Source organism: Taudactylus pleione, unplaced genomic scaffold (genome assembly GCF_031769625.1).
Source record: "Taudactylus pleione unplaced genomic scaffold, aTauple2 ptg000092l, whole genome shotgun sequence".
In the NCBI taxonomy this organism is placed as follows: Eukaryota; Metazoa; Chordata; class Amphibia; order Anura; family Myobatrachidae; genus Taudactylus; species Taudactylus pleione.
The window spans coordinates 1,727,927-1,800,015 of record NW_028284494.1 but is presented as its reverse complement, the minus strand read 5'-3'; positions in this window follow the sequence as shown (position 1 = coordinate 1,800,015).

Below are 72,089 nucleotides of genomic sequence, written 5' to 3'. Positions count from 1 at the left end.
ATACGGAGGGTGCGTGCGAACGCTTCTAGCGAGCCGGTCTGAATCGAGCGCCTGTTTCACTGTAATTTTCAGCAATAAAAAGGCACAGTTCAAATAAGTTTCCCAGCAAGGTAAATGTTATTGTCTTCAAGGGAAGAAAATACAAGTACAGACTACATTCTGTATCTCACATGTGTTTGTAGAGCCTCGGACAAAAATCCAATTTATGTGTATTGCGAGCGAACAAAAGCAAAGCTTTCAAAGTGGTTTAATGAAATCCAGTACAAACAAGAATCACATGCCTTTTGTGTTCTATATCTTAAATCTCCTAACAGCATTAACAGTGTTTGCAGATGATAGCGAGGTGGTGTAAACTGTAATTCTATAGTCTTGATGATTGGCTGTGAGGAATAGGGTGTTCTAGGTTATATATATATATATATATATATATTATATACATATTTCATTGTTTATTTTATAAACATCCTGCACAAATGAAGGAATAGCCTATTACAAGAATTTTATGTACTTTAAAAAATAATCCTTTATCAAAGAATATAGGAGACTTACCATGAAAGTTTTTAAATTGTCTTGTTTAAAAAAATATATATATTACTCACTGATAATGATGAAAATATGATGGAATAACTAGATTTTCAACATTTCGATGGTAATGTTTAAATGATGATACTGTAAATAAAATATATAATGTTAAGAAGATAAAGGAAACGAAATATAAATTGTATATGAAGAGAGAATAGTGTACGCCACTCACTGTATCTTTATTCTTGAAATGTAATGATATTGACATGCAAGCTGTGTGCATCATTATTCTGTCCATAAACACTATGCTTTCACCATTTATGGCCCTTATTCAATTATAGGCGAAAAGTCAGCAAAGTTTTGCCTGTCTGACTTTCCGTCTCATCCGCCTGTTTCAGAGATGAAATCTTTCCATGCGCATCCCTGCTTTTTGCCTAATTCAATTCCAAAACAGGTGGAAACGGAAAGCGGCGAATGCAGAACAGGTGGAAAGTAATGAGAGAATTGGGGAAATCAGTCTGTATCCCAAAAAAAGATGCACCAACATAAGAAATCAACGTAGATATGTATTACTAGCCCTTATTTAACTATCTTGAGTACTTAAGTTGTGTAAATAGCTTGCTATTAGCGTCTTTGTAAAAGTGGTGAAGAATGGCATAAAGCAGTATTTTATGGTGAAAATAAGTAATCCATTCAAAATTGGGGCACTTGAAAATGGGGGCTAGCATATTTTAATGTCTCTAAAGTGAACTTTTAAAAAACTTTCAAAATATACCTGCGGCATGCACCTGCAATCCCCAAAACACATGACCCATACTTGTTTCACTAGTTTTTATGTTTGTCCCCCACTTTTTACTTTATTGCCCCATGTCTTTTTTGGGGTGATCTGAGGTAATTTTTGAATTTTAGGGGGGCTGATTTGAATTTGGGGGGGCTGTCCCAAGGGTTCTGAGTCTTTCCCATGTTTGCACCCCAAAATCAAGATTTAGCACTTTTTTTCACCTCCTATTCATTGGAGATACTTTTTTGCCTACTGTATTACACTGCATTGACTTTCCACTTAGACAAAATCGTCCTGGAATTGAATGTGGAGATACTTTGAAAACAGGTGAAAAGTCCAAATCGGCGAAAACTTTTCTCCAAACGGCACTTTTTGCCTCTAATTGAATCCGGCCACATATCTGATACTTAGACCCAGTGACATATATATAATGGGTGCCGGGTATGTGTTGCACATGGGTTCCTGAGTTAAGGGGGCCCACATCACACACCCTGCGCCCATTGCATTTAGTTACCCAGCAGTCACCCGCACCATATTTCTTACCATTTAATTAGAAATGTACAATCATATTTCTGAGGATATCACAGGAAACATGGCGCTTGTGCAGACGATTCACAGTGCCAGAATCTATACCATCTTCTGTGCATGGCAGTATTTTTTCAGAGACGAGGGGACTTCATGTCTTAAAACATCCCTGATTGGACCACAATTGAAATTAGTCAGATTATTAGTTATGTTTGAAAGAGCGCTTGAAAGTTCATTTGCATTGGTCTGTGCGTACGGGGCCATGAGGTTGCCCCACACCACACTGTGCATGTAACTTCGCTAAGGCTAGTGCTTTATACGCAAGGATTGTGCCAACAACAGATCAGAGGGGATGCGGTTAAAATACCGATGGAGGGGATTCCGGCAGTCAGAATGCCGGCGCTGGAATCCCGACATCAGAATCACAGTACTGGCATCCCAACCGCCGTAATCCCAAAGGTAAGTACCGGGGCTAGGGAGGGGGGTGTTAGGGTTAGGGGTTAGTGTTAGGCACTAGGATGAGGGTTAGGCACTAAGGGGGGAGGGTTAGGTTTAGGGAGCGATTAGGAGGGGGAGATTAGGTTCAGGCACTAGGGGGGGAGGTTAAGGTTAGGCACCAAACAGGGAGGGTTAGGGTAGGCAAAGGGGGAGGGTTAGTATACCAAACAACAAGTGTCGTTATGATAGTCCTGTCGAGATGTCAGTCGGGATTCTGACTGGCATCCCATATCCAACCCAAGGTTAAGACATGAATGAAAGTGCTGTAAAGTTATAAACCTAAATCCTTCATGAATTAATGTGGTAGAAATAGTTTGGGATCTAAAGCTGGGCATCCACTATACAATTTTCTGTCAGATATCTGTCCAATCTGGCTGGTTGGAATGAAAACCTGGTAATGTATGGGAGCAAATGACAGTCGATCATAACTGAAAAAAGGACAAAAAAAATTGTTAAAATTGGTTACATTTGTGTGTTTTAACCAATTTGTCTGAACAACCATTTTTGGCTATTTTCCAGTGTTTGTGAGCAAATGGACGATTGTCATTTGCTCCCATCAGGGCCGGATTAAAGGCAGTGCGACAGGGGCGGTCGTACCGGGGCCTCCACACATAGGGGGCCTCCACACACTGTCCCCGACTCCTGGCCACGTGCCTCAGGTCAGATCCGGTAGGTCGCGATCTACTAGAAGCTCGCGGAGCTCCTGCATGTAGATTGCGACCAACTAATTGGGAACGCTGGCCTCTGATCACTTCACCCGCGATGAGAGGAGCCTGCGTGCCTTTACTGGATCTAGTTAGATCCAGCAGGCAGTGGCAGCAGCAGCAGCGACAGCGGGACCTGGGAGCCCTGACAGCATCGAGCGAAGACAGGTAAGTTTTTCACAGGGTTGTGGGCGGGGAGGGGGAGTTAGTACTGGGGGCACTACTTTAGGGTGCACAACTACAGGAGGCATTGAAGAAGAGGCACAATTACAGGGGGCATTGCAGGGGGCACAACTACTGGGGGCATCAGAGAAGAGGCACAACTTCAGGGAGCATTAAAGAAGAGGCACAACTACTGGGGGGCATTGCAGGGGGCACAATTACTGGGGGTATCAGACAAGGGGCACAACCACAGGGAGCATTGAATAAGAGGCACAACTACTGGGGGCATTGCAGGGGGAACAACTACTGGGGGCATTAGAGAAGGCACAGCTACAGGGGGTACTGAAGAAGAGGCACAACTACTGGGGGCATTGGAGAAGGGGCACAACTTCAGGGGGCATTGCAGAAGGGGTCAAACTACTACATATATATATATATATATATATATATATATATAACCTTTATTGATAGGGGCCCCCACAGAGCTTAATCCGCCCCTGGCTCCCATACATTACCAGGTTTTCATTCCAACCAACCAGATTGGACAGATATCTGTCAGAGAATTGTATAGTGGTTGCCCAGCTTAAGTTGTATGATAAAACAAAGGAAGTTAGTTTACATGTTAAAAAACCCACCTGGTACATCTGTAACAAAGCCATATATCAAGGAGTCCTTTTGGCTTATGTGTTTAGCCTGGAAGCAAGTCCCGGAAAGTTAAGAGGAGCTGAAGGCACAGGGCCGTCACTACACCAACCGCTGTGACTCGCTTGACGGCGTAGCTAATGGTGGCGGGGCGGTAAGGCAGTAGATGATACAGCATCTACTTTACTATGGACTTACTACATGAATCGATATTTACCACTCTTATCAAAATTCTCCTTAGTTCAAAGTAGAAGCCCCATTTCTAGTCAAATAAATAGAAATAAATAAAATAATAGTACATATTTTGATTTTTCAAAAAACCCATCTTGACATATAAAATCTAGAAACACGTGTACATTCCTGTCTTATTCCACGCTGAACATTCACTGGATGGGTATTCGGTTAGACAGTCGACATTCAGAAAGTTGGCAGTCAGAATGCCACCACCAGACTGTCGTCAGGTTCTGAATGTTGACAGAATGTCGACATGGACAAAATGACAACAACCAATATGTTGGCATACAATTAGGTCGACATGGTTAAATTGTCGACGTTCCGGAGCTGAGTGTATGCAACTTTGGCCAATGCCGAGATGTACACAACTCAGTTGCATCTCCACTCGAAGCTAAAGAGCATGCTTGGGTGTTAAAGGGTTGTGTGCAGATATGAAAAGACTAAAAAGGGTGTGTCAAAGGCGTGCCGCCAGAATAGCATGTTACGCAGAGTTGCACCTATGCATAAATATGCCTGTTTTCAGACGGATCTTTGTGCAAAGGATAGGACTGGTGCAAGAACGCTGTAATGATGATGGATATAAATCCAATCGTACATATAGAGGTGGTCCAAATTTAACTCTGTGTACACAGTCAGGGGGTGGGGTGGATACTAATTACTAGGGCTTGTTGGATGATCCAGCCCCCCCTTCCTTATAACACTTTTCCTTGTCAGCGGCAGTAGCCTCGCTCCCCAGCCCAGCAAAGGCACACGCTGTTGTGTCCTAGGGAAGGGGAGGGGAAGGGGGAGGGGATCCTGGGAGGCTGCTGCTGCTGAACAGGAGCAGTTTCTCCTCTGTGTTTGCATGATGTGTGAGGGGCAAGAGAGACTGCACTCATTGCCCCCTCCACCCAGATCTGTTCCTGGCTAAGGGGCGTGCAGCACCCACCTGTGCAGTGCGCGGTGCATATGGTTTTTAATATTTTTTTTGGGGGGGGGTGTGGTCATGCCTCCACAATTTCCCCATGCCCTCTCCAGTAACCAGGCACGTCCATGCTCTCCATGGCCCTGCACACAATGCAGGTGCAGTTATGGCCATCTGCATCCGTATCTAAATTACATTGGGGAGATAAAAGCCAGACTCCTTATTAGTAATGTCAATTGATAATCAGCGTTATCAGTGTGAGTATTTTTTTTAGTTTTTAATTAATTTTGTTCCAGTCAAAGTTGTGCAACATTCTTACAACATTGTTCCATGGAATAGTCAACTCATTCTGAAGATAGTCTCACCGGGATGTAGTTATGAGACCACAGCCACCGGCATTTCAATCCCATTCCAGTCTCACCAGATGTTTCGCTGCTTTGCAAAGTGCAAACCAGCCTGTTGGGCTGCAAAATTGAATTGTATAACACAACTTCGCTCTTCTTTGTTTCCAGTACATTAAATAACTTCAACAGTAGCTGAATTTTAAACAAGGCTACAGACATAATCCATTCAATGCGCAGACTAGCTGGCCATATTTCAAGTAACACTACAGTTTACGTAAGACTATTACCCCCTTGTTATCTCACAAAAGCATAACATAATAACATAAACCTATAACACAAGTTGGCTTGTTTAAAACAACTACTAATATCATTCCCAATTAAATATATTTAGAATGTCATGACATCATCAGTGCTGAAAATTTTACTGAGATCATGAAAATAGGGATAAAAAAAGAAACAAAAAATAAATGTAAAAACAAAATAATAATTAGTAAAACATATAGTAAAAACAAAATAGTGCCGCTGTCCATGGTTAAAAGGCAAAATCCTGGGAAGCCTTTGCCAGAGAGCCCCAGCAAAAGTCGGGAATAGCTTTCACCAGAAGGTAGAGCTTGGTAAATAGGTAGAAGCTCTACTGGATAATACCTTCCACCACTAATGGATAACACATTCCAACACTGCTGGATAACACCTTCCAACACTACTGGATAATAACTCCCACATGACCACATTACTGGATAATACCGTCCAACATTACTGGATAATAACTCCCTCATTACCAACATTACTGGATAATAACTCCCACATGACCAACATTACTGGATAATACCGTCCAACATTACTGGATAATAACTCCCACATTACCAACATTACTGGATAATAACTCCCACATGACCACATTACTGGATAATACCGTCCAACATTACTGGATAAGACTTTTGCTCATTCCCACTCTGCACTATTAAGAAAAGTCTTTTTGAACTGAGTCATCTTTTTTACAAGTGAGAAATCATTAATCTAATAAAGAGTTTACATATGTCAATGTAAAGAAGTATAAGGGTACATAATTAGGCCTTGTACATATTGGCTTTAAAATCAAGTGTTCAAAGCATGTCAACAAATCCTAGCAAATGATGCCAGGTCAACAAAATATATAGCGAATGCCTCCCAAACTACATTGTGGGAGATGTATCAAACATTCTAAAGAGGACAAGTATTGAAGTTGCCAATAGCAACCAATGAGCTTCTAGTTGTCATTTTATAGAATATACTAGATAAATGACAGCTACACTCTGATTAGTTTCTATTGGTGACTTTACTTGTCCTAGTTAGAAGCTTTGATACATTTCCCCTATCAAACGTGTTCGCTTCTCCAATTTCAAGGTTACCTGCAACGCTCATGATTGTTAAAATACAGAGGAGTTGATGTATTAAGCAGTGAAAGGGGTGGAGAAGAGGACCAGTTGGGAGGTTTCCCATAGCAACCCATCAGCTTTAAGCTAGCATTTATCAACTACGTTCTATAAAATAATAGGTAGAAGTCTTGAGAACACATTTATCGCACTGTAAACGCAAGGACGTGGCACAAGCTGCATCATTATTAGTTCTGCATGCTTGCAGCTGTTACCATGAGTTATTTCATATACTTATACTTATTTCAATGCAACTTTGCAACCAGTGTTGTTTATGTGTCCGGCTTTAAATATCTACCCACATAATTTCCTATATTGATTCCACATGTACAACTTAGTGAATCAACTCTTTATAACAATTAAATGCCTCACACTTGCTTTGAGTAAAGTTTCACTTTTCATATATCAATCTACCGCATGCTTTCACAAAGCGTGTCACAGGGACTGACATAGTAAATGTACGTTTTTCATACTCCCGGAGAGTCGTCCTTTTCTACTTGGACTTATAAAAGTTGCTTTTATGGTATGTTTTACATATATTTCACCAGGAAACAAAAACCTCACAGTACACAACTAAAATAATACAAACTACCAACAAACACTCTAAAACAGCTGTATTAAATTGAGCACAGTATCACCAAACAATGATAATCACTCCACAACTACATTTAGTAAGTTTGAATGTCCTTATCGCGAGGTGCAAACATACAAAAAGTAAGCAAAAAATAATAAATCCAGAAAACTTTTTTTTATCATTATAATAAACACGGGAAGGATAATAATTACTGTTTAGTAAGTTAAGGCAAAACAATCGAGTCTGTTTTGGCTTTGACTTTGAAACATATGCATACCTTGTTTCTCAAAAACAGTGACACAAAATGAAATAATAAAAAAAAAGAATAAAGGCATATCACCAATACTGGGGATTAAGATACAGAGCAGAATAGGAACCAAGCAATTAATTTTCGCTTACATATATCATTGTCATTCCAAAAGGACATTCAATAAACTAATATCACATCATCACACATTTACCTAATGCTCAAGTAGGTAAAATTATTAGAAATACTTACAGACTGTAATGCAAGTGGCAGCTGAACAACAGGGGGATCCAGGGATAGATTATTAAAGACTACAAATTCATGCAGAGAGGCAATGACAGGCCCAGGGGACTGCTTGTTGTAATGATAATATTCATGTTCATACAAGCTGAGTTACAATTTATGAAACACAGCTGCAGGTTCCGCCAATCAGACGGCTTCCTTCAACTAGTCGAACTGGCTGCAAGGGACTGAAAGGGCAGCACTAGAACAACAGAGATATCCTACACGTCCTTAATCTGCTTATCTGAGGCTGTAACCTCTTACTGCCAGGTAGCAGGCTCCCAGCCTCATTGTTTACTAGTTGGAGGAAGAACAGGTGATTTATTTATAAAGAGGTGGCAGCATACCTCCAGGCACTCATTCCACTGGAAATACACAGGAACTCTCTACTCCCTCAGCAGTTTGTGTCACTTAATTGATTTTTATATATATATATATATATATATATATATATATATATATATAAATTCTGAATATGTTATGTCTCTCTTATAAAGTAATAAAGTATTGAGAAAGTTAAGATAGAATTTTGGATTCTGCATATCGTTTCTGTTACTTCTGTCTCTTACTAACTATATTCAACTTCTGTTCAATGAAAAGTATAAAAATATAAACGCAAAAAACTACATAGTGCATTCATTTTGAGTCTTTTTGTTTTCTAACTATACATAAATGGTGACATGTTCTATCTATCTATCTATCTATCTATCTATCTATCTATCTATCTATCTATCTATCTATCTATCTATGTCTATCTCATATCTATCTATCTCTTTATCTATCTACATGTCTATTTTTTTCTTTTTTCTAATGAAAACTATTTTTTTTAAAGAAAATATTAAATATTTTATAAAGGCACCCTCCTATCCTTGCTCACACTTACCTGAGCTGTGAGGGACCCTTCCGTGGAACCCCGATGCTATGCACCTACTGATACCAGCGTCCAGCCTGGAGCAATGTGATAAGAGGGGTGAAGGTGCATACACACATAACAATTTTGTAACCAACGATTTTCTGTCAGATTTTCCCATGAAAAGTGAACGATTTTTTGAAGTGTAATGAACAATTTTTACAACGATGAACGAAAAATGTTCCTTCCCGTAATGAAAATCGTTATGTTGGACAGTCTGAAATGAACTACAAACTACAAACAGCAGCGCTCTTGAATGATTTTCGTTCATTGTTATAACTCAGAAACTGAATGATTTTTTGAACGATAGCGACGTTGTTATAGTTAAATCGTTTGAAAAATCGTTACGTGTGTACGCAACTTAAGGGTTGGGGCTTTTATAGCAATCTGCGGTAGCACTGTACATATCTGACCTTCATTTGTGGAGCCTGTTTTCCTGAGGCTTCTCAGCTGAGCAAACAACTGGGGTCCTAGAGGAAAGACAACATAGTTCAGGTTAAAGGGGATAGGGACAGAGATTACTTTTTGAAATTTTCCACCCAAAATACAGAATTATACCCCTTTTCCACTGCAGATATAACCCGGGTTATTGCCGTATCGCATGACCTCACAAGTTTAGCAGGGCAGACCCTGGTTCAGTGTAAACAGGGCCAGACCCGGGATTTTGGTGTAGAAGGGGTATTGCTCTATATTTACACTTTTTTTATTTATTAAGAAAGTGTTATCGAAGCAGATGGACTTTAGCTGCACTTAACATGTAAGTGGGCCCTTTTACAAATGAATAGAACACACTACAGTGTGTACAGCATGAACTGGAGCGTGGATGAAGCTATGTGGCTTAATAATGCAGTTCCTCATGCAGGTATACTAGCAGCAGAAGATTAATGCTGGATTATGATATTGAAAACAGATGCAGGTTAGTAGGATTATCTGTGGCTGCAGCAGAATTAAATATGCTGTGATTCAATACTGAAGCCGAATGCTGTGAAGCAATACTGAAGCAGGTTTTCTGGATAGCACTGGAGCAAAATGCTGTGAAGCAATACTGGTACAGATACTAAGCCAGGGTACTGCTCCTCAGTGAGGGATGTTGTTCTAGCAATGAGTAGGCAGCAGGTTGTGGTTTCAATAGGGAGCCCATATGACTGATAGGCTGGATGAATCATGTACCCAGAATTACTGGATAGGGCCGTCTCCAGGTATATTCCAAGCTGTGCGGTTACACAGGGGTGCCAGGGTCCGGCAGTAGGAAAGCCCCACCCTCCACCCCATTGGTTGCTGTGAATAATGTAAGCACAGGGGGAGGGCGCAGTGAGGGAAGAGGCGGGGGGAACACGAGAGGGCGCAGGGTGCCAAGACACCTAGCGCCAGACCTTTTGCTGGAGACTGGTTTGTCAGAGCGGATCATGTAGAACTGTCCTAGATAGTGGCACACATGATGCAGAGCATCTTTTTCGCTCAAAATGTGCTTCTAATTCGCAACTATAAAACAACTACAAGTGACAAAACTACTTTGCTAGATTACATTGATGAATTTGATGTGCAACATTTGTACATCTGTGTGTGATTGATTCTGAATCAGGAAGCAAAGTGCTATGATACAGCGGCCGTGGCTTTTTCCTGCGCCAAGTTCCATTGTGCTTCATCTGTGACTATGTATGTGTGTAAAACGAATTCCTGTCTGGTGAAAGGGTGAAAGCTTTACAGTGAATCTGCAATGTGAATAAAATAAAGAAAAAGACAATGGGCCAAATGTAATAGGGTGAGAGTTTAGAACATGTGAGAGTTTAGCAGTAATCTCTCACATTGGTCGAGTTTTATCTTCAAAATGGGAAAACATCTGGATGAGAGTTTAAATCGTGAGAGATTTTTGAGGCTAAAAAATGCGAGTTGATAACTAAGTGGCTCGGGGAACAAAACATCAAAATTTTGAGTCCATGGCCAGAAAACTCCCCAGACCTTGATCCCATTGAGAACTTGTGGTCAATCCTCAAGAGGCGGGTGGACAAAAAAACCCCCCACAAATTCTGACAAACTCCAAGCATTGATTAGGCAAGAATGGGTGACCATCAGTCAGTCAGTATGTGGCCCAGAAGTTGACTGACAGCATGCCAGGGTGAACTGCAGAGGTCTTGAAAAAGAAGGGTCAACACTGCAAATATTGACTCTTTGAATAAACTTAATGTAATTGTCAATAAAAGCCTTTGACACTTATGTAATTCTTGTAATTTACTTCAGTATACCATAGTAACATCTGACAAAAAGGTCTAAAAACACTTGAAGCAGCAAACTTTGTGAAAACCAATACTTGTGTCATTCTCAAAACTTTTGGCCATGGCTGTACATCCCCCCTGGCGTATGTACTCTCATATTTACTGTTACTACTTCTCCGCTGGCCGCTGCTAGAATATTACAGTACACTTTGACCATCACACTTACCAGCAAATAGGAATTGATGAAAACTACAAGCACAGGGAATATATGCATCTAATACAAGTATGATAACAATATGTCATTTACTTTTAAATGATCAATGAAACTAATGCTGTACAGTATGCCAAATCAGAAGCAAACACTTTTCTTTCTTCTGTTTACTTTGTGAGTTCCATTTCTTATGTCAATATTGTATAGCACTTACAAGATAGCAAGTAAACAGAAAACGGTAACTTAATAGCAAAAATAAACGCATGCCAATACTAATAAGTAACATTAGCTTATATGGGGTAGAGAGAAGGGATATTCATGTGTTACCCTCCATTCTTACATAAAACTGAAACATGTATTTGTTACAGGTATGAAAGATCTGTCATTAATAGTAAAGTCTGGGCAAAAACTAATGAAACTGTACAGTTATTAACACACGCTGTTCATTATAGTGGAAATATGCTTACAAACTGTGAACATCTGTTTGCGGGTTATATTTTCTGATATTATGTCTAATGGTAAATACTTGATAGTGTCTTTTGCGTGATGTCCTGTGGACTGTATAACCTGTGACCATGGCATATACTGCATAGCTAGTAAGGGGCCTATTCATTATTATTATTATTATTATTATTATTATTATTAAGTGTCCAACTCGCAGTGAGTTGCGGTGTTGGATACTTAACTACAAGAGCAATTTAGCATTGCTTCAGTGCAGGGACATCTGATCCTAAAATCAGCTGTCCCTGCAATCCCTAACACTGCTACCAAAGTACAGCAGTGATACTTACCCCTGCCTGGTTTGCCCAGAGCGCATGTGCAACCTAAGAATCCACATGCGCATGGCCAGGCCTGGCACTGCAGGGTTGACACCTCTCCTAGAAGTCTATTTACTAAGTCTCGGATGGAGATAAAGTGGACAGATATAAGGTACCAACCAACCAGCTCCTAACTGTCATTTTTCAAACACAGCCTATGACATGGCAGTTAGGAGCTGATTGGCTGGTACTTTATCTCCGTTCACTTTATCTCCATCCAAGGCTTAGTAAATATACCCCTTAGTCTGTTTCGTCACTGCAGTGGGAGCGGCGCACCGCAGGGATGATGGAGACGGCGCAAGTCACCGTTGATTATTATATAGATTATCACTGAGTCTATGCTGATCTTACATCTCAGAGAGGCGATCAAGTTTATATTCAGGGTACACACTTATCTGGCTGTAGTATGCCCATTTCATCCATATAGGACATCATGATTTCAGGGTATTCACCCATGGCCTTATGTAAGAATATCTCCCTATATAAGCCCATGTCCAAGTAGTGATCTTAGCAAACAGTGGGCCTGATTCAGAGATGAACGCTAATGCGATCGCAGAAGCGATTTTGCATGGAACGCAGTTATAAAAATATGCCAACAGTTCCAAACCTTACCCAAGCATAGCGACGCCCACCGCTGCCTTCTCATATGCGTATGACATCGCTTACCTGCATAAATATCGGTAATATCGATGCACATCGAGCAGCCATCTCGCCCTTGCAGCAGGTCTGACCAGCCGCAGACTCGGCAGCTCTCCCGAAACGCTGAGAGCTCTCATGCTGCGTAGTAGATCGCAATGGCCAATTTATGCACGCACCTATGACGACATTTAAAGTGTCAGACATGCCTGTGTTTTATTGATGACCCCCCTTTACCTCCCCCAAACGCTGACTACCTGTCACTCACTTTGCGAATGGATCCTCTGTGCGTGGGCAATCGCAGCACGTGTGGCTTATACTTATGCACAATAGCAAACAATCACTTGATCTGCGTAAAAATCGCATTTGCGTCCATCTCTGTATCAGGCCCTGTGACTTTTGACATGATACACAGCTTTAGTCTACAAAAACAGATAACTGATCCATATATCCATACTTATTACAGTCATTTAGAAGTAAGGTCATTGTGAACCCACCATTTTACTAATGTTACCACTGCTTATTTAATGATTTTTACTATCATTTTTTGTTGGATGAGGAGTGCTCTACGATGCCTCATATACATATAGCAGCAGAGTCAGCAGTCTCTAGGTCTCTTGGACCCGCCATGGCTCAGCAGGAGGCCTGACCTATGACATGTGATACTGTGCATGCTTGCTCTGTTGGTGCATCTTTCCTTCTCAGCATTCCAGGAGTCTGGACATGACCTGTGAGACTCCCAGCCATAACAGCCACGAACATCCTTACAGAGTACTGCAAGTACCCTATATCACCACCGCTATTACTAAGGGGCATAGTGCCGCTAACGGGGCATACCCCCATCCTGCCACCTGATGCACTATAACACCCAGAAATACCCTTACGCTCCGGGCTACTCAGGTATTGATACTGTACCTGACTACCTGTTCATCCCTGTGTCTTTATGCCATCTTGTTGTTCTACCTGCTTAAATAAACCTAAGACCTGGTTAAGCTGTAACTGCCAACAGCACCTCTGCTACACAACTCACATAACATCCTGTATACCCAGGGCCCAATGTACTGTCTGTGGTTATATACATACAGGGCCTTAGTGAGCCTTGTTGGGCTCCGGTCTTTGGGGGCATGGGGTAATACAAATAGGAATAACAAAAAAAATCCAGGGGGCGCGATCAGTGTGATCGCTTACCCTTACACAGACAGAAGAGACTGCGGCTGCTGATCAGTGGCAGCTATCTCACTAGTCCCACTGCAGCCCAGCACACAGCAGCATGTGCTGGGCTGAGGAGAGACAGGCTGCTATTGCCGCTGATAGGTAAGGAGAGAGGGGGCGGCAGACCAGGGCCCCTCCAGGCACCTCCATCAAGCCCGAGTCCAGGGGGATTTAGTACAAACTGTCCTCCCTTTTCGGCACCCCTGCCTATGGGCTGTGTAGCGTATGCTTATTTTAACCTATATGACAGATTATAAATACATTATAAATAGATAGATAGCAGTGGCAAAATGCATACCGGAGGTGATTTTTCACCTCAGTATACTGACCTTGTGACTTGTTACATCATAAACAGCATTTGTGACGTCACTCAGCTTTGGTAGATAGGTCACCATTCTGTAGAGAACTGTCAGTAATCAACTGTATCTGCTGATATGACATGTCATAATGTAAGGTATGCTATTTTATCCTAAATATTATATATGAAAATTATATTAGATAGATAGATAGATATGAGAGAGATAGATAGATAGATAGATAGATAGATAGATAGATAGATAGATATGAGATAGATAGATAGATAGATAGATAGATATGAGATAGATAGATAGATAGATAGATAGATAGATATGAGATAGATAGATAGATAGATAGATAGATAGACACAGGTTGCTGCTACTGCTGCTGGCAGGTAAGGGAGGGAAGCGGGTGGTGTGGACCAGGGACCCCTCCATCAAACCCGGGTCTGGGTAATTAGAACCTGCCCACCCTGCCTCTCAGCTCCCCTGTCTGCTAATAGTGTAGTGTATGCTTCTTTTAACCTAAATGTAAGATTATAATACATTATAAATATATAGATATCAACAGAAAAATGCATACAGGAGGTGATATTTCACCTCAGTATACTGACCATGTGACTTGTTACATCATAAATAGCCTTTGTGATGTCACTCAGCTGTAGAAGAAAAGTCACCATTTTGTAGGGAGCTATCAGCTATCAACTGTATCTGCTGATATGACATGTCACAATGTAAGGTATGCTTATTTTAATCTAAATATTATATATAAAAATAATGAAAAGATAGATAGATAGATAGATAGATAGATAGATAGATAGATAGATAGATAGATAGATAGATAGATAGATAGATAGGGGGGTATTCAAATAGATGCGAGAATAGCAAAAATCCCACACCTGCTGGGTTTTTCCTGCAGGTGCTGGGAGGTTTTTTTCTTGAGCAGCCGCAGAGCACGACCAATTTTTCCTAAAATCCGTGTTCGGTAAATGCTCTGGGATCCCGGTGGCACTCCCCCTAATGACTAATTAGGCAATTGGAAATTTCCAATTAGCTTAATTAGTACTTAATTACTTACGTTCTGCAGCGCTGTCTTCTTCCTCTGGGTCTTCTGTAGCAGGGTGAGTATGTGAGTGTGTGTGAGTGCTTGTAAGTGTGTATGAGTGAGTGTGTATGTACATGAGTGTGTGTGTGTGTGTGTGTGTTAGTGACCCCCGGTGTGTCTGACTCCCCTGTGTAAGTGTATACCCACCTGTAGCCGGCACTGGGAGAACTACATCTCCCAGCAGTCCTCCCAGCACCACCGGAGTCTCCCATCATCACCCAGTCTCCCAGCAGCCTCCTCAACGGTGACAAGGTAGGGGGGGAATCCACCGGGAGCCGTGGAAACCACCGGGGACCCTGACATGTAAGTATAATTTTTATTTTTATTACGTGCTGCTGGGTTTTCAGCTCTAAAAGCCCCGCAACCACTTTTTTAAAATTGGATACCGAGGGTATCGGGAGCATGCATATGCGCGGTAATCCAAAATTGGGCGCAAAAGGACCTAGGTTTTTTACCTCGCTAAACCTCGCCCCCAAATTGAATATGTCCCATATATAGATAGTTAGATAGATAGTTACAAAAATAGATAGATAGATAGATAGATAGATAGATAGATAGAGGACATTGGTAAACTGTGGGAAGAGTGTCATTTATAACCTCAAAAGGCTGATAATGTGACTTGCTTTGAAACTGTGAGTTATCAACTGTATCTGTTAATATGTCTACTGAAAGGGCTGTAGTAAGCCTTGCCAGGCCCCGGAAATTTTGGGGGGCATGGTCTAAAGCAAACAGGCATGGCCAGACCTCCTTTGTAAAAAATTGACCGTATTTGCTGCACCGGGTGCCCCTCAGCCAGGGGCAAATACAGGGAGAGTGAGCAATCAGTGTTAACGCTCTCCCCTCTGCACAGCCATAGGAGACTGCTGCTACTGATCAGTGGCAGCAGCCTCCCTGGTCCCACTGAAGCCCAGCACACAATAGCGTGTGCTGGGCTGAGGAGACATAGGCTGCTACTGCTGCTGCCAGGTAAGGGAGGGAAGCAGGCGTTGGACCAGAGACCCCTCCAACAAGCCCGGGTCTGGGTAATTAGAACCTGCTCGTCCTGCCTATAGGTGCCCCTGTCTACTAAAAGTGTAGTGTAAGCTTATTTTAACCTAAATTATATATGAGAAATACTTTATAAATAGATAGATAGAAATAGAAAAATTCATGATTTTTCACCTCAGTATACTGACCATGTGACTTGTTACAGAATAAACTGCCTTTGTGCTGTCACTCAGCTTTGGTAGAAAGGTCACCATTTTGTAGAGAACTGTCAGTTATCAACTGTATCTGCTGATATGACAGGGCCATAGTGAGCCTTGCCAGAACCCATTAATTTGCATGGAGTAATGCATGTATGTATGGCCACACCTCATCCCAAAAAAATAAAAGCACAGTATTTGCTGCGGCTGGCACCTCTTAGTCAGGAAGAAATCCAGGGTGAAAATTAACATTTTCATCTACTTTTGTAGAAATTAAGGATCGGAGCTATTTATTACAGAGGTAATGCAGGAGATATCTCTACAATGACACTTCCTTGAAATGTATCTGTCCACACGGTAACTGACCAGTTTATGTTCAGAAACGCTCTATTCGTGGAGGGCTAATCTGTCTTGTACAGAGCTCCTTGCCACTGTGGACACTTCATGTGATGTATGCACAGACCTCATTTGTTGTTTTTGATGTATGCGTAGCCTTTTTTTGCATGTGTCTAACTGTCAGATTATTTGGGTACAAGTGGGAAAATTAGGTGACTGACTGGCAATAACATTGTTGATGATCATTATGCCTTGACAACCAGTGTCGTAACTGTGGGCCTGATTTATATTTGGGAATAGAGTAAGATGGTGCAAGTAACTGTGAACCTGGACAAACCATGTTGCAATGTATGGGGTGCAAATTAGAGATGAGCAGGTCCAGTTTTCAGAGTTTTCAGAGAACCGGACCTGCCCGAACCTCGTGATCCGGGACGGGATCCGACTCCAGCTCGGGTTTCCCATCTTACAATGATCCCAATGAGCTAGCAGGTTTTGGATACTACAAAGGTACCCGGTCATCGGCGCCATTTCACTCCGGCTGTGAAGAGTGTAGTGAGCAGAGGGGTGCTGTGTCCATCCACAGGCTGCTGTGTCCATCCAGGCCAGGGGCTGCTGTGTCCATCCAGGGGCTGCTGTGTCCATCCAGGGCAGGGGCTGCTGTGTCCATCCACAGGCTGCTGTGTCCATCCAGGGCAGGGGCTTCTGTGTCCATTCGGGGCAGTGGCTGCTGTGTCCATCCAGGGGTTGCTGTGTCCATTCAGGGCAGGAGATGGTGTGTCCATCCAGGGGTACTCTGGGCCTGATTCAGAGGCGCTCGCTATTTGCGACGCTCGCTCTGAATCAGGGCGGGGTGTATTTTTTTTTAATTCTGGCCTCCAGGCCGCTTGCTAAGCTGTGGGTGACCACCCACAGCTTTAGCGGGCGGCCTGGCGATGGTCACGATTATTGCAACCATCGGGCTTGCGAGGAGACCCTGTGGTAGGGTCTCAGGTCTCGCAAGCCCGAGTGGACTTCCTGCACTAATAGAGCTGATGTCAGTAGGGCCACCCACAAATGGCAGGCGTTTCTACGGGAACGCCTCTGGTTGTGCAGCCACCCCCCCCCACCCGCCTACAAAACGGGGCGAGCTGTCGATCAACTTTGACAGCCACCTCGTTTTGCAGTGAGCCCCGGAGCGAGTGAAGTTTGCATGTGCGCAATAGCCCACTATCGACACGCTTGCGAGCGCAATGCTCTCGCGAGCATGTCTGAATCAGGCCCTCTGTCCGTCCAAGGGTGCCCAGTATTAAAAAAAAATGCTAAATATATCATTTAAAAAAATAATCTATATATTTTTTGTGCTGTACCCCAGTGTACTATATTATTATTTTTTTTTACTGTGATGCTGCCAGTCAGACCGCAGTATAATATTCATACATGTATTGTGACACTGTAGGTTGTAGCACAGTGAAATATTCCTACACATATTGTGAATTGTGACACTGTAAGTGGAACACTGTGTAATATACACATATTGTGGCACTGTAAGTGGTAGCGCAGTGTATTCATAAAAAGTATTGTGATGCTTAAAGTGGTAGCACAGTGTATTCATAAAAAATATTGTGACACTGTAGGTCATAGATAATGCAGTGTAATATTTCAAATTGGTGCACTTGTGTGCTGTACCTCAATTAATTCGTGTTTGTTGATATGGAGAATGATCAGTTGAAAGGAGAGCAGTAACCACATACTAGTGTTGGAGCTGCTGCTAGTGCCACCAGTCATGATGATACTAGTCAGTCAACATCATCTACTAAAGCCGATGCTCAAGGGCATATAGGGCTTAAGTCAGGGCATCTAAAATCAAGAAGCAATCTTTTACATTGGTAAAGAATAAAACATCAAAGGGAAAGTTAGCTGCAGAAAGACATAAAATTGGCAATATGCCTTTCACCACATGAAGTAGCAAGGAAAGGCTAAGGCCTTGGTCTTTATTTATGACTAGTGGTTCGGCCTCTTATGATGATCTAAGCCCTTCTCTCTGTAGACATTTAAGAAAAAATGAAAATCATTAAAATATGAAAATCGTTAAGGCACAGGAACCAACTGTGCACTCAGAAATGTCACAAATCCTTGAGGAGAGTCTAAGTGTGTCGGCAGGTGCCATGTGTGAGCCTGACCTTTCCAAAACTGTAGTCAAAGAGGAGCTTCCTTTCATCACTTGTGCATCCCCTGCAAATGTGGGGATGAGCAGCACAGGTCAACATACTGACATAGAAATCAAGGATGCTTCTGTGGAAGTGCACCAGATGAGGAGGATATTTGTGTAGCTGACGCTAATAAGGATGTTGATGATGAGGATGCTGATGATGAGGATGTTGTTGATCAGGATGTTGTTTGTGTAAGTCAGGCACCAGTGGAAACAGTTGTTGCCCATGATAAGTACAAGCCCATTGTCATGCCTGGGCATAAAACTAAAAAATCCACTTCTTATGTGTTGAATCGTTGTCAAGCACATGTACCCATTATCATGTCAGAGTAAGTAGTGGCAGGGACCTTAACCATCTAGGAACCTCCTCCCTATTACATCATCTACAGTGCATCCATCCAAAGTGTTTGCAAAATTCTGAAACTTTGGCTAAAAAAGTAACAACAAGCAGCCCAACATTAGCTAGCTTCCTTCTCTCTGCTAGATCCAAGCACCTGGCATCTTCACCACCAACACCTTCATCAACAATATCCTCAATCATGATCAGAAGTAATCCTGCATCCAATTTGATAACTCAGTCCTCCCCTATACTGGATTTCTCAGAGGAATCCTTGAGCAGCCTGCTGCTGCTGGGAGTGGATCTTCATGCCAGAAGGGGACCAGGAAGACTACTAGTAGTAGTTCAAAAAAACAATTGACTGTTAAACAATCCTTTGCAAGGGGGAGCAACTATGACCGCAGTCATCCAGTTGCACAGCGGATCACTGACGCCATAACATCTATGCTGGTATTAGATGTGTGTCCGATATCCTCTATTAGTGCAGTGGGTTTTAGACAGTTAATTGAAGAGCTGTGTCCCCGTTACAAAGATCCCATCTAGATTCCACTTCACTAGAAAGGCAATTCCCAGCCTGTACAGCGACGTTAAAAAAACGTAATTAGTGTCCTCTAAAATGCCAGCATCTAAGAAAAAGCAGCTCATTCAAAAGCAGGCTACTCTGTGTATCACCGGTTTCACTAAGAGGCATACCACTGACAACCTCTTAGAAAAACTCAGGGAAGTCATTGCAAAATGGCTTAACCCTCTTGGACTCTCCTCGGGATTTGTGATTTCTGACAATGCCACCAGTATTGTGAGAACATTACAGCAGAGTGAATTCCAATATGTACCATGTTTTTCTCACACAAGCAACTTGGTAGTGCAATTTTTTTTAAAAAAATTACAGAGCCATGCAGGAGATGCTCTCTTTGGCCCGCAAAATTTCTGGACATTTTCACCATTCAGCAGGTGCATGTAGAGGATTGTAGCACCTGCAAGAAACGTTGAATTTGCCCTGTCACCAGCTGAAGCAAAAGGTAGTTACAAGGTGGAACTCCACCCTTTATATGCTTCAGCGGATGAAGGAACATCAAAAAACCATCAAAAACTATGCAACGAACTATGACATAGGAAGAGGAGGGGGAATGTACCTTACTCAAGCTCAATGGAAAATATTTTCCATGTTGTGCAAAGTGCTGAAACCCTTTGAAGTGAGTTCAGACACTGCCAGCTTGAGTCAGGTAATTCCCCTAATTAGACTGTTGGAAAAGCAGCTTGAGAAACTGAAGGAGGAGCTGAAATGAAGCGATTCCACTAAGTAAGTTGGACTTGTAAGTCCTTTATTTTGCTTTGCCAGGATCCAAGGGTTGTCAGGATCTTACAATCGGATCAATAATTTTTGGCGACAGTGCTGCATCCTAGGATTAAGTCATATATCGTGTCTTTCTTCCCAGCGAACAAAGATCTGAAAAGATGCAAAGATCTGTTGGTACGGAAATTTACAGCTCAAGGAGCACATGATGCAGCAATGGCTCCTCCTTCAGTTTCTCCAGCAAGTGCGGCTGCCAGGAAAAAATATACTTTGCCAAAAAAAGACCCACTGGTGATGCAGATGAGTCAACCCAACCAAGTTTTGGGCAGGTCTAAAAGAATTGCCTACATTTAATGAAACCTCTACCGTGGCTCCATCTGATATGGTCACCGTTTAAAGAATGGTTGAGGACTATTTTAATGAAAGCATCCAAATAGGTATGTCAGATAGTCCATTTCATTACTGGCAGGAAGAAAAGACAATTTGGAGGCCTCCACACAAACTGGCTTTATTTTACTTGAGCTGCCCACCCTCCAGTGTGTACTTAGAAAGAGTTTTCAGCACAGCCGGGAATCTTGTCAGCGATCGGCGTAGGAGGCTACTTCCTCAAAATGTGGAAAGATGATGTTCATCAAAATTAACTACAAATTTCATGAGGAAGACCTTTCATTGCATCCAAAAATTACAGAGGTACTTGAGGCTGTAATGTGGATTCTGGCGGGGACAAATTAATATTGTGTGAAGATGATGTACACACTGATGAGGATGAGGAATTGGATGATGATGGTGACAACATCTTGCCTCTGTAAAGCCAGTTTGTGCACGGAGAGATCATTGCCAGCAATGTCAGCTACCTGTTGGTAGCTTTTTTTTGTGGGGGCCCAAACAAAGCAATCACTTCAGCCACAATTGGCAGTCCCTTTCGCTGAAGTGATTGGTTTGTTAAACTGTGCTTGTCCTGTTTACTATATACAACATAAGGGTGGGTGGAAGCGCATAAGGACAATTCCATCTTGCACCTCTTTTCTTTGCATTATGTGCTGTTTGGGACATTGCTGTCTGACATTTTTAATTTTATGGTTTATTAAACTGCCATCCTGTCTGCCACTGAAGTGCCACTCTGTGCCATGTTGGAAGCTGAACTGCCACATAGTAGTGCCGCCCACTGCTGTTGCTTAGCTTATTCAGCCAGCTAGCTCGATGCAACCTTTTGGCCTGAACTGGATGAAATCAATATTGTGAGCTGTGAGGTTGTCAAAATTAGGGAAGTTTAGTATTTTTAGTTTTATTACAAGTCCTACATTACTATTATAATGTGGAGCATCTCAATTGACTAATCAGCGTTTCTGCTGTGCAGCATATTCCAAATCTACCAGTTGCACAGTGTTTTTGGCTTATGCCGCTATCCCTATTTACATTGCTGATTTGGGCTACACAGGCAATGCTTCTCCTGAGTCAACACCTGTTAGGTAGTGAACACATAAGTTACAGATGACGAGCCAAGACCAGGCAGATCCGGGAACTGAGAACACCAAAAGTGAGCAGGATCCTAAGCAACACGTTAGACCCCTGGAACATTAATTTACATTTTACTGAAATGGAATTCAAAATAACAAGACTGACAATAATGCTGGGAGTTGTATAGCAGCCTTAAAAAACTAAAGAACAATATGTAATGGTTATACTTTTAGAAAACAACATCATAATGTTCTTAAATGGATTTAGCATGTCGAGAAATTGTAGCAATGCTGATTGATTAAGAATAGTTATAAAAAACAGAAATTTACCATGCAATATAGTTTTTAAAAGAAAAAAAAAGTTAACAGGTAACACATGCAGAATTGGAGTCACATAATTAGCTGTGTCCCTTGGGAAGAAGAGTCGGACTTACAGTATCTCTCAGCAGCAGGCTGATCCCAAACAACTGACAATTATTTTTGTTTTATCTATTTTCATGGAACTTTACATCTTTTCCTCTTTCCCCAAAGCCAAACTCCACTCTCTGAAAGAAATGTGTCAATTTTATGACGTATTTATTGTCCCTTTTGTTCAAAAACATTTGTATTCATTGACCCATAACAATATTACTATTTATTCCAGATCTGTGTGAGATGAATGTTATTGCCCCATCCCCCAGAAAAAAATGTTAGATATTAATTATATACAGTATTATAACCACAGCTATGTTTTCATTTGATATTTTAATTAAAAAAACCTTTATTGTTTTTATAGGTCCATGCTATTATTATTGACTACATTTGTTACATTTTTTATATTTAATATATAGTTAGCGAATATTTGTGAAAAAATTTAGATTTAAAATAAAATCATTATGGGGCCTATTCATGATGTTAATTATCGGTGTCCGAACGGACCCCGATAATTAACATTCTAATTCACTGCGGCCACCGGAGCAATGATGAATTGCTCCGGTGGCCGCAGTGAATTAGAATGTTAATGCTGATGCCCCCGCGAGTGGCTTCACTGCTCCTTTTCGGAGCAGTGAATCTTTTCACTACTCCTATCGGAGCAGTGATGGCGGTGCGCATGCGTGACCTACAAATTACGCATGCGCACAAGAGCCCCGACGTCCGGCGGAAGGAGCCGGACAGGGGCGGAGGGATCCGAAAGGATACCTTCTAGCAACAAGGACCTACTTCCCATAGGGAAGAGCGGGTTGCGAGCCCCAAGCGGGGGTATTCGCCATCTGAAGATGGCAAATGCCCCCGCAGTCAAGCTCCGAAAATATAATATTTTCGGAGCTTGATGAATTCTGTCCCCATACTAGTGTATGGGGACAGTGGGCCATTCTGCAAACAGAAGGTAAGTAGGAGATATCTGTGATGCTAGTGTATGGGGACAGCGGGCCATTCCGCAAACAGAAGGTAAGTAGGAGATATCTGTGATACTAGTGTATGGGGACAGCGGGCCATTCTGCAAGCAGAAGGTAAGTAGGAGATATCTGTGTTACTAGTGTATGGGGACAGCGGGCCATTCTGCAAACAGAAGGTAAGTAGGAGATATCTGTGATACTAGTGTATGGGGACAGCGGGCCATTCTGCAAGCAGAAGGTAAGTAGGAGATATCTGTGTTATCTCCTGCTTCACCTTCTTAATGAATGGCCCGAATACTTAATTGTCACAATTGCAGGTGAAAATGAGCTTTTTCACCTGCTTTTGTAACAATTAACTGATATTGAATAGGCCCCTATGTGTGAACTGTCACTACCATCATAAAGCAACTATTATTTATTTGGCTTATGGTAGTGATTATATGTAAAAGCATCAGCAGGGGAAGATTTATATTAGATCAGGGATGCCTAGAATGACACCCTACAGCCAGAATCTATGCAGCAGTGCCGCTTGGAACATCCTTAGGATACTTCAGACGGTCACACCGCTGCCCTTACAGCTCCCCGCAGCATTCTCAGGATGCTCCGGTCTTTGCTGTAATCACCGGCGATTGTGACCCCGCCCTCATGTGATATCACACGGAGGGGGCATTGCCTGCACTGGGCCCACAAAAACTGTTATATATATCAAAATGGCCCTTGGCAGAAAAAGGGTTCCCCACCCCTGTATTAGATAGATAGATAGATAGATAGATAGATAGATAGATAGATTAGAGACAGAGAGGGAGAGACATAGGGCCTGATTCAGAGCCGAACGCTCTGACCAGAGCGCTCGCTCTGAATCAGGGCCCTCCTCCATGAAAAAGGAGCGGCCTCTTGGACGCTCGCATAGCTGTGGGTGACCACCCACAGCTATAGCGAGTGTCCATGATGATGGTCGCGATGGACAAGACCATCGCGACCATCGGGCTTGCGACGGAGACCCTGCGGTAGGGTCTCGCTGCCGCAAGCCCTGGAGTGATTTTGGCTCTGATAGTGATGTCAGTGGGGCCGGCTTCAGACGGTAGGCGTTCCCATGGGAACGCCTCCGTCTGGCAGCCACGCCCCCGGCACTCCCACCAAAGGGGGCGTGCTGTCAATCAACATCGACAGCACACCCCCTTTGGTGCGAGACCCGGAGCGACGGAGAGCCCGTCGCTATCCGGGTCTCGCGCATGCGCACGACAGAGCTCCCTCCGTCGTGCGCATGCGCACTGGGGCAACTTCGACCCGCTTGAGAGCGTCCAGCGCTCACGAGTGGGTCTGAATGACCCCCATAGATAGAGAGAGATCGATAGATAGATAGATAGCAATATAAATACAAAACGATACGCTTGTAATGAATGGCGGGATGCATTAGCATGTAAGATGCAATACTTGATGCATCCCACCCATAGTTTACCTCAATCTGAATTTTTTAAGGATCACACATTCTTCCCAGTACCTTCAGAAATATTGTACATGCTCAGAAGAAAAGATGAAAAAGAAATATAATTTAATGAAATTCTCATGGCGATTGAAGTCATGCAATGTATAAAAAACAATAAAATGCAGATAAACACAGGCAGTATAAATGTAAACGGCAAATGTTATTATTTAGAGAAATTTGACCACATAGAAGATTTTCTTATGAAAGTTGCAGAAATAAATTATGTTTTGGAGTTTTCATTTCTTTGATGACTTTGGGGCAAGTTCATGATGTTAATTATCGGGGACCCTGATAACTAACATTCTGACTTGCCGCTGCGGACCAATTCATCATTGCTCCGCCGCGCCCGCGGTGACAGCTGATGCGACATCAGCTGTCCCCGCGAGCGGCTTCACTGCTCCTTTTCAGGGCAATGACTCTTTTCACTGCTCCAGTCGGAGCAGTGACGGGAGTGTGCATGCGTGACCTACAGGACACACATACGCACAAGAGCCCCGACGTCCGGCAGAAGGAGTCGTACAGGGGCGGAGGGATCCGAAAGGATCTTCAGATGAGTAGGTGAGTATTTTCCTCCAATCTACAGCTAGGAGAGAGATCTTTGCCGATCCCTCCCCCCGTCCTCCTTCTCTCCCCTTCTGTGATCACAGCCTCCACAGGCACATCTGATAGATTAGCTGCATTGAGGTTCGTACAGCAGCAACCATCACACAGGTCAGGCAGCAGTTAGTGCATGTGTCTAATATTTAAAAAAAAAAAAATTGTGATAGATAAATAAGATGATCCTGTCACCCATGATTCTATTTAAGATGTGAAGATGCTGATGCGATACTGGAGAGAAGCTGTCCTGCTGCACATGCCTATTGTAAAACCTACACATGTTTAGACTAATTGCCGACCATCAATGAGTATGGAGAACTGATTCGACCGGTGATATATATGGCGAGCAGCAACAAATTTTTCACATCGCAACCACATTTCATAGGTGTTTTTTTGATAAATGGGCCCTAAGGACAATAGCACTCAGAAATATAATTTGCATACAAATCACTGAAAGCTTTCATAGAAGATTGCATGTTATATGTGGATAAATAATGACAAATTGAACCCCTGACATCTTAAATCTGGAAGTGGTGTTACTGTAGTTCCAGTCAATGCAAAAAAAAAAGTTATGAGAAGACGCCTCCAACTGTGAGTAATGGGTCTATTTACTAAGCAGTGTTAGGAGACAGAGTGAAAAGTGATAAGGTACCAGCCAATCAGCTCCCAACTGTCATCTCACAGACTGTGTTTGAAAAATGACAGTTGGGAGCTGATAAAGAAGTCCACGTCTCTTCAGGCAGTTTTGGCATCCAGCATGCTTGCTTAGAAATACTATTATTCAGCAGCAGCCAGGAGGGGTAACGGGCAGTGCAGAACACAATCACATTTGTACTGGCCAATGTCCTCCCTAAATAGAAGCCTGAGAGGAACAAGGATGAACCATGAAGATGGCGATTTCCATAAATAATCTGTTCCCCTAACTACATAATATATTGTGACCTTCCTCTGTAGCAAACTAGTTTGGACTTTGTAACTAGAAACAATGGTAAAGTAGGGCAATGGAGGAATGAGTGTAATAGTGGGCTGACTCAGAAACCATACTCCCACATTACACAGGTTCTGAATGGCAATTTCTCACAGATTAAAGACCTTCTACTGGAGTGGGGTATTAGAGCCACCTCCACCTTTACCAGGGCTGCCGAAAAAATGGACAGGACTGGGTACTGTGAGGATACAGCCCCTGGGGGGGGACATGGCTATGCCCCTTTGTGGACAGCGATTCTACTTACAGGGTTTTTTCCTGGGTGATACACCACTATGGCGGAATACCATTCTATAGTATACATTGCCCTTGGATTTTTGACAAAGCAGTGGGTATGAGGTGACTGGGTGGACACCATGTCAACCGGGACCCTGGTATAAGCTGTTACTAAAGTCACATAAGACAGACTCTCGCACCTCAGACAGCATGAGCCTCCTACTGCCTAAAGGGTCGGCGTACTGACTATTGGACTAGGGATGGCCAACCGTCGATTCCGTATCGATATTCCAAATTGATATGGAATCTGCTTGTGTGAATCGAAGATACATCGTCATATGAGATCACAATATTTCCGAATATTATTGTCATATTGTACTGGGCACACAGCAGCATTTATGGGGAGTGACACGCTTATTACCAAATATTCTATGTAAGTTTCCTATGTCTCCTATTACTGGAATTGGAACATTACCATCAGAGACAACATACCACAGTATACAGTTAACGGTTCACTTCACTTCAAATTACTACATTAGAACTCCCATCTTCTCTGAACATTTATCCTTAGAGGGATACTTTGATTGTTCTGGAATGTACAGGTACTTGGGAATATGTACTAATTTAATGTTCCATTTATATAATTTATGCTGTACTGTATGTTTACCATAACACTGAACTTCCATATTACCATTATTTTGGACCCAACAGTGGAACTATTATCCTCCTCCCCAGTCAACCTATTGTAAAGGCATTGTTTGATACATGCAGAATATTGGAAAGTCTTGCACATAGTGGGTTGTTTTAAGTATTGTGCTTGCTTAATTCAAGAAAGATAAGCCAAACATTTGTTAGCTGTCACAATCATGGTGTCCTCTGGTCTGTAGTACCTACCAGTACAGCCTCAACCCATAAACTGTGCCTTGTTTAAACAGACTTCCCATGCAAAGACTGTCCCACAGGCTTGCAATGAGGGTATGGTCAGCCAAAGTACATGGCTGTCTTCCTCAGCAGCATGTTATCTATGTCTAATCCATGATTATGTGGGACAGCAATGTACAAGTCACCTTTACTTAGCATATTGTACTTTGTTATTGTTTCTGTTGATCAAATTGCTGGGTTCTCTGGCTTAAGATCAAACATATTTGATCTTATTGAGAATTGTGCTTGTGTGTCCATACAGTTAAGCAAACAAAGTAATTAGTGTTAATAATTAATATGAAGTATTTTATATTGGGTTGGAAACGTTTTTCTTGAAGTACAGATTTCTTACTCATTGGGTTTTGCTTGTTGCCGATCAGCATTCTGCTGAGCGAGGGTCCGTAGTTAGCAACAGTAGCTGGAAAACACCATTGTAAGTGGCTTTTTTTGTGTTTGCTCATTTGTTTACGTACTTTGTGAGGTGCTGCGGAACCCTTGTGGCGCCATATAAATAAAGGATAATAATGATAATTATAAAGCTTTTGTTTAATTACATTTTATTAAATTAATTATTTTAGTAAATCCAAAATATTTATTTCCTGATGAAACTACTACTACTGTAGCGCTCCTTTTTTTTCTTTGCATTTTCTCAGTAGGCTGCAATTCCTACTTCTGTCAGCAGCTGTTTCTACATAAATAATTGTATTGGGCTAACAGCACACCTGCTCACACAGTCCTGCTCCTTGTTGCACTTGTACCTGTGTGTCTTTCTTTACTGTACTTGGGCTGGGATTCCTTGCCTCTCTGTTGTGATGTTAAAAATTAAAAATTGCTACTTATATTATGTTAAAAAGATGTTTATAAATACAAACCAACCCCTCATCTCCTGCTGTAATCAGGTAACATTGGCCCTGTAGTAACCATCTTCAATAACATCTATAAATGTATTTGGGTACCACATAGGTACCTTTTACTCTCCTCCCACACTCCCTTTTGCCCTCCTTCTCCTAACCCATACTAGCACTGTAGCCCTCAGGTACCCATGCTATACGGTTTAGTGCACAACGTGCAAAAGGTGTGACAATAGGAGGGTAATGCATTTTTAATGGAGGTTATACCACCTGGGATCTGATGCTGGCAGGAAGAATGCCAGTGGCACTTCCTTGAGGCATTCCTAAATGTTGCCATGTGGTTATTGTATTTATGATGCAAAACCTATGCTTATGTGATGTATTTCTCCTTTAAAGTGTCTAATACTCCCTGCTGCTAAGATTGTCATGAACAAGCCATATATCCAAGGTGTTCTATGGGGCATATCCAATTGGGCGCAAGGTTTAGCAAGGCAAAAACCTTGAGCCCCTCGTGCCCAATTTAGAAATTCTGTTTGGTATTCGCGCTCTCGATACCCGCGGTATTCAATTCCCAAAATACTGGTAGCAGGGTTTTCAGTTCTGAAAGCCCAGTGCCACCACTTACCTTGCCCGGGGTCTCCAGTAGTCTCCGCGGCTCCCGGTGGTCTCCCCTCTCTCTTCTTACTGGAGTGGGGGCTGCTGGGAATCCCAGGGGCTCCTGGGGGGCAGCAGGGGCTGGTGGGAGGGTCAAGGGCAGCTAGGAGATGTAGTTCTCCCGGCGCCCATTCCGGGGGCCACACGGACACTGGGGGTCACACTCACACTTATACACACTTACATACACCACACACACTGACATACTCACCACTGCTGCAGAAGAGCCGGCTCCCGACGCAGGATGAAGAAGACAGCGCTGCAGGAGGTAAACAATTAAGGACTACTTAAGCTAATTGGATACTTCCAATTGCTTAATTAGTCCTCAGGGGGGGTGCTGCGGTGGTATCAGAGCAAGTCCCGGTGATTTTACCTAAAAGCATTGATTTTAGGAAAAGTCACGCTTGCTCAGGAGGTGCGTGGCAAAAAACCTCCCGGCGCGTGTTTTTAAAAAAACACGCACCTAATAGAATAGCAAAAAACCCGCACCTGCAGGAAAAACCTCGCAGGTGCGGGATTTTTGCTATTCTCGCAGCCTATTGAATATGCCCCTATGTAACGGCTCACCCCTTTATTAACAAGGGTCATCATAGAAACCACAGATTGTAAACTAAAGCAGCAACCTGCCAATGAAGCTGCTTCTTTTCTTCTTACTAAATTGCAAAACTGACCACACATTCAAAGGTTCAAAGGCTGAGTGACAGGAGAACAGTCCAGCTTGGTCACACACAGGGCCTTATTCAGAGCCGGACGCTATTTGTGGACGGTCGTTCCAAAAAAGGGTCCGGCTATTTAAATTGAGCGCTCGCTCTTTGCGGTTTGTTGACGCCTCTATGTCTGAGCGAGCAAAAGAAAAATGCTCTCTCTATTTTGTAAAGACGCCCCTTTGCTGTTCACATCACACGTCATCTCCGGTATTTATTAGATTAATCGGGAACATCGAAAGGCATCTGAACTGCTCGCAGTGATTGTGGTAGGTTTTTCCTACCGCAATCACTGCGAACAGTTTAGGCTAAAAGACAACCAAGTGACGTGGTCGATGACGCTCCTTTACTAATAATGAACTCCCATTAAACGCCCTTTTTACCGTTAGGCACGCCTGCGTTCGGATCTCCACTCCCCCGTTTTCAAGTACCTTCCCCTGTTACCACCTACAAACGGTACATTCTGTCAATCAAATTAGCAGCACCTCGCTGTTTTGCGAGTGCACGATTTCCGACCGCAATGACTGGTTTGCGCATGCGCATTACGACCCATAAGCATGCGCAGTTGTGCGAACATCGCTCAGAGTGAATGATCGGACGCTTACGAGCGACTCTGAATCAGGCCCACAGTTCTACTTCCATTAAAATTAGGGCGGTATTCAATTAGCCGCGATAAATCAAAAAACTTATCGCTGGAGAAGTTTTCGCCTCATTTGCCAGTTTTGGTGAGATCTTTTCACGAATTTTCGCAATGCATGCTCCCGTTTTTCACCGTATCACTTACAAAACACGCAAAAACGCATATGTGTGATAATTGCGCAGGGCAAAACTAGCGAAAAGTATTGCACATTTTGGGGAAATCAGTCTGCACCCCATAAGAAACCTAACTTACATAGGAAATCAATATAGAAGTGTATTAATAGCCCCAATAACATTATTTTGGGTTCTTAAGTTGTGTGAAATGGTTGTTATATGCATATTTGCATAATTGTGGAAAATGAAAAGCAATATCTTTTGGAGAAAATAATTGCTGCAGTTAAATTGGGGGTACATTAAAATGGGTGCTAGTATATATAAAGTGCAGTAACAAAATTTTTTTAAATACACCTGCAGCCTAAAAATACCAGTCCCATCCATACAGCCCCCCAAAATACCTCACCCAGTACTTTATACCCATTTTCCAACACTTTTTAAATTTTCACCCCAAAAATGACATGTCATTATTAGGGGGAATTAAGCTAATTTAAAAAATATTTTTGCAGAGTTTATCATTGGGGAGGGGGTCTAAAGAGTTCTGAACCCAGTCCCCACATTTTAGCCAAAATTAGGGATTTTTAAAAAAATTTCACCTGCTCTGAGATGGTGAAAACTTTTTGCCAGTTTCTGTCTATGGAGTTTTCGCACATGTGAACACTTCAGGAATTGGATATCACAATACGCACTTATGTGCGAAAAGTTCGTGCCTGCGAATGCTTTTCGTCAAATGTGACTTTTTGTACCTAATTGAATACGGCCCTTATACTTATCAACTAGCAAACATGTCCATGTTTTAAGATTATATTGGGATGAAGAAGCTTTTGAAATATTAATTTACAGCGAATTAATGTAAACGTGTGTCACTCAACATCTTGGAGTCTACATTTCACAGGATCACTATTGCAGAGAATTATAAGACCATTACACTTCGCCCAAGCTTGCTCTCTCATGAAGATTTCTTTCATCATTGAATTAGTGTGCTGAATGTAAAGCATTTTGATTACCGTGGGTTAAAGAAGCTGATTAAATGCTGTTCTTATTATCATTATGATATTCTGAGCAATCATTACTCCACTAGTTTATTTGAATCTGCGATTTGTATTATCTGAAGTCATTTACAAGACAGATCCTGGGGCAAATGAAGGATTTCTATTGGTCCAAATTTTTGATTTCAGAACAAAACTAAAGAACAGCTGAAATAATACTGAAACAGACACTCTAAAGAACACGTTTGTTGCTTTGTTCACAAAGGGTCTGATTCTGATGAGTTTGGGTCCTGGACAGAGTACAATGTAGCAGACCAGTGCCGTCTTCTTAACAGCATTGTAGGTCCTGGGCAAAGCAATGCACTGGGGCCCCTACAATCAGACACCCACTGTCCCAAACCCTCATTAATAAAAATCACACCTCCAGTTTAGACACCCATTGATCCACCCCACCAATAAAATCATACCCCAGAGCAGACACCCACTGCCCCCTCTCCCCAAGTAATCAGACCCCAGATTGGACGCCCCAATTCCCCCTCCCCATTAATCAAACAAACACAAACAGCAGATCTGACAATACACCTCTCCTCCCTTCTGCACAAATTAACATCCACAAATTAGAATGCCATTCACTGTCTGTCTGCAGGCTAAGAGGCAGGTAGGGAATGCTAAAAACACATCTGATAAAGCCCCCTAAGCTGGAGCGAAACGCGTCAGTCCTACCTGCTACATGCTGATATCTACTTGTGGAGCGATAGCACATTATTTATGGAAGCCGGAGTTTGATTATATTATCGGTAAATACTGCACTTTATTCCAGCCGGTATCCGGAAGGATGGCTGCCTGCTCTCAAACAGAGCAATTGTGTACTAGAGCAGCTATAACTGGAGCCCTGACTGGGCTGAACTCATTCCAATCTCCCATACAGTAACCCACGGTGTGCAGGGCCGCCATCAGGGGGGGACTGCCGGAACTATAGTCCCGGGCCCGGACTGAAAGGGGGCCCGGGTAGCAGCGGAAGCAGCGTAGTGGACAAAGTGCCGGCGGTATTTTCTATTTGGAGCTTGCCGAAAGTTGATCGGAGCTTGAGGACCGGCAGCCAATCAGGAGCGGCCGCAGCTGCAGCTCCTAATTGGCTGTCGGTCTGCAAGCTCTGATTGGCTTCCGACCAATGCTATATTGAAAATGCGTTGCCTGCCCCCCGGGTCCCGCATGACTGGAGCAGGAGCAGCATGAGAGGCTGTGCAAGGAAGGCAGCAGCTGGGGAGAGAGGGAGCAGCAGCTGTGGGGCGGAGAAGCTATTTACAGCCACCGCATGTGGTGCAGAGGAAGGACGGCAGGAGCAGGAGAGGCTGGAGACTAATCAGGTACATAGACTCCAGCTCTCACACTCACACCCTCAACCTGCTCTCATACTCACACCCTGCTCTCATACTCACACCCTGCTCTCACACTCACACCCTCAACCTGCTCTCACACTCACACCCTCAACCTGCTCTCACACTCACACCCTCAACCTGCTCTCATACTCACACCCTGCTCTCATACTCACACCCTGCTCTCACACTCACACCCTCAACCTGCTCTCATACTCACACCCTGCTCTCATACTCACACCCTCACCCTGCTCTCACACCCTCACCCTGCTCTCACACTCACACCCTCACCCTGCTCTCACACACTCACTCACACCCTGCTCTCATACTCACTCCCTTACCCTGCTCTCACACACTCACCCTCACCCTGCTCTCATACTCACACCCTCACCCTGCTCTCACACACCCTCACCCTGCTCTCACACACTCACACCCTACTCTCACAAACTCACCCTCACCCTGCTCTCACACCCTCACCCTGCTCTCACACTCACACCCTGCTCTCACACCCTCACCCTGCTCTCACACCTTTACCCTCACCATCATGCTGTTCACCCACATTATCCACAGCGACGCCCACCTCTGACAAACTGCCCCCCCCCCACCCCCCACCTAAGGGAAGGGGCCCTGCCTATTTTGTCAGTCCCGGGCCCCATCATTACTGATGGCAGCCCTGACGGTGTGTGTAATAGGAGGTAAATCCGTCCAACACCATAGGAATTGTACTGGACTCCATGATCATTGTTATTAATGTGGTGAAACTGTTGCTATTATATACTTTCAATATTTGTTACACATTCATACTAGCAGCCATACCGGACCCAGATTAAGAGCTCTGATCTCTGTCAAGAGACTATGTTATTCCTGAATACTCAGTCATTGAAGCAGTAGATTGTTGCAATTTATTGTGCTATATCAGTCACTTACCATCATTGTGTCATTAATATTTTTAATATGTCACTATTTTATTTTTCATATGTTTTATAATATAAAATTGATTATGTACATCATTTGGTGTCTTGAACTTTTATTTCTGCCATCTCAGGAAGGTTCAAGTGTTTTATAGACGTATTAATATATTTAAACAAAATTGTCAAAAACTCTCGGACGGATTGTGGATGCTACCCGTATTCAGGGAATTGGATAGACCTATTCCTGAGGTGCGGAGTCTAATGTGCTGGCGGTTTTCACCAGGGACCCTCGCAAGAAGGTATGGACTTGGCTGCGTCCAACACACAGGTCGCGGCCCTCAGGTTAGGTATCCCTACACAGGTACTGGCAAACTTGGTCGGTATGCAGGAGACTTGAGCGTAGTCGACTAGCCGGGTCAGAACCAAACAGACGAGACGGTACCAGGGAGCATACGTAAACGGGTCACAGGGAATAGCTGAGGTCAGAACCAGATATCAACGTAGAACCAGGGGTCAGGCAGAATCAGAGTCACGAACAAGCCAAGGTCAGTACCAATAATCAGGATATGCACAGGAACACTGGAGTATGGTAATGAAACCTATACTCTGGCACTGGAGTGCTCCCAGGAACTTCCTTATATAGGTCAGAGTTCACACAGTCTCCAATCAGCACTTCCCTAACTTATGTGCCTGTCTCTTTAAATCTTCTGCAGAGCGGCGCGCGCGCTCCTATGGGAGCCGCGGCTGCCTGCACACAGCCACTGGAGGAGGGGAACAGCTGACAGCGAGCGCCGGGGATCTCCCGCCCGCTGTCCCACGCCGGTCCAGACCCCAGCGCCGCCGGACCAGGTAAGCAAGACCTGGATTCGGCGACGCTGTGACAACATTTTTTTCAAATTGGCACATCACCATCATCTGTATTGTAAGGTAGGGAATGCTACCTGGCCGCTCTGATTGTGTGTAATTCACATCTTTCTCTGCCTGCCTCTCAGCCGGCTGCCCTATGAGTGATGGAGGGTGCAGCCGCTTGCTCTGTGCATAATGGCAGTCGGCTGAAAGGCAGATAGAGAAAAATGTGGATTAGACACAATCATAGTGGTCAGGCAGCATTCTCCACCTGCCTCCCAAGAAGCTCCAGCCCGGGGGGGCAGATGATGGTTGGGGGAAAGTATGACAAGTGTATAGCCAGCTTTACTGTACACTCAGCACAAATCTAATTTATGCACAGGATTCATAATTATTTCACTCCTACTAAGCTTTGCACAAGAAAAGTTTGAGTTTGGGTTTTGTTGTTGGGGCATTAAACAGTCTTGATCATTGGTCAGTTCCTACTTCATAGCAGCAATGCCGGAGTGAAGACTTCCCGAAGAAGGAAAGCAAAGCTTAGTGAGCATGTCTATGAAACTGTAGGCTATACTAAGTTGGATTTAAATGTAAATAGACCTGTTTGGAGGTGTTCGCACCTAGTATAGGGTACTGTAGGTACAAGTGTGCATTGATGATAATGACTAGAAGCAAGCCAGGCATACACATAGTGGGGCGGGTACATTGATATAGGTGTACAACTCTGATGCAGAGTGAGTACTAAGACAGAATTTGCATTGCACATGTTCAGAATGTTCATGATTCAGCAAGGAACGCAGATGCCAATGCAATAGCGACTACGCACGCAGTTCAACTGCGATAGTATGCTAATTTACTGCGATCACTATGCCGCCACAGCACTACATAAGGACGCCCACTTTACCATACACACATCCGTAATGTTTAGCAAGATTGTGAAAACATTGGTACAAGCTCTGACCTTACTCAGAAATTGCTAACTTCCACGCATGCTATGAGGCCTCAGGCTGCATACGGCATCGAGGTGGCTAAATTATGCACGCCCCTGTAACGCCGTTTCAATGCACTGGCATACGTTCGGCCGCCCCCCCTTGTTACCATCCACAAACGGCACTTCCTGTCAATCACTCTGCGATGGGTCTGCATAACCACTGCAATCGCTGTCATGATTGCAATGGCTAGTTTGTGCACACGCACTGCGATGCGTACGCAACAATCGGCCGATTGCGTGCATATTAGCAACTGCCTTCCTTGCTGAATCAGGCCCAGTGTGCACACGTATGTGCCCTTGCAGGTTTGCATTGTTCTGCCGGGATGCAGTCAGGAAGCTGACGATCGAAATGCTGACCACTGGCTTCCCGACTGCCTAATCCCAGCTTGTGTCTAATGATAGGCGTTGAAATCCCGATGGTAAGCCGTGCGGTGGGTGTGGACAGCCACCGGGGGGAGGGTTAGGTTAGGGGCTCCCGGGGGGGACATAGGGTTAGGCACCCCCCCGGGAGGGTTAGTCTAGGGGATCCTAACCACCCCTTGGGTTAGGCATCCCCCCAGGAGACAGGTTTAGGCTGCGGGGATGGGGGGATTTGGTTTAGGCACTTAGGGGGGGTTAGGGTTAGGCACTAGGGGGGAAGGTTAGGGTTAGCGACCCCTAAGGGAGAGTTAGGGTTAAGGGGGGGAGTAGGGTTTGTTTTACTTCCCCTGTCAGGATCTTCACTCCTGCTGGTCTTCTGGCGTCGGGATTTGAACCGCCGGCCATAGGCCTGGCAGTCATTCATACTGATTCCGTTCTGCCACTGCATATGGACACTACCCTTTTTTGGGGAAAGACAAACTTTTTTCGGGGCTGTAAAACTGCCAAACATGGAATGGGATTTTCAGCCAGAAATTGCATTGGTTACATGCGATGTGTTGTGGTTTTAAAACCCCTAAATACTCAGGCACATACACATGTAAGACTATACATGGATAAGATGGCGTTGGGTCTCTGGGTGTCGCACATGCTCAGTATGGATCTTGGTAAAGGTGACTTCTATGCTTCAAATTAGGAGCAGGAGATAGGGCAGGAGTGCTCTCCTCTTTAACAAGAAATTCCATGAGCATGGTCAGGATGCCTCCCTCTATAGCCCTGGTCAGGATGCCTTCCTCTATAGCATGGTCAGGATGCCTCCCTCTATAGCATGGTCAGGATGCGTCCCTCTATAGCACGGTCAGGATGCCTCCCTCTATAGCATGGTCAGGATGCCTCCCTCTATAGCATGGTCAGGATGCCTCCCTCTATAGCATGGTCAGGATGCCTCCCTCTATAACATGGTCAGGATGTCTCCCTCCATAGCATGGTCAGAATGCCTCCCTCTATAGCATGGTCAGGATGGGATGCCTCCCTCTGGAGCATGGTCAGGATGCCTCCCTCTATAGCATGGTCAGGAAGCCTCCCTCTGGAACATGGTCAGGATGCCTCCCTCTGGAGCATGATCAGGATGCCTCCCTCTATAGCATGGTCAGGATGCCTCCCTCTATAGCATGGTCAGGATGCCTCCCTCTATAGCATGGTCAGGATGCCTCCCTCCATAGCATGGTCAGAATGCCTCCCTCTATAGCATGGCCAGGATGCCTCCCTCTGGAACATGGTCAGGATGCCTCTCTCTATAGCATGGTCAGAATGCCTCCCTCTATAGCATGGCCTAAACCTAACCTCCCCGTCACCTAAACCTAAGTCCCCCGGGGGGGTGCCTAACCCTAAGTCCCCCCCAGGGGTGCCAAACCCTAACCCTCCCTCCCCCTAGCCTAACCCTAACCTCCCAGGGGGGTGCCTAACCCTAAGTCCCCTCCAGAAGCCCTAAACCTAACCCTCTACCCCCCCCACGGCTTTCCGCCCTCGGCATCACGTCGATCGGGATGCCGGGCGCCGGTCTCCCGGCGTCGGTAAAATGACAGGCGTCTAGATTTAGATGCCAGGATAAAGCAGTCGGGAAGCCGGCCATCGGGATTACGTCCGCCGGCTTCCCGACTGCATATTGTTAGAAGTGTAAGGCCTGTGGAAAAACTCTTTTTAAAAAGAGAATAATGGACAGATCAACGTATCTGCTCATTTCTTTTTATTTGGAAATGACCCACGATGAGTATAAATAGATGCTGTATATATATCAAATATATATAGTTCAGTATATCAGAGATAAAAATATAACTTTCTATGCACAAGAAAATTGAAAAATTATCATCTCTCTTTGGCACGCAATTTCCAAACTGTAGCAATTGTCCATAAAGTCATTATTAATATGAACACATAACAGAAAAACCCTTGTGGCCTTATAACATGACTCACTAGTGAAGATTGCTTTATCAGGCTTATAGTTTAGGCTGGCAGATGCTTTGCTTGCCGTCTTTTGCCGTCTTTTGACAATGCTCATAAAATTGGTTACAAGATAAACTCAAAGGATTTTTTAAGCATAATAAATGCGAGGCTTGTTGATTAAGCTCCTCTGAGAAGTGCCGTTTTCTAATTTTTAGAGTTTAACGTGACTAGGGACATTTATACTGCAAGACATTTTATTAACTGTGGGCCTTGTGGTGGAGTTGATTTAATTGAAAGTTGTAGTCAATTATAAAAGACAGAGGAACAGCAGAACACTGTGGCAGCAGATTGCAGAACATTCAGAATAACAAGAAAACAGTATTAGCAGTCAGTATACATAGGGCTTGATGTGCATTAAGATGCCCCTGTTTGTATATATACAGTATGTGCCTATACAATCTTCATGCCATGCTGTCCAGACTTACATACATAGCACCATCCCATTTCTAGGGAATTGTCCCTTCTTTCGCGGTAGCCAGGACTTGATGCATGGATGTTTTTAAGGGAGGTTATAGAGGTCAGGGGAGGCCTATCTCTTTAGAAGATGGGCCAACACTCCACGTAAGCCTGTACACGGGGGTCTATTCATTATTGTATTTTGCCTATATATGCGGATGCCTTAGTTTTCACATGTTTTCAGCAAAGTAAAGAATCGCCAATATTCATCATTTCAGATGTGCAAGCGATAACATGGATATCCCCTGCGTCCCTTACAAGACCAAGAAGCATGCATACTCATTCACTACTATGGGAACATCTATTCATCAAGCTCCAAAGACTCAAAGTTTTTGAAGCTTGACTGTGGGAACTGATGGATGGCATAGCCCGCTGAGCAGTGGCGTATCTATAATGGGTGCAGTGTGTGCGGGGCACACTGGCCCCCGGGTCCAGGGGGGCCCCGCACCGCACACCCTGCACCCATATTATTTTAAACTTACATGTCCGTGGTACTGCGGCGGGTGTCAGCGCTGCCCAGAATACCGGAAAGTGGCCGCTGCAGCCATTTATCCGGTGTTCTGCGCATGCTCTAGTGCCCGGAGTCTACTAATGCTCCAGTGGCTGGCCTGCCGCGTCAGTCGGCTGCCGGCCACCGGGGAGAGAGGAGGAGCCCCCGCACGGGGAGTGCACACGGGCCCCCTCCTCTCTTAAGATGCCCCTGCCACTGAGCTTTGTTTCTTCCTATTGCAATGATTTTCAACCTCTTTCAACTCGAAGCACATGACGCAAGATTTTAAAATTGCCAAGGCACACCATCCAGCTATGCGGAGTGCGCATGGCTGGAGAAAAAACATACATATTGGCTTCCACATAAAAAAACACACACATTAGCCTCCACAGGAATAAAACACACTACATTGGCCTCCACAGGATCAAAACATTACATTGGCCTCCACAGGAATAAAACGCACTACATTGGCCTCCATAGGAACAAATCATTACATTGGCCTCCACAGGAATAAAACACACTACATTGGCCTCCATAGGATCAAAACATTACATTGGCCCCCACAGGAATAAAACGCACTACATTGGCCTCCATAGGAACAAATCATTACATTGGCCTCCACAGGAATAAAACTCACTACATTGGCCTGCATAGGATCAAAACATTACATTGGCCTCCACAGGAATAAAACGCACTACATTGGCCTCCATAGGAACAAATCATTACATTGGCCTCCACAGGAATAAAACACACTACATTGGCCTCCATAGGAACAAAACACTACAGTGGCCTCCATAGGAACAAAACACTACAGTGGCCTCCATAGGAAAAAAACACTACATTGGCCTTAACAAAAAACTATTTGTTTAAAGTCATACACTGGTGCTAATAATAAAAATGTAATATCACTTCCCTCCAATGATGGTTGCCTCCTTTTTCTTCCAACACCAATTAAAGAGGTGAATTTTGGTATATGTGAAAACAGAAAAAGACAAAACACAAAACGATCCTGGTGTATTACTGAGAGACTTAATTGTAGTTCTACGTTTGTCAGGAGTAATTTAACCATTCATATAAAAATCTTATTTCTTTTGGGGATGCACCCCACTCAAAGCACTCACACTTTGTGATTCAAATCAAGGCACAGCAATAAACATCCTTGTTTCCAATGGCACCACCTCCACCAGAAGTAGATTCATTTTGGGGAATGCCCCCATAGTTTTGTACTCACAAAATTTAGGAGTGTAATAAGCACAGAAGTTGGTTCTTTCACAGTCCCAAAATGTTTCTTTATTTTCTCCTTTTAGTGTAAGGATCCTCAGACTTTGTCTCCCCACCAATTATAGATGCCACAGTCAGGGGAAAAGTGGACAAAAATACTTTATTCTACTCCAGCAAATACTCCTAACGATATTCAAGTGAAAAATAAATAAGTATGAGGATGAACTCCTATCCAGGTATACAGGAGATCCTAAGGTGCTGATTAGGATACAAAAACGGGGCCCCGTTTCCAAAAGTTCTCCTTTCTCCCAGGCAGGTTCCTTCTTTCTGCTAAAACACTGGACTGCCTGCACCAAGGTCTGGACCTTTTTATACGTTCAAGAAAACTGCTGTGTTACAAGCATTTGCCAAATATGGTTATACAACAAATGTATACATTTCATTGGATAACAGCATATAAGATGTGTCTGGGGGTCTTCATTCGTCTTTGTCTTCACTGAGTTCAAACTTTTTGTTCTATTTTGGGCGTTGTCAGCTGTTCCTCTGTATCAGCTGCTGGTTCAATCTCATGATTTTTGTGTAAAGGAAAATAGATGAAACTATGCTTTAATAAACACTCTACAAATTATTATAGATCCTCGCAATCCCCTCTTTTTATTAAAACATAATATTCCTTCATTACAGGAGTCATGGCAATCCCATTGTAACTATATTACTTCCATAGTCACCTTAATGATGATATGCAAGTAGATGCAAGCATCATTCATTACTAGAATCCCCAAGAATCCTGGCATACCTTTCCCTAAAAAAGAGAAGTGTCTTCCAACATCAGTACTACAGAAAACACATTTCTTCTCAGGTGTGATCAATGTAATTCTTTCACATGCTAAATTCTTACACATGTTCCACTCGGAGGCACTCTTCTTATGTGTGACAAAGAGAGTCACTACCATTACAGATGCCTTATTTACCATTTTCCGAAAATTAGAAAAAAGATAGATAGCAATTCCACAAATGAGTAAAATGAATACAATAATTATAACTTTTACTGGGTGAATGAGACTGCTAAACATCCTTTTGACTGAAGGTGAGTAAATTGTCTTTTAATTGTGTGGCTACTTCCACCAATTTCTTTGCTTCTACAACTGTCTGCATTTGTGCATGATGGGCAAAATAGTTTACTTTCTGCAAGTGGTGAGCAAGTTTTTCTGTATTATTAATGGCATTAATAATACTTTCGAGATTAACTGTAAGGTTATGGGGAGGTATCTCAGTCACCTGAAATTGAAACTGTACATCTTCTTCGCATAGAACACATAAGTAGTGTTCTTCCACGTGAGGTATGTAATGTTAAATAAGCATCTGGAAAAAGGATTTGGTAAATTATAGAGGGAAGTTGTATTCATATCATATGTGACTAGGCATACAACCTGAGGCTCTACCTCTAAAAATACATCCACCTCTTTGTCATGCAATTCCCAGTTGCATACGCTGGTTGGGTGTTCTAACTTACAAGGCTCATATAGCTGTGTTTGCTGAGGACATACTAATCCATCATCGGTATCAGTACACAGTCATGTGTCCAATTACTAGTGTATATGTGTGTACCTCTCATCTGGGGAGTCTACAACTGAGTGCCTCCAGTAGTTGTCCACAAGGGGACTGGTAAGATGAAGTACTTACACATCACCTTTCTCTGTGTGACATTATACACATGAACTTCACCGGTGCAAAAGTTGTCAGTACACAACATCTTCTTTCCCTGAATTTGTATCCATAACAAGGAAGATATATACTTGTTCGTTACCTGTTATTAACTGTGTTTGTGCTTTGCCCTTTTGCATATGTTGATGCATGATCCTGAGAGAACATTCAGTCCAATTGAACAGGTTAGAAACATTTGTTGACAGGTAAAGTGTGTTATACAATGTACTATTGAACACCTGTAAATATTCATTATTCCAAGATATACTGGCCTGTAATGGGGTAAATACTGTAGGCATCCATGTAGCTTGCATTGTAGCTAATCTTCTCATATCTTCTCCTGCATTACTCATTTGCTGGCTAAAGTTTCTATATCTACACTATTAAATAACCCTATACCTGATGCTCCTAGCAATGTATCATACCATTCTCTCTTTGCCTGCCATAGCATTTTGGGTCTGGGGGGAAATACATTTTGAATCTTAATATAGTGGATTGTCTTTGGGTACCCAAATTTACATAAGTGGAGGGAACTTTAACTAGTGAGTCATTCCTTATAGTGGGCTTATTATTTAGGAAGTACATCCTCACCATCATTACTGAATTATTTGGTAATTGCTGGCTTTAGTGCAAACTAGCACTACACCTTTCTATAGTTGTTGGGCTTCCTATGGGTATACCAGGGTCTGTACTGTTGACACACTGAATACCCTGTGCCCACATTTTCATAAATACTTTATTTCCTATAAACTTATCAGTACAACACTTAATTTTTGTTCCACTTAAGATAGTAATATTATCATGTTCCCTCGGCACCAGTAGAGATGCCTCACATTATAGTGTCCCAAACTTTTTATATATATTGAACCACCTGACCAGGTTACATTCAATTTGGGTAACTGGTAAGTCTGGTTACTATAGACTACCCCAGAATACTATATTTATCCTTCTGTTGTCCCCTGGTGCATGTGCCATACCCCTAGACTAAGTATAGCCAACATTATTACACAAAAAGGATTCATGATGATTGTTCAATCTTGACCGTCAACTTCTTGCAGTGTGAGGCGCGTATCCACGTGCTCTTTCCTCCAATTTTCACTGAAGTTGGTGTAGTCAACAGAACCTGATACAGACCATCAAATCTTGGCTCCAGAGACTTTCTGATGTGTCTCTTAGTGTATACCCAATCGCCCGGTTCCAATGAATGTACACCAGGTACCGCTTCTGGGCCTGGAAGGGAGGAGAAAACTAAAAAAATGGATTTTATTCACTTGATTACAAAGAATAGTCAAATCTGCATGATTATGCTGCAACTGTTGGGGGAAATAACACCCTGTCTTAGGAGGTCCTAAGAATAATATCTCATAAGGTGACAACTTATGTTTCTTACTTGGGGTGTTTTTTACTGAATATAAAAGCTATTGGCAGACAGTCCACCCATGTCTTGCCTGTCTGTGCCATCATCTATTGTATCTTTAGTTTGAGGATGCTGTTTAGTCTCTCTACATGCCCACAGGCCTCAGGCCTATAAGGGGTGGGAAAGGCTTGTTCAATGCCCATATCCCTCATGATATACTGCATAATTTCTCCTGTAAAGTGTGACCCTCTATCAGACTCTATAGTTTCTGGTATCCCATATCTGCAAATTACTTCACTTATTAATTTCTTGGCTGTTGTTTTTGCAGTGGCTTTGGCAACTGGCCAAGCCTCTGGCCAATTAGAGAAGAGGTCTGTACAGATGAGGGCATACTCATATGTCCCCACCTTAAGCAACTGATTATAATCTATCTGCAGTCTTTGAAGCGGGTATAATGGCTTTGGTGTATGCCTTTGTGGTACTTTTACTGTTCTGGATTGAGTTTCCCACACACCTGGCATGCTGCTACGTATGCTGTAGCTGCTGCATTAAAACCTGGTGCTATCCAGTGCTGGAGCACCATGTTAACCATGGCTTTGTTTGAGTTATGCACCATACCGTGGGTCAGCTGGGTCATCAGGGGATAAAGCCGTTGGAAGGCACCACCTGGTGGCCTTAGCCCAATGCATATTAACACAGGTGGCTCCCTCTTTCTCCCAGCCTTTCTTTTCGTGGCCTGTTCGTGGCCTGTTTTTGAAACTGGTGTAATGTCTGTATGTCCATGTGGTCATTCTTTGTGTCTGTTTCTATACCATTGAGGGCTGGGATAGGTAACAGGGCAGCTTGCTTAGCCGCAGCATCTGCTTTGGCATTCCCCTTGGCCTTAGCTGTTGTCTCCTTGGTGTGTGCTTGCACCTTTAAAATGGCTACTCTACTTGGAAGCTGTAAGGCTGCAAACAATGATCTAATGAGCTCAGTGTGCTTAATGGGTTTACCAGCCGAGCCCATAAAATCCCTATTTTTCCAAGTAGGCCCAGAATCGTACCTAGTCAGTGTAAATGTTTGCTGTCTGATTTTCAACCAGTATATATGCCTCAGCAAGTACACTCAACTCTGCTTCCTGTGCTGAGCAGGAAGGTGGAAGTGGTTGCTGAATCAATACCTCCTCCAAGGTGGTGACTGCATACCCTGTTCTTGGGGACCCTTCATGATAACATCTAGAGCATTCTACAAACAATTCCCAGTCTGGATTATATAAGGGAACATTTGTCACATTCTCTGGTTCCTTCATTTCCATTTTCATAAGTTCAAGACAATTATGTTCGGAAAAATTATGATTTGTGGTTTTATCTGACTGTATTTGCAGTACACTATCCCCCACATCATCCTCATTGTTGTGTTCCTTATTGCCATTACCTGATATGTTATCAACAGGTCTATGTATGCCTCTCTCACTATTCCCCTCTTTTGAATCCTGTGTTGGAAGCAATGTAGCATGATTTAATACTGTGCACCTCTTAATGGTTACATTGGTTGGGCTCAGTAGGGCTACCTCATAATTGGTTAACCTGGCTGCAGAAAGATGCTCAGTTCTGGTCTGGTTAAGTATTTCTGTTACTGAGTGGGGAACCTGTATTATCAATGAGTGCCTTATCTGCTGCCTTAAATCTGCTGCCTTATCTTTAAGCAGAGCTGCAGCTGCTACTGCTCTTATGCAAGAGGGTGCTCCTTTGATTATACTATCAAGTTGCACTGAGTAATATGCCAAAGGCCTTTGTTTACCTCCATGTTCCTGTACTAATACCCCTTGAGCATGTCTTTGTGTATCATGAAAGAATAGCATAAAATTCTGTCATATCTGGGTAATCTTAGTGTTGATGCTTGTGTAACTGCAGTTTTTATCTGAATAAAAGCTTCCTTCTGTTTTGATGTTAATGTTACTGTTTTATCTTTTGTATCTATCAATGCATCATAGAGGGGCTGCATTATGAGAGATGCGTTGGCAATCCATTCCCTGCAATACCCTATTACTCCCATAAATGCTCTGCGTTGCCTGGTGGTAGCGGGCTCTGGCACTTTCTGTGTAGCTGATATCCTATCCTGTGTCAAAAGTCTTGTACCTTGAGAAATACAATGTCCTAAAAAGGTGACTTGGGCTTGAACTGCTTGCAATTTTTCTTTTGATACTCTGCAATTTTGTTCACAAAGAAATATAAGTAACAATTTGGTTTCACGTTGCCACTGTCGCTCTGTATCCGCACATAGGAGCAAATCATCCACATACTGCAACAACTGGGGGGTCTCAAACTGTGGTCTCCACCCTTGCAGTATGATGGTTGCCCCTCCTTGGGGTAATCTTGTCCAGCAATACTGTTTGCCCATACTTGTAAAAGCTAAATAGAGCTGACACTCTGGAGTAAGAGGTACAGAAAAAATGCATGAGCTAAGTCAATTACTGTGAAATGAGTTGCTGTTGCTGGTATTTGGTTTAGCAAGGTATGTGGATTAGGCACTATAGGTACGTCCACCACCAACTGTTTGTTTACCTCTCTTAGATCATGCACCATCCGGTATTCCTATTTACCATCTGCTCCTACCTTCTTTTTCACTGGAAATAGAGGTGTGCTCCATGGGGACCTGCATTCTCTTATAACCCCTGTTTTCTGATATGCAGCAATCTGCTGCTGTATGGCCTTTTTCTGATCTCTGGTCAGTGGGTATTGTTTAATTTTTACTGGCACTACACCTGGTTTTAGGGTGAGTGTAACCAGTTGTACATCCAGTAGTCCCACATCTGTTTTACCCTTAGACCATAATTTTTCAGGGACACCTGACAGCCAGTCAGGGACCATCACTTATATCTGTGTCTGGTGTTGCAGCAAATATATTTCTACTGCTAACTGACATTGAAGATTCTGCCCTATTTTTCCTTTCAGTATTACATTACCATGCCTGTACTCAATGGTAGCTTGTAATACATTAAGAATATCTGCTCTTAGTAAATTAACTGGACAGGACTCGGAGGTCAGGAATTCTACAGGAACTTTAATTTCTTCTGACCCCACTGCAACTTTTATGGGCTTACTGACATGTAAGGATACGCTATGCCCTGTTAGTCCTGATCCAGGAATTGTCTGATTTGTTACATATTTCTTGGGAACATCTTCTGCCTTTTAAAACAGTGCAGCTTGCTCCAGTGTCTACTACACAGTCAATTTGTTCCCCCCCAGGTAGCATCAATTGTACTATTCCCTTGGGAGGTATTAATAGTGGATTGTGGGGGACCTCAAACTGGACGGCCTATTCCCTATGGGCTATGCACTGTTTGAATCCCTACTCCAAATTGCTCCCTTTTCTCTGCCCATTCCTTATATTTCTGACAATCCCTTTTCATGTGACCTGCTTTATGACAGAAGAAACATAACCCTCTCCTCTTTGCTTCTTCTGGTGATACTTTCTTATTATCTCTGGTCTGTCTAGGCTTTGGTTCCTTATAAGGACCATTCTACATCAAATGAACTGTCACTCTTGGAACCTGACCTTTCTCTCTTACTTTCCTTTTTCTTTCTTAATTTTGTTCTTCTATAGCTCTTAACATATCCAGTACAGATGGAAGTGTCATGGTACCTGCTTCTGGTCTCTTTTGATATAGTTCCACTCTCAAATATTCAAGTAAGCCTCCCAAGAAAGCAGTTTTAAGCAACCACTCATGGGTGACTGGTGTGTTTGATCATAATAATCCTTCACTGACTGTCCAACTCTCTGCCTGCCTTCAGGCACAGCAGGCATACACTACTATTGCTACTTGCACTACCTTCTTAACCTAGTAACAAAGAGTGTTCCTGACTCAGGAGTTTTTCTGTTATCTGCAGCTGGGACTGCCACTACTCCTGCTTCATCTACTGGCAGAGCTAGTGTTCTGTCAGGTTGCCTGTTCCCACTGTCATCCTACATATTTCCTCCAAATCTGCCCAAGAAGCTCCCCAAATAGCTACTAATCTCTCCACATATCTGTGGAGGGCCACTGGATTCTTTCTGGTGTCTGAGCCTTTATTTACAATATCATTCATCTCTGCTGCCATCCAGGATCTATACTGATATTGGGTTCTTCTCATAACTGCTGCATTCTGGAGATCTGGTTCAAACACCTCCTGTGTAGTTACAGGGTAAGCCTCTACAGATGTGTTTTGGTATGGGGGTGTGACAGTCCCTTCCTGAAAGTACATCTGTTCACCCCTACAGTGTTCACAGATACAAGGTTCATCATTATTGCCTGTGGCTTGCTTCTTGCATACCCATATCCTGTGTCTGTTTTTATTAACCAAAAAGATCAAGGTGCCTGACCACCCCTGTATGGGAATAGGGCTGAAAATTCCTCCTGCATAAGGCAGTGGAGGAGCTAGTGGTATAACTGGTGATAAGTGTGGAGGTGATGGATAATGAGGTGATCTGGTAAAGCCTTGTTGATCACAGGGTTCCCCTGGCTGGGGTATTTGGTTCCCACAAAATGGGCAATTAGTGTTAGCATTGGGTACACATTTACCACATACTGGGCATTTCCTGCAATCCCTTACTTGTGTGGTAAATGGAGCCAAACTTGGATACTTTGGGATTAAATAAGAGGCTGTTAGTGATACCTGTTGATTTACAAAAGGGATCAGTGGGACTGGCCTCACAGTATTTGGACCACAATCTTCCATAAACTCAGGGTTTTGTGATGCATATTTCTTTTGCTACCTTTAACCAAGTGTGTACTTGCTTGCCTACTTTCTTACACTCTATCCAAGCCTTGTTTTCTTTTGCAAAGGTTTCCCATCTTACAGGGTCTAGGGAACCCACCCTGGGCATCCCTGCTTTCTGTAGTATCTTTTGAATACAATACCTTTAAGTGCACTTTTCCCCTACCTGAATTTGACTAGATCCTCAGGAGCACATGGTAATTCTTCTGCCATGCTTTTACTGCCCTTAGCCCCCATTGTGAGTTACCAGGTCCTAGTCTTTCCTGAATCCTCTGAGGAATCTTTATTTTATTCAAAAGAACACTAACCTATTCCTTAATCCTGTGTTCCTACTGGGTAACCATACAACAAAACCTGTCTTATTGTCTTCTAATGCCTATCAACTGGCAACCCCCTAATAACTGGACAGGCTGCTACTGAACTATCCCTGCACAAATTTCTGGATAGATAAATTATTAGTTCAGCCCAATCCTCACCAATCCTGGTAGCCAAATATGTTGGGTCCAAATGACACCCTATGAGGCAAGTATATTCCCTTGTATTATATCCCTCCTCCTGTTTGAAATATATACCACAAAGGATCCTCTTATTTACTACAGCTATTAGATCAGGACTTATAAATGTCCGGTTTTCTGTAATATCACCACACAAGCACACCCCTCACACTTTAGTTGTATGTGGTTCATATATCAGACTCTGGAGACATGTTATCCCTGTCCTTAATTTCCAGAGACAATACAGTATTTCCAATGTCACTATAACACCCCCACAGATAATGACCCACTGTTCTAACACTTCTGGCATGCTAAACAACCCTCCAGCCCCAGGCGCCCCTAGGGGTACCATCAAGGAAACTCGAAGGACCCTATCCCAACTCAATGGGCACCTTTCCTTACACCCCTATACACTTTTACTGTGTTTAGGCGCTAGGTGTCACATTTTACAGCTATTATGAGAGCAAGGAGATCAGTGAATGTCTCAACCCAGGGGTCGCCATTCTCAAAACACAAGGTCAAGCATCTAGTTACAGATGAGAAGTGCAGTCTTTGATTATTTAAAGATCTGGTTCCTTTATATACATCTCAGAGTTAGCACACATACAATCATACTCCTTTTCCTCATCTTCAAGACAAGACAACTTATACTTTAAAAGAGCAGGTTTGTCATACATTATTCATGGATCCCCGATTAGCCCGTCCCCACTGAACCCCACAATACTAATTAGGAAGAGCAGAAGAGAGTAGAAAACGTGCAAATGCGGATTTGCTTCCATGGTTCCGAAGGTTCAGGTGGTCATTGGTCAGTTCTGGACAGGCAGTTGGGGATCCTGGATGAGCCCCCAGGAAATGTTGGCGTACTGAGACTTTCTACCCCTATACCAAGGAATGCGAAAATCTGCTATTATATTATTCAGCCGGCTGTGGAGATAAGTAAACCCAGCACACACTTTGTGACAAATTCAACTCAGCTCTGAGGAACTTCCTCTAAGCTGCATTTTTATAAGTTCAAGAAAAACTGCTGTTACAAGCATTTGCCAAAAATGGTTATACAACAAACCTATACATTTCATTGGTTAACAGCACATAAGATGTGTCTGGGGGTCTTCATCTGTCTTTGTCTTCACTGAGTTCAAACTTTTTGTCCTATTTCGGGCGTTGTAAGCTGTTCCTCTATCAGCTGCTGGTTCAATCTCATGATTTTTGTGTAAAGGAAAATAGATTTTTTTTTCTAAGTACTGATGAAACTATGCTTTAATAAACACTCTACAAATTATTATAGACCCTCACAGCCTCCACCTGAATAAAACACACATACACTGGCCCCCACATGAATAAAACACATACATTGGCCCCACAGAAATAAAACGCACATACATTGGCCCTCACAGGAATAAAACGTACATACATTGGTCCCAGAGAAATAAAACACACATACATTGGCCCCCACAGTAATAAACTGCACAGACATTGGCCCCAGAGATGTAAAACTCACATACATTGGCCCCCACAGAAAAAAAATTAAATTGGCTGGCCCCCACAGAAACAAAAAAAAACATATTGCTGGCCAGACAGAAAAAATAAAACATTGCTCTCCACAAAAAATAAAACCATTGGTTGGCCCCCAAAGAAAAAAAAACATAGTGCTCCCCCCAAAAAACAAATTACACTGGCTCCCACATAAAAAATAAATTCACATTTTTCTGCCCCTACCTATCCCTCATCGGCAGAGTTGTCAGCAGTGTGCAGTGGCAGGCAGGCAGGCTGGCTGGTTAGACAGGCTGGCTGGTGGTACTGGTGGCCACGGGGCTCACAGGTGGGCAGTCAGGCTGGCTGGTGAGGCAGACTGGCTGGTTGGCTGGCACCTGTGATGCGTGACCTGTGATGTCACGCCGCCACGTCTGTATAGGTCACAGCCCATGCACGCCTAAGACTCCAAGAAGAGATCAGCACACTTAGCAACATCTTGCGGAACACTAGTGTACTACGGCATGGCGGTTGAAAAATGCTATTGGATGGACGTCCGGATTATGACCCTGCTTCCTCTGGTTCTCCCTGTACGCATGTGTCTATTAGTGTCAGGCCCTAGTATAGTTTGTCTTCAGCTAAGGGTTTAGTAGCCAGGGGGGCTAGGGTGAGCTGGAGGTAGGAGACGAGGTGGCAGAATATAAGTCTTCCTCATAGGCTACTCTCAGATGTTGGCGAGATCTACTCCAAGGCGCGGAATCTAATCCATTTGATGATGTTCACCAGTGATCCCTCCAAGCGAGATATGGGTTTCACTGCACCAAGTGAACAGGTCACGGCCCCCGGAGTAGGTATCTGGGAGTAGCAAGAAGACAAGGACAAGAACACGAATGTACTGGAGGAACAACTGGGAGAAACAGCAGGGTGATTCAAACGCCAATAGCGATGGGAACAACTCTGGAGTTACAGATGGAGTACCGCCTCGGGTAGCTGTACTGGGGAACTAGATGCTAAATGGTGAAGAATCCTGCTTCAGTGATTTGGTCGCTGAATATCAATGTTAGCTGGTAAGGTATCAGACGCTGAATAGCGATGTTTGCTGGTAAGGTATCAGACGCTGAATAGCAATGGGAAACACGAAGGTTGCAACTTAATGGAGAACACTAGGGAGTCGTGTTGAGCCTAGGCCACAGTCTCAGCAAATGAACACTAGAAAAGCAAAGTTGCACAGTCAACTTCCTGTTCCGAGAGTTGAACTAAAATACCCTTATGTAACCGGTCATTGGTCGAATGGGGCAGCTGACAGACCGCAGGCTACCAGTGGAGGACACTAGTCAGATGACACAAACCAACATGGCGGCGCCCATGTCCACGCCAGTGGCAACCAAGACGTGCGCATGAGGATTCTAGCAGACCCTGGGAGAATACTCAGCCATTACCGGTTCCTAGGCCTGACATCCACACACCTCGGAGCACGCAGACGCAGGCATAGGGGTGAGTAGCGGCCGATCCCAGGCCGCATCCTGACAATTAGGTTCTCTCATGTACACTGACACTGCCCAGCAGTGTAAACATTTGCTGCTACTAATTATAGGTGAAAGTGTATATTTTAGGAATCTCAGGACAGCTGCTTTTCTGAGCATCGGCAGAATTGTATCTGAAGCTTCAATGGCAAGTCAGATACTTTATTTGCATGGCGAGTGGTGACACTGCATATATTGATGAATAGGCCCCGCGCTGTCTCGACTGTCAAAGGTCTAATGTTGGGAAGTATGATCATCACCTTCAAATCCATATAACTCAAAATAAGATGCATGGGGGCTAGTTTAATTTGCGCCTGCATGCCCTTACTGTAATGAATTGCACATTAATATATAATTGGTAAACCCATTCTGACTTGGATTGTCAGGAGCGATGTGCTATGTTATTGTAAGAGCTCAAATTGGCTTAAAGTGGTGTAAATGTGAATAGTGAAGTAGAAAATAGTTTTAGCCTTGTGAGAATGTGATTGTGCTGGGATCTATTAATTAAGAAGCAGGTAGCTGATAACTTGCATGAGGGGGGAGTGGGTGAATGTATTGGGATGTAGTTAGGAAGTTGGCGGTTGAAATGCTGACCGCTGGCTTTCCGACTGTTAAATCCCGGCAAGAGACTAATTGGCGTCTATCATCCTGATGCCTATCATCAGCCCCACGCCGAAATCCCAACGCCGGCTTACCGATTGTAGGTAAGCAGGGCGTCGCCAGTGGATAGCCGCGGGGGTAAGGATTAGGATCAGGGGCTCCCGGGGGGGCTTAGGGTTAAGCACCCCCCCGGGTGGGTTAGGCTAGGGGAAGGGGGGGTTAGGGACAGACAACCCCGGGAGGTCAGGGTTAGGCACCCCCCAGGAGGGTTAGGTTTAGGGTGTGGTGAGGGGGGGTTAGGTTTAGGCACCCCAGGGGGGGAGGTTAGGGTTAGGCACTAGGGGGAGAGGTTAGGGTTAGGTACCCCCTAAAGGAGCGTTAGGGTTGGGGAGGGTTAGGTAGTTTACTTACCTCCATCGGGATCTCCTGCTGCCGGCCTTCCGGCATCGGTATTTCATCCGCCAGGCTGGCAAGTCTGGCGGTATGACATACCGATTCCCATGTATCTGTATGAGCTTCCTACTGCAAAGAAGAACACAATGACCTATCCTTACAGTACATTCCCTCGGCCTACTAGCAACAAAAGGACATTACAAATGTAACAGAATGTACATTTATTTATTGAGTTTTACCCCCAATGAGGGTTAATATTATAAAAATTAGTGTCCATCATGTACATGAGAACATTTACTGTTACTTGTAGTGTGGATTTGGGTCTGATGTAAACTTATATTTCCCATCTCCCATCTCCGGTGACATTGAGACCAAAAGGATATAAGCTTTTCCTTATTTTGAAATCGGTGCCTATGGTGAGCCAATCGCAACTTGCAGCGAGATGACCATGTCCCCTGATTGTGCCTTATAGTAAATGCCACAAGCAGGGAGTGGCAAAGCAGAGTAAGAGGAAGATTTTCAATCAAGGATGTAGACTCCAAATGGTGAGGTGAAGGCCTGGAAAACACAGTGATGAACAGGAGCAGATCCAGTGCCAGCTGCGGAGCATTGAGGATGGCAGTACTCTGCAAGAGGCAAGGCAGAAGTTGAGGACTGGAGAGACCTGCAGTGGTGAGAAATGAAAGAGTTTTACAAAGTTCCCCACTGCAACCTCTCCCTCCGGGCTTGGTAGGTGGCCTTGGGCCATGACTGCTTACTTATGGAACCACCCTAGTCCACCAGGGCTTCAGCGTTAGGCCATGGGCTTAATAAATTTGGTCTGTAGGCCTTGGCTAAAAAATAACAAGACCCAAATCTGGGTGCTAGGCCTGTGGCTAATAATAAGCTCAGGTACTGTAGTAGGCCCGCGTCCATTGTATTTCATCCCTCACAGGCAGCGCCATAATAGGAAGGCAGTGCACCCGTTGCCGGGCCTGCCTCTAAACCTGTGACATCATAATATCACGCCTAGGGGTGGGCTACTGGCTGCAGGGTGCCATTCCAGGCATCCTGCAAGCCACATGCAGATGCCATGGGGCAGCAATGGTGCAGCCCCCAGGCTGATATATTATTTATTTTTTAAGAAAACTGCAGTTAATCTAGCACTATTTCTGTGTAATGTACATATGTGAACTTGTGATTTTATTGATTAAGGGATGAGAAACCTCCTGCCCGGAATTATTTGGTCTCGTCCTCAGAGCGTTTTTTCTGCTAGCCTCACATGGCTAGCAGAGTGCTTAGAATGGCACACTGTAGCCAGAACCTATGCAGCAGTGCCGCCTGGAGCATCCTTAGGACGCTTCAGACGGTCACACCGCTGCCCTTACAGTTCCCCAGAGCATCCTCAGGATGCTCCGGGAATTGCTGTAATCACCGACGATTGTGGTCCCGTCCCTATGTGACATCATGTGGAGGGGGCATGGCCTGCACCGGGCCCTCAAATAATGTTATATATGTCAAAACGGCTCTCGGCATACAAAGCTTCCCCACCCCTGGTCTAATTAAATAGAGATTGTTTTTATAATTGTTGTTTCTTATGTCAGCACAATTTAATCTCTTTTTTATGCTTTTAATGTGGGGTTTTTCTGTATCTACGCATGTATTTTAGGCGCTATGGTTTTGTGTTGAAAATAAGTTTTCCAGCCACAGCTGTCCCCGTTTTGTGCCATAGCCCATTTTCCAACCAAAACAGGGCAGAAGGCCAATTTATTACACAATAAAACCTTTAGATTAGTGGTTCCCAAACTGAGCGCCGTGGCACCTTGGGGTGCCTCAGGACACTTGCAGCGGTGCCTCAGGTTGGTGGTCCAGCACCAAATTAAATTATGGTCAATGTAATATAAATATGTGGACAAACAGAAGCTTAAACCTGTCCACAACCACATAACTGAGCCTAAGCATGACAGGTAAGCACAATTTACTTCACTTTACTAATTTACTAAATTTTTTCTGAATTTCTCAATAACAAACATTTGGCTTATGGGGCCGTGAAAACAATTCTGTTACTATAGGGCGCCATGATTCAAAAAAGTTTGTGAACCTCTGTTCTAGAAGATATTTGAAAGCTACTAGGCTCTAAAGAAAGTTGAAAGGCAAAAGGTAGAAATCCTATTAAGGGGCCCCAAATACTTTTTAAATAGCAGAGTTAAGCCTTAATACTTACCAATAAGTAGGAACCGTAAGATAGAAAGATACAGTAATACCCATTTGGAACAAAGGCAGAGGGCTCTATTCATCATGTTAATTTTCAGGATCCGAAAATTAACATTTTTAATCGCCGCCGATTTTCGGAAGTCTCCTGGCTGATCTGGGAGAGTAGTCAAGTATGATGTTGACATTCTCGTGCCAACATTTTAAATGTCGTCATTATGAATATGCATGTTAACATATTGGTTGTCGGCCTAAAGTCCATTTTGACATTCTGACTTTCGACATTCAGAACCTGTTGACATTCTCAATGTCCACTTTTAATTCCACACCAAAAAGGCAGTTGAACTATATAGTAGCTCTAAAATGATGATATTTACAAGTCAGTTTGTAGTGAAAATACAATCCTACAGTAGCAATCAGAGAACCATAAAAACACATATGGGCCATACTTGCCTACTTTTGAAAACTACTTTCAGGGAGATTGAAGGCGACAGCAGAATGTGCCGCCCAAAGGGCGTGACATGGTCTGCCCCAAAGGGCGTGTCTAGCTCCACCTATGGGTGTGTCTATTGTCAATCAGGGGTGTGTCCTGCAGTGGCAGGTGAAAACTGTAAATGCTGTCCCCTCTCAGCACTTTTCCACAAACACTAATCATTGGATACTATTGCCAGGACATTTTATGGTTAATATCAGGCTTGGTTACCCTCCCAACTGTAGCAGGAGGCTCCTGAAAGTACAAATATTATATATATATATATATATATATATATATATAATTTATATATATTATAGAGAGATATAGAGATATATATATATAATATATATATATATATATATATATATATATATATATCTCTCTCTATACACACACACACATATATATATATATATATATATATTCATAAATTGTCCTCCCACAATAGTAGTCACTCACTCATATCCAGTCTGTCACAGGCATTAACTGCACTCTGAAAGGGCACTTACTGTACAGCGCTGCGGATCAGTCCAGCGCTGCTGTTACTTACAGTTACTAGGCTCCGCTCCGCCCGATGAAGCCGCCGCTGCCGCGCCCGTGCACACTGTTGACTAGTGCCGGGCACCGCTACCCACAACCCCGCGGTGGCCGGCCTTTAAATAACATGGCATCGCACGTCGTGATGTCATGACGGTACCCCGCAGGACCCGCCCCCCGAAATGCCGGAATCGCACATGCGCAGTGCGCTCATGTCTTTTAAAAACCGGGAGTTAAAGTAAACAGTGCGGGGGATCGGGAGGCTTCATTAAAAACCGGGAGCCTCCCGCTAAAATCGGGAGGGTAGGCAACTCTGATGGGCTGATTTTCTATTATACTTTTATAGAGAGGTGCTTGTGCGGTTCACATTTGTGTGGTGTTAAGAAATATCTCTTTAATGTTTATATTATGAATGTGTGGTCTTGAAAACTTTGTCCTCTCTCCTTGCTGACGTTACAGTCTAGCTGGTCTGCAGGATATCATGCCTGATTGATGAGCAGGACACTGCTCAGATTATTTCTGACGATTCCCCAGCTTGCTGAGAACAGTAGGCTGTCTAAATGATCAAGACATGACTCAGCTACTACCTTAGACAGAAAAGCATTATGGGCAAAGTTGTAAGTGTGTTGGATTTTAATTATCCTGAAGCAGAGTGGCGTGGTAGGACAGCTAACACAGCAAAAGGGCAAAAGTTTTGAAACTTGCTGCTGGAAAGTTTAATTGATCAGTGTGTAGAAGCCCCAATTACAATACAAAAAAATGCTGTGTTAAGTCTACTAATCTTAAACCAGACACCGTTCACATGTTCAAATGACGTCAAAGATTTTGAACAATTATCATAATATTACTTTTTTATTATCTAGTTTCAATTAAATGCATATTTTTTGAACAAAAACATTTAGGCTATAAGAAGGCCAATTTCTAACTTTATATGACCCAAAGTGGGTGGTATTATCATGTAGCGATAGGGACACCTGTACAGAGAAGCCTTGACGTGGCCCGGTGCTTAAACATATCTTTGCAAATATTTGCAAACAAAGATCACTGGATTTCTATTATCAAGTAGTATTCAAATCTTATTGCACGGATTATATTTACTAAAGTGCAGGATTTTAGAAGTGGAGATGTTGCCCATAGCAACCAATCAGATTTTACTTATCATTCATCTAGCACCTTCTAGAAGATAATAGCTATAATCTGATTAGTTGCTATTGGCAACACCTTGACTTCTACTAACCTGCACTTTAGTAAATAACCCCCCTGGTCTCTTGCAGTGTGCTGGGGGGAACACTTTTTTTAGATTTAACTGCTCCATTTTTAAGCACCTTTGAGAGACTGAACCTGAGTTGATTTGAGCTATCACTATTTTGTATTACAATTTAATAGTATAGAGCACACTATTCCGTCAAACTCAAAAGTGACAGGTGTCGGTCCACTCTCCACCCACACCACACCCACTCTCCGCCCACACCATGGCCTAAATCCAACCTAAACCCGCCCATAACACTCCTTTGTTTTACACCCTTTTTTATATAAATTTGATATCAAATTAATTTCAACTGTATATAAATTTTATATGAGGTTGATATTAAAGTGCTATCAAATTTATATCACCTTTTATATAAAATTTGTATTATGTAATGTGTTATTGACTGTGTATAATGAATATTATTAACCCTTAGAAAGTGTATTTAAAAGACCATATGAACACTCATTGTATAGATATAAAAGTAATAAGCAGAATATGTCTACAAACAAAAACCTCAGGTTGTTACGCAGCGCTGCTAACCGCAGAGCCGGCCCGAGCCTAATATTTTTGGTAAGCGAAGATACATTTTGGCGCCCCCTGGCTGAATTTGCACACTCTGAAGGTGCGTGTACCCGACAAAGGAAAGGGTTGTGGTCTCATAGGAAAAGCCATAATCACGAGCGCCAATCATGCTGGGTACATGCCCAGTGCTCTTGGAGCTGCAGGGCATGCTCCCAGTCCCTTTCTCCAGTGAATAGATGCCACATGCATGCACATGTCATCTATTCACCATTTATCTCCCCATCTCGAACACTTTGTCGCCAAAATCGGGATGTTTGGGAGGCATGCTAAAGGAAAGGTCTCAAAAGAAAGGGGCGTGGTCATACAATAGTATCCCCAATTCAAACTACACCACACAATAGCACGATCTTATTCACATTACACTGCACATAGTGTCCGATTCACATTACACCACATAGTAGAATCCCTTATTATGTTCTGACACACAGTAGTGCCCCTTTTACACAATGCCAACATTAGTGCCCCTTATACACAATGCCCACAGTAGTAGTGCCCCTTATACACAATGTCCACAGTAGTAGTGCCCCTAATACAATGCCCACAGTAGTAGTGACCCTTGTACAATGCCTACAGCAGAGGTGGCACTTGTATGTAATGCCCACAGCAGTGGTACCCCTTCTGCAGTGCCCCCAGTAGTGGTACCCCTTCTGCAATTCCCCCATTTGTAATGCCCCAAGTGGTAGTGCCCCCAAAAGTAATGCTCTCTGTATTAGTGCCCCCAGTAGTAATGCCCCCTGTAAAATTGCCCCAGTAGTAATGCCCCCTATAAAATTGCCCCCTGTAAAAGTTCCCCTATAATAATGCCCCAAGAAGTTAGTCCCCAGTAGTAGTGCCCCTGTAATAATACCCAGTAGTGCCCCTGTAAAATTGCTCCCAGTAGTAATGCCCCTGTAATAATGCCCCCAGTAGTAGTGCCCCTGTAATAATGGCCCCAGTAGTCCCTGTAGCAGTGTCCCCAATAGCCCCTGTAGCAGTGTCCCCAGTAGCCCCTGTAGTAGTGCCCCCAGTAACAGTGCCCCCAGTAGCCCCTGTAGCAGTACCCCCAGTAGCAGTGCCCCCAGTAGCCCCTGTAGCAGTGCCCCCAGTAGCCCCTGTAGCAGTGCCCCCAGTAGCCCCTGTAGCAGTACCCCCAGTAGCAGTAGCCCCTGTAGCAGTACCCCCAGTAGCAGTACCCCCCCTAAGCCCCTGTAGCAGTACCCCCAGTAGCCCCTGTAGCAGTGCCCCCAGTAGCCCCTGTAGCAGTACCCCCAGTAGCCCCTGTAGCAGTACCCCAGTAGCCCTTGTAGCAGTACGCCAGTAGCCCCTGTAGCAGTACCCCCCCTAAGCCCCTGTAGCAGTAACCCCAGTAGTAGTACCCCCAGTAGCAGTACCCCCAGTAGCCCCTTGTAGCAGTACCCCAGTAGCCCCTGTAGCAATACCCCCAGTAGCAGTACCCCCCCTAAGCCCTTGTAGCAGTACCCCAGTAGCCATACCCCCAGTAGCCTCTGTAACAGTACCCCAAGTGGCCCCTGTAGCAGTACCCACAGTGGCCCCTGTAGCAGTACCCCTGTAGCAGTACCCCCAGTGGCAGTACCCCCAGTAGCCCCTGTAGCAGTACCCCCAGTGGCCCCTGTAGCAGTACCCCCTGTAGCAGTACCCCCAGCGGCAGTACCCTCAGTAGCCCCTGCAACAGTACCCCCAGTGGCCCCCGTAGCAGCACCCCTGGTAATAGAGCAAAACACACACACACAAAAAATAAACAGTTTACTTACCTTAAGCCACGAACCTGCGTCCGCCGCTCCTCGTTACTATGTGAGAGACGTAATGATGTCTCTCACATAGTGACCGTGGGGGAAGCCTAGCCGGAGCTCAGGAGTGAGCTCAGGCTGCCACACTCTGTGGTGTAAGGACACCCTCTATGTCCTAGAGTGTGACGGCAGTGAGCGTACTCAGGACTATAAAACCTCCCACCTTCTCTTGCAGCACACGTCATCTCCAGGAAGTGTGTGAATAATCGGGAACATCGAGTGCCATCAGAGCTGCAGGCAGTGCTTGTGGTAGACCCTACCCTACCGCAAGCACTGCGATCAGTTCAGGCTAAAATACATCCAAGTGACGTGTTCAATGACGCTACTTTGCTAATTATGCCCACCCATTAAACTCCGTTTTGACGCCCAGACACACCTGCGTTCGCACATCCACACCCCCCGTTCACAAGCACCTTCCCCTGTCACCACCCACAAATGGCGCTATATGTCACTCAAAGTAGCGTCCAGTCTGTGTACAATAAGTCACGATTCCTGATCGCAATGACTGGCTTACGCATGCGCATTGCGAACCATACACATGCGCAAAAGTGCGATTACCAGCCATAGTGTGCGAGTGCAGTGTTGATATTAAAAAGAACCTCTATATACCCCTGCCTGTACCTTCTAAAATCCTTCCTATAAACCTCTAAGGAAGACGCTAATTTGCGTACGCAGTCATACAGTAAATAAAGACTTAGACCTGGAATCTGTAGTTCCAAAGCACAAGTGTTATTCAAGTAAAAGTTCAGACAGTTACACGCAATTGATCCAGACACAATTTAGGAGCAAAAGGAATTATACAGACCCAAGTACAGTATACATACGCAGCGCTTCCGGTACCAGATGTTAGGCATCAGCAAGAAACCCCTCAGTCAGCATTCAGCAAGAAGACTAAAGACCCAGTGTATGAGCACATATATTTATACCCCCCCAGAATAGACAGGACAATAGAGAAGTTTGCTGCTGATGTCATTAGTTCCCAGGGGAGAAGCATCTGTTACAAAGCATTTAACAGGCTGGTTCAAATAGATTCTCCCTGCCTCTAACAGCTGGGTGTCTTTCCCTTCCCGCCCCCTGCTACATCCTCATGAAATATACATTTTGTTGCTTGTAGGCTCTGCGATCCATAACTCGAGAATGCATGATGCTATCTCCCCACCGATAACACCGGAATACTGTAAAAAGAGTATGCATCAGTACAAATCCAAACACGACTTGTTTAGCATGTATAATACCTTAGTTATCAAATATCTTTATTTCTCAGCATTTAAACTAACTGAACCAACTTAAATCATACACTTTAAAACTTATTAAAACTTATGTGTGAATATGTAATGTGTGAGTATTCGGGGTTTGATATAAGGACGCTAGTTAACTTGGGGCAGATGCATGCGCTTAAAGCTAATAAACTGTATTTTCATTCGGGGTCTTAAACATAATGTGTGTATGTGAAATGGTGAAAGATGCAATCGCATGATGCTAATAATTGTGCATTCGCTACTGGGCGTCATGTTAGCAGCTCAATTGTGCGTAATGTGCAGTGTTTATGCATGAGATTCCATCTATGATGGACTTAACATATTTATATATATATATATATATATATATATATTAGGGGTGTGCACCGGCCACTTTTCGTTGTTTTGTGTTTTGGTTTTGGATCTGGATCTTTCTTCGTGTTTTGGATCTGGATTGGTTTTGCCAAAACCACCCTTCCGTGTTTTGGGTTCTGGGTTTTGTGTTTTGGATCTGTATTTTTTTTTAAAAAAGCATAAAAACAGCTAAAATCACAGAATTTGTTGGTTTCTCTGCTCCTATGCTATTATTAACCTCAATAACCTTAATTTCCACTCATTTCCAGTCTATTCTGAACACCTCACACCTCACAATAGTGTTTACATGTCCAAAAGGTTGCACCGAGGTAGCTGGATGACTATGCTAAGCGACACGAGTGGGCGGCACAAACATGTGACCCATCTAGGAGTGACACTGCAGTGGCAGACAGGATGGCAGTTAGAAAAACTAGGCCCCAAACTGTACATAATGCAAAAAAAAAAAAGAAGTGCAAGATGGAATTGTCCTTGGGCCCTCCCACCCACCCTTATGTTGTATAAACAGGACATGCACACTTTAACAAATCAATCATTTCAGCGCCAGGGTCTGCCACACAACTGTGGCTGAAATGATTGGTTAGTTTGGGCCCCCACAAAACAAGCTGGCAATTAATGTGTCCCTGCACAAACTGGCTCTACGGAGGCAAGATGTCATCCTCATCCTCCTCATCCACCGATTCCTCACCCTCTTCAGTGTGTACATCCTCATCCTCACAAAGTATTAACTCGTCCCCACTTGAATCCACCACCACAGGTCCCTCTGTACCTTCTGGAGGCTGGTCTCCCTGGAAGAGCTGATAATTCATTTTGATGAACATCATCTTCTCCACATTCTGTGGAAGCAACCTCCTACGCCTTTCGCTGACAAGGTTCCCGGCTGCACTAAACACTCTTTCGGAGTACACACTGGAGGGGGGGCAACTCAGGTAAAATAGAGCCAGCTTGTACAGGGGCCTCCAAATTGCCTCTTTTTCCTGCCAGTACAGGTATGGACTGTCTGACATGCCTACTTGGATGCTGTCACCGATGTAATCCTCCACCATTCTGTCAATGGTGACAGTATCATATGCAGTGACAGTAGACATGTCAGAAATTGTTGCCAGGTCCTTCAGTCCGGACCAGATGTCCAAACTTGGTCCTGCCTGCCCTGCATCACCGCCAGCGGGTTGCTTAGGATACCTAAGTTTTTTCCTGGCAGCCCCAGTTGCGGGAGAAAATGAAGAAGGAGCCGTTGACGTGTCACGTTCCGCTTCAGCTGACAGTGTGTTCACCAGCAGGTCTTTGCACCTCTGCAGGCTTGTGTCGGCCGGAAAGAGAGACACCACATAGGCTTTAAACCTAGGATCAAGCACGGTGGCCAAAATGTAGTGGTCTGATTTCAACAGATTGACCACCCTGGAATCCTGGCAAAGCGAATGAAGGGCTTCATCCACAAGTCCCACATGCCGAGCGGAATCGCTCTGTCTTAGCTCCTCCTTCACTTTCTCCAGCTGCTTCTGCAAAAGCCTGATGAGGGCAATGACCTGACTCAAGCTGGCTGTGTCTGAACTGACTTCACGTGTGGCAAGTTCGAAGGGCTGGAGAACCTTGCACAACACGGAAATCATTCTCCACTGCGCTTGAGTCAGGTGCATACCCCCTCCTTTGCCTATGTCATAGGTGGATGTATAGGCTTGTATGGCCTTTTGCTGCTCCTCCATCCTCTGAAGCATATAGAGGGTTGAGTTCCACCGCGTCACAACCTCTTGCTTCAGGTGATGGCGGGGCAGGTTCAAGAGTGTTTGCTGGCGCTCCAGTCTTCGGCACGCAGTCGCTGAATGGCGAAAGTGGCCAGAAATTTTTCGGGCCACCCAAAGCGTCTCCTGCACGCCCCTGTCGCTTTTCAGAAAATTCTGCACCACCAAGTTTATTGTGTGAGCAAAACATGGGACGTGCTGGAATTTGCCCAGATGTAATGCCCGCACAATATTGGTGGCGTTGTCAGATATCACAAATCCCCAGGAGAGTCTAAGTGGGGTAAGCCACTGGGCGATGATTTCCCTCAGTTTCTCTAAGAGGTTGTCGGCGGTGTGCCTCTTACTGAAACCGGTGATACACAGCGTAGCCTGCCTTGTAACGAGCTGGCGTTTCTAAGATGCTGCTACTGGTGACGCTGCTGCTGTTGCTGCGTAAGGTGATACATCTACCCAGTGGGCTGTCACAGTCATATAGTCCTTAGTCTGCCCTGTTCCACTTGTCCACATGTCCGTGGTTAAGTGGACATTGTGTACAACGGCATTTTTCAGGACCCTGAGGACACTTTTTCTGACGTTTCTGTACAGTCTCGGTATCGCCTGCCTAGTGAAGTGGAATCTAGACGGGATTTGGAACCGGGGACACACTACCTCCATCAATTGTCTAAATCCCACTGCACTAATGGCGGATACCGGACGCACGTCTAACACCAACATAGCAGTCAAGGCCTCAGTTATACATTTTGCTTCAGGATGACTGCTGTCGTACTTCATCCTCCTCGCTAAGGACTGTTGGAGGGTCAATTGTTTAGTAAAAGTAGTGGTGTTCCTACTTCCTCTCTGGGATGATGAACGACTCCCAGCAGCAGCAACAGCAGCAGCGGCAGCAGTAGGCGTAGCAATGCAGGATCCTCCAGAGGAATCCCGGATAGGAGAGTCAGTCATGCCAGTGACATGGCCTGCAGGACTACTTCCGATCCTGACTAAGGAGGAAATTGACGAGGAGGGAGTTGACGGTGTGGTTTGCAGGCGCTTGGATACAACAGGACAACGGGATTTAGGTGTCCCTGGACTGCTTACGGTCTTAGCCAAAGTTTCTGAACTTGACAGTAACTTGTTATGAACGCGCTGCAGGTGCCGTATAAGGGAGGATGTTCCTAGGTGGTTGACGTCCCTACCCCTACTTATTTCACCTTTACATATGGTACATATGGCAAGACAGTTGTTGTCCGGATTTGGATAGAAATATTGCCAGACCAAAGAGGTGGAATGTTTGGTCTTCTGCCCAGGCATGACCGTGATGGGCTTTTTCATCCCACGGACAACAACTGTCTCCCCCGGAGCCTGATTTAAACAAACCACATCACCATCAGAATCCTCCTCGCCAACTTCCTCCTCAGCGCCAGCTACACCAGTATCCTCATCCTGTTGTACTTCAACAGTGACATCTTCAATTTGCATATCAGCAAGTGGACTGTGGGTGCTCCTTTCAGCACTTGCAGGGGGCGTGCAAATGGTGGAAAGAGCCACCTCTTCCCGTCCAGTGCTGGGAAGGTCAGGCATCGCAACCACCACCACACTTGGACTCTCCTTGGGGATTTGTGATATCTTCTTAGAAAGCACAGTTCTTCGCTGTGCTTTTGCCAGCTTAACTCTTTTGATTTTTTTAGTGGGAGGAGGGCTTCCATCGTCATGTGAAGCTGAACCACTAGTCATGAACATACTAGGGATCGACCTTAGCCGTTCCTTGCCACTCCGTGTCGTAAATGGCATATTGGCAAGTTTACGTTTCTCTTCAGCTGATTTAAATGTCTTTTTCAAGGTCATTTTCCCGAACTTTGCCATTTGGGATTGTATGTGCCCTCTACTATGACATTGGGCATCGGCCTTGGCAGACGACGTTGATGGCATGTTATCGTCTATGTCATGACTAGTGGCAGCAGCTTCAGCACTAGGAGGAAGTGGTTCTTGATCTTTCTCTATTTTATTTTTATCGGAGAAAGTTTGGTCCTCCATTTATGTTATATCGATTTGATATATACGTGCGGCTAAACACAGAAAATATTTTTTTTTTTGGTTTGGACTGGAGTGTACTTTCAGGGGTTACAGCACCCTTTAACGGTCAAGCCAGCCGGCCCTTTACTTATGACACAGGCGCACGCTTGGCACTACTTTGTTGATGCACATGCGGCTACTGCGCACACAATTCACAAACACAGAAAATAATTTTTTTTTTGGTTTGGACTGGAGTGTACTCTCGGGGGTTACAGCACCCTTAACGGTCAAGCCAGCCGGCCCTTTACTTATGACACAGGCGCACGCTTGGCACTACTTTGTTGATGCACGTGCGGCTACTGCGCACACAATTCACAAACACAGAAAATAATTTTTTTTTTGGTTTGGATTGGAGTGTACTTTTGGGGGTTACAGCAACCTTAACGGTCAAGCCAGCCGGCCCTTTACTTATGACACAGGCGCACGCTTGGCACTACTTTGTTGATGCACATGCGGCTACTGCGCACACAATTCACAAACACAGAAAATAATTTTTTTTTTGGTTTGGACTGGAGTGTACTCTCAGGGGTTACAGCACCCTTAACGGTCAAGCCAGCCGGCCCTTTACTTATGACACAGGCGCACGCTTGGCACTACTTTGTTGATGCACGTGCGGCTACTGCGCACACAATTCACAAACACAGAAAATAATTTTTTTTTTGGTTTGGACTGGAGTGTACTCTCGGGGATTACAGCACCCTTAACGGTCAAGCCAGCCGGCCCTTTACTTATGACACAGGCGCACGCTTGGCACTACTTTGTTGATGCACGTGCAGCTACTGCGCACACAATTCACAAACACAGAAAATAATTTTTTTTTGGTTTGGACTGGAGTGTACTTTCGGGGGTTACAGCACCCTTTAACGGTCAAGCCAGCCGGCCCTTTACTTATGACACAGGCGCACGCTTGGCACTACTTTGTTGATGCACGTGCGGCTACTGCGCACACAATTCACAAACACAGAAAATAATTTTTTTTTTGGTTTGGACTGGAGTGTACTTTGGGGGTTACAGCACCCTTTAACGGTCAAGCCAGCCGGCCCTTTACTTATGACACAGGCGCACGCTTGGCACTACTTTGTTGATGCACGTGCGGCTACTGCGCACACAATTCACAAACACAGAAAATAATTTTTTTTTTGGTTTGGACTGGAGTGTACTTTCGGGGGTTACAGCACCCTTAACGGTCAAGCCAGCCGGCCCTTTACTTATGACACAGGCGCACGCTTGGCACTACTTTGTTGATGCACGTGCGGCTACTGCGCACACAATTCACAAACACAGAAAATAATTTTTTTTTTGGTTTGGACTGGAGTGTACTTTCGGGGGTTACAGCACCCTTAACGGTCAAGCCAGCCGGCCCTTTACTTATGACACAGGCGCACGCTTGGCACTACTTTGTTGATGCACGTGCGGCTACTGCGCACACAATTCACAAACACAGAAAATAATTTTTTTTTTGGTTTGGACTGGAGTGTACTTTCGGGGGTTACAGCACCCTTAACGGTCAAGCCAGCCGGCCCTTTACTTATGACACAGGCGCACGCTTGGCACTACTTTGTTGATGCACGTGCGGCTACTGCGCACACAATTCACAAACACAGAAAATATATTATTTTTTTAGCACTAGGGGGGAGCACCCCTGATGGACAGAGCACCCCCTGGACAACACTACAGCACTCCTTTAGGACTGGGACACTGCACAGGACTTTGGAGTGGACACAGCCCCTATGGAGAACTGACTGCACAACACAGTCCAGCCAGCCCCTATGGACTTTGAAGTAGTGGACACAGCCCCTATTAACAACAGTAGCACAGCACAACACAGCCAGCCCCTATGGACTTTGAAGTAGTGGACAACAGCAGCACTACACTACACTACACTACACAGCCCTAACTCCCACCCTCCCTCTTCACTGTCCACAGCCGAGTGAGAAAATGGCGCCGACGCGGGTACCTTATATAGGATCCAAAACCCGCGAGACTTGGAAGGCGGGATGATGACGTTTTGCCTCGATTTCAGATCCGAGTCAGGCGGGAAAAGTCGAGCCTGACTCGGATCGGACTCGGATCGGGGGGGCTCGGGGGGGTTCGGATTTCAGAAATCCGAACCCGCTCACCCCTAATATATATATATATATATACACACACACATATCATTCCTCACTCACAGTTTCAGACTGCAATGCAAATGTGACTTCCAGCTTTGAGACTAGACCATCCTGTCTAGGTATGAAACTAAAACCTGTTTGGATTCAGACAAATCCAATTGTGTAGATCAATGCCTGGATTATATTACAATTGCCACAACTATACTTTGTCTGCATCCAGGGATTCCCAATTTGTATGTAAAAATACCCATTGTCTATTCTATTTACTTTTACTCAGGAAGCTTGTTCTTCCAGTTGCCCTTGGTAGATTATCAAAAACATTGCCATCTGTTCTTAGCTCCTGAGTTGTAACTTAACGTGACGCTGGTCGCAAAATGGCGTCTTGCAGATTCTTGTTTCTAAAATGGAGTCTAGCTGCCATTTGCAAGATGGTGTTGCGCATGCTTCAATTTTAAACTGATCTTGTCTCAGCCAATAATCCAGTTTTGACAGCAGCTTAGTGACTGGGTCTGAATCAGGCCTTTGGCTGATGTTTGGGAGGGTTAAGACACTACAGTACATCCCATGGCACATTTGGATGTGTGATGTTGTGCTCAGATATGGTTTCACAGTATATATGTATCCAGGGTGGAGCTGCGTGTGTGAAATCGGACACGTGGAAAAACTATACTAATTTCAAGAGCTGGCCAGGGGTGGTGAGTTGCCAAATATATATATATATATATATATATATAGAGAGAGAGAGAGAGAGAGAGAGATATATACAGTATGTATATATATATATATATATATATATACAGTATATATATGACCTACAACTATAGCTACAACTATATATTTGTTATGATTATACAAAGCAAAACGGATGCTGACATTGCGCGTCTCAGTCCTTGCACATTCAGACGCACAGATGTACACAAGGGAAGGTCTTTGAAGCAGCATTTGCATAAAGTCACAGTCAGATGTATGTAAAAATATTTACGTGTATTGTTTAGTCAGATGCAGCTCAACAACAGTACCTTTTGCACCAGGCATATGTCAGACACAGTAAGTGTGTATGCTTTTTCCTTTACCACACTATAGTGTAGAGATGTGGAATAACAGTGTTAGTAGTCAGTGACGTGCGGTGAGGAAAATGGCTGGGGAGGCACTGGTTAGTACAGTATCAGAGCCAAAGAGCAATCTATGCGCCAAATTCCGCTTTGCGGAGGTGTTGGATCGGACAATCAATGTGATCATTTACTCGCTATTTGATAATATCATTGAGATTAATCAAAGGCGCGATGTGCTGTATGATTACCTATAAGTGAAATAATCGATTTTAATTTTTTTTGCATATTTTAATAATAGCCATTACGCTGTTGAAAAATTAACACATTACAGATAAATTGCATTCTGTACGCGGCGCCAAGCACTCGGGCTGTTTATAAAGGAACCTATCCTTGTGATATGTTGCCGGAGGGTAAACTAACACAATACAATGCGCATTTGTAATCAACACGCATACTAGCGGGCAGCCTGGTGAACACTGGTTGGCTGCTTATTTTAATGAGCAGGGGGCTTGTTATTTTTTTGATTCTTACGGTCTCTCACCGGACAGTACCATTTTCCCAATGACTATATTCAATTCTTTACATTTTAATTCAAAAAGTATTTGTCACCAAAAACGACAGCTGCAAGACTTTTCAAGCGATGTCTGCGACCAACATTGTATTTACTTTATATTTTTTATGTGTAAAAACTACAAATATGAGGATTTCTTGGCCCGGTTTAGTAATGATACAAAACTTAATTATCGTTTAGATTCAAACTTTGTAACACACATGCCAAGAAGTCATTGCTTGAGTCATTATACGGATAAATATATACAGAAATGTGTAACCTGTTGTAATAACCTCTGTGTTTTATGTACAAGGTGTAATAACTATAATGATTTTAAACTTCACGCTGTTTTGTGATTGTAAGGGTTAAAATTACTAAGAATCGAGATATGTCAAGATGACCATCTCGGGTGATTTATTCATTTTTTTCCTGCTAGCAAATGTACTAAAGGTAAAAGTCAGGTGAGTTAGAGAGAGATTTCTCTCATCTCACTCGTAAAACTCGGGTGAGATAGTAATCTTGAGTCAAATCACCATCGGGACAAATCGGAAGTACTTTTCACCTAAAACTTACATCTCTCAAATTTAGAGACAAATCTCAGGTGCACAACTCCAAATTATTGATAATATATAAATGCAATAAAATTTTGCAATCAATAGAGGTTTTTAGCATAATCATGGCCAAGGTTATGGGCCTACCCACCATATCCAGGTAACCTCTTTAGGGTAGGTCCCTAACATACTAGGGTTCAAATCCAGAGCGCAGGACACCTCCAAACTGGCCCAGCTAAGCCGCCCCAGGGCACCGCCATAGTAAGAAAAGTGCAGTGTAAAAGAGATAGTTAAGAGCAGCCACAGCTGCATATAAAGAATGAAAATAAAAAAGTAAAGTACATGTATAATAAACAGTGAAGGGTTAAAATGTGTTTTAAAAGAAAAATGTGTTATAATGCGGTGCCCTGAAACAGATCAACCAAAGCAATCCAGGGGGACCCAGGCCCAAAAATGAACGAAAGTTGCACTACAGTATATAAAACTTGTAGGACTTACCTAGAATTGTGTCTAATATCAGTGTACATATACCTTACCAGACTCCATGCTTTTAAACCAATAAGGAAGGGGTGCTAATCCAGACTAAGGGCGTCTCCTTTCCCTCAGGTGTGCATCTGAGATTTGTTTGTTTCTGTGCCTGCAATTAGTCTCATCAGGTAATAGCTCCCATTATATATATATATATAATTTTATATATATATATATATATATTTAGGTTGTGCAGTCCAGGAATCTTTCCCATCTCTCAAATTTACCAAGATTTGGGATGACTAGCTCGGGTGGAATAGGAGCAAACGCTCTGTCAAAATCAATTTTCAATCTCTCAGCCACCAGAATTGAGATTGGCAGAAAAATACACAAATCATCATGATATGTGTATGTTTCTTTCTGTAAATGGTTAAAATAGAGTTCATTTTTTTTTTAAATGACGTGCAGTCCCCCCCCCCAAGAGAATAACCACCCTTTAACAGACAGACGCACGCTTGGCGCTGCTGCTTTGAGGATGCACGTACAGTGCAGACAATTCACAAACACAGAAGAAAATGTTTTATTTTTGTTGGAGTGCACTTTGGGGGTTACACCACCCTTTAACAGACGAGCCAGCCGGCCCTTTACTTATGACACAGGCATACGCTTGGCGCTACTTTGTTGATGCACGTGCGGCCACAGTGCACACAGGGTCTCATTCAGACCCGCTCGCGAGCGCAGGATGCTCGCAAATGGGTCAATGGTACCCAAATGCGCATGTGCACGACGGAGGCGCCTCGATCGTGCGCATGTGCGAGACCCGGCGAGCGACGGGGAAGCCGTCGCTCGGGGTCTCGCACCAAAGGGGGCATGCTGTCGATGGTGAGTGACAGCACGCCCCCTTTGGTGGGCATGCCGGGGCGTGGCTGCCCAGACGGAGGCGTTCCCATGGGAACGCCTACCGTCTGGGTCCGGCCCCACTGACATCACTAGTGTCACTAGTGATGTCAGTGGGAGTGATTTTGGCTCTGATAGAGCCAAAATCACTCCAGGGCTTGCGGCAGTGAGACCCTATTGTTTGGAGTGCACTTTGGGGGTTACACTGCCCTTTAACAGATGAGCCAGCCGGTCCTTTACTTATGACACAGGCGCACGCTTGGCGCTACTTTGTTGATGCACATGCGGCTACTGCGCACACAATTCCCAAACACAAAAAAATTATTTTTTTATTTTTTTTGGAGTGCACTTTGGGGGTTACAGCACCCTTTAATGGACAAGTCAGCCAGCCCTTTACTTATGGGACACAGGCGCACGCTTGGCACTGCTCCTTTGTTGATGGACGTGCAGCCACAGTGCACACAATTCACAAACACAGAAAATAATTTTTTATTTTGTTTGGAGTGCACTTTGGGGGTTACAGCACCCTTTAATGGTCATGCCAGCCGGCCCTTGATTTATGACACAGGCGCACGCTTGGCGCTACTTTGTTGATGCACGTGCGGCTACTGCGCACACAATTCACAAACACAGAAAAAAAAAATTTTTTTTTGGAGTTCACTTTGGGGGAGCACCCCTGATGCACAGATCACCCCCTGGACAACACTACAGCACCCCTCTAGCACTACAGCCTTTATGGGACACTGCACAACACAGTCCAGCCAGCCCCTATAGACTTTGGAGTGGACACAGCCCCTATGGACAACAGCAGCACAACACAGCCCAGCCAGCCCTAGCTCCCACCCTCCCTCTTCACTGTCCACAGCTGGAGTGAGAAATGGCACCAACACGGAGACCTTTTATAGAATCCAAAACCCGCGAGTTCCGGAAGGCGGGATGATGACGTTTTGCCTCGATTTCAGATCCGAGTCAGGCTGGAAAAGTCGAGCCTGACTCGGATATGACTCGGATCAGGGGGGCTCGGATTTCAGAAATCCGAACCCTCTCATCCCTAATATATATATACACACGCATTTCTCTGCAGGTCCTACATTATCTGTCATACTTATGGAAACCTGGTAACTGTTGTCACAGAGTTTAAACTGAAAAAATGTTAACTGGCTGATAGCAGCTACCAGGTTTCCATGACAGATAGTGTAGGACCAGCAGAGAAATGGGGTCCCGTGATGTGGGCTGCAGGCTTAAATGCATTGATCAATCCATGAACCAAAACCCCATTATATATGTATTATCGGGAGTGATTTAACTATGGTGAGTTCAGAGTTTTCTGTTTTTATTTATTTAAGCAATGTGGTCACAAGCCACTTGCACCCCATGCCTGGGAATGGTGATTGCAGATTTGCACCAGAAATCTGGAAGTGGGGAGTGCAGTGGATTTCTGACTGAACATATTACTGTTTACTTTTGGTTCCAGAGGCAGCAGCAGAGTGGGCGGAGTCAAATGCAGAGTTAATCTGGGGGATGTGGCAGGGGTCCTGGGACAGTGTGCGGGGGCTCCCTATAAGCCGGCCCTGGCTGGCAGCACTGGCAGGCAGGCAGTGTGATGCTTGCCGAGTCTCTGAGACACTCACCAAGCTGGTGGTCCGTCTCCTCAGCATGGCCTCATTGATCACCGTCGACGTCTCCTCTCCGGGCCTCCGCCCGGCGTCCACCCAGTGCTCACTGCAGACAAGCGACTGAGCTTCACGAG